The sequence below is a fragment of the Cupressus sempervirens genome, chromosome 3, assembly GCF_028749045.1.
Source record: "Cupressus sempervirens isolate cs-2001-9-10 chromosome 3, ASM2874904v1, whole genome shotgun sequence".
In the NCBI taxonomy this organism is placed as follows: Eukaryota; Viridiplantae; Streptophyta; class Pinopsida; order Cupressales; family Cupressaceae; genus Cupressus; species Cupressus sempervirens.
Window position 1 is genome coordinate 337,975,303 of NC_143120.1, and position 72,089 is coordinate 338,047,391.

A 72,089-nucleotide genomic window follows, 5' to 3' on the forward strand; every position below is an offset into this window, starting at 1 on the left:
TAACCACTATGGTTTACTCTCATTGATCATTGATCTTAGATAGGTCGACAATGAGAACATGCCTGCATTGAAACATTGCTTGACCTTTAGCAATTGCAGAAATGCACCTGTCTGTCAAGTAGCATTTGGTGATGTAGAGCTTTTAATATGCCACAAAAATTGGAGAACGTTATAATTTTTTAGAACTTTTTAGAGTTTTTAGAGCACATTGGAATTTCTAGCAATGTCATTGGCTGAACTGAGAAGTGGGGTCACTTTTGGTGTTATATTTGTACATCATTGATCTTGAAAGATCAACAATGGGTGTATTACCACTTCATGAAGATGTGCAAAGTTTACCTAAAGAGGTAAAGTCCCTGCTTGACACATGTCATCAATGATGTCATGCCAGATGTTGAAGTATTTCAAAAGGCATAAGATACATACATCATTGATCTTGGGAAGATCTATGGACAACACTTACCTGCAAGATGAAGTTGCTCAAAGTTTATGGAATGTGGGAAAGTGCCTTCTTTCCACGTGGTTCTGGTGACATTAACTCAACTACTAAACTACAAAATCCTGAAGTTGTTAGAGGTATTTTAATTTCAAGCAATTTTATTGGTTCTGCTAAGTAGTAGGACCATCTTTGGTATTGTATTATTGAGTCATTGATCTTGGGAAGATCAACAGTGGGCGTATTATTGCTTCATGAAGATGTGCAAAGATTATCTAATACAGTAAAGTGCTCACTTGACATGTAGCAATCGATGAGATCATGGGCTTGCAAGTTTTTAAAAAGGTAATAATGTAGTATACATAGTTGGTGACTATTAGAACATGTTGGAAATAGGCAATGCATTTATTGGTTGACTTTGTTGACTGGATTAAAAGGGCATGATCTATGTATCTTGTCAATTCTAGGAACATCAAAGGATAGTGCATTCTTGCAAAACAAAAATGACTAAACTTTAGTTGAAGTTGGGAAGTGCCTGCTTGCCATGTGGACAAGTGGGACTAGTTGTTGAGAAATTTGCTTTGTCATGCCAGCAAGGAAAAGCATGGTGATATGGAACATGTTCATTGGTGGGATGGTCCATGTATTTGCCAAGCTGGAAAAAGAGTGTACCAGTGGGCCTATAAATTTAGAGCTAGAATTATAAAGTGATAAGGATTTTTGTGATCGTCAATCTTTGGAAGATCAACGATCCATGTTCACCGCTTTGTGAAAGTGCTTTGATTTTAAGAAATGTGAGAATACGACCTATTGAAATGTGGAAATTTCTAAAAAGGAATTAATGCAACTTTTTAATTTTAAAATAAGTCATCTAATACTTGATGATCAATGGTTGGAATTCAAATTTCATGATATGGCACAAATTTTTTACTATTAGAGTATTAATTTTGATCAATGCCACTTCATGTGAGCTTAATGCTACAGTAAGTATTTCACCATTATTGAGCTACCAGATCTCAAAATTACCACAATGTAAGTATTTCCAAGAGCTCTGGGAAAGAATTTTTCAAGGTTTTTAGTAATCTGCAAAGTGATTTACAGAGGCAAAGAAGCAAGAAAAGTAGGTGAGTCATCTGAACTTCTAACAAGTAAAAAATTGTGATTGTATTAAGATAAATTACAAACAATTCCTCCACGCAAGGATTTTCTGGACAAGTAGATTACTTGAAGAGGGTAGTTCACGATGACTTTCTAGAAAAAATGCTACTATCAATAAATGAATTGGCTAAGGGTAGAGAATTGATTCTGAAAATCCCTAGGTTACTAATTAGCAGGGGTTTCTATGATAAAATCAAATTGGTTGAGAGATGTGGAAGTGTTTATGGGAGGCTTCAAAAATTTTAAGAAGTGGTTTGCATAAAGGAAATTGGATACTCCAATAAGAAATATCTCAAAATTTGACATAGGCAAACTAATTGTCCTTGGAGTCTTTTTTGATGATGACCTACTAGAAGATATGGCCAATAAGTATGATCCAATTACTAGGGTGGTAAAAATCCATGTAGGGGATAACCTTTTTAGGGTTTCACCCAAACTAATCAGAGAGGTTCTCAAGCTAAACCCCAATCATGTTATTCATGAGAAGATTGACATGGAAGATCTCTAATCTAGATACGACACACAAAGGGTATATCTAAGGGGAGGACCATTGTAGTAAAACTTTGTTAAAATTGGATCATTTCCTTTAGTCACATAAAATACCCACAAGCCATAGTTGAAAAAATATTTTAATCCTAGGGCACAAGCCTTATATTTCTCTCTTTGCAAAATTTTTGGTATGGATGAACAAGACATCTCCTACTTTATTGTTCTTATTATTGCTCAAACTTTGTAGTATGGAATGAGTTCAATTTTGGATTTTGCTACCTTCTTAGCTGAAGAAATTCATAATGGTCTGATTGGAATAGCACAGGCTAAAGTTAACAATCCCTTATGCTGGTATTCAATGTTGATGTATATCTGTTTGTAAAAAGGAGTTACCTTTTTCTCCAAGGAGATGAAACTAGAATTGGAAAGAGATGGAGAAAGACTCTTGGTTCAATTATGGAGTGCAGACATGACATGGGAAGTAACTGATGCTAGCTTTGTCAGATTTGACAGGTATTTTGCCTCAAGGCTCAAATTGTTGTTGAGAGGAGATAGCCCTAGAATACCAGATTCCTTATTAAAAATAATAAGACCTAAAGATCATTCAAAAGGGTTATTGGTGAGCTATAATGGGGGGGATATCATATCCTATATTATTTCTATTCTTTTCAGAGTTTATGGATTTTTTGGGAAAGCCACATGTGCTACCATACCAAGTACCTTTGAAGGTAGGGATTGCAAAGTTGTTATGGTAGATCAGATCAATTAAGGAGAGGCATTTATTAGGAAAATCTAAAGGTACTTTATTTCCAATCATTACTTTCATTCATAATTTTGTGGTTGTTAAAAAGGGATGGAGAATCCTAAGGAAATTTTTAGATAAATATCAGATGGCCCAATCCCATGCCCATTTTGTTGATTCAAAGAGATTCTATGACCACCTTGGAGAATGGATTAAGGCTAAGGTTTAGATAGAAACTATTTGTTTTCTTGAGGACATAATTAGAATTAAGTTCTCATTGCAAGAACAAGAGGTTAGAAAAGAAAAATGTATAGTTTATAGTAAAGTATTAGACTTTATAAAAAATTTTGAGCCAAAATATTATCCATTAGGAGACAAGAAATATTGGGGCATGAAGATAGATATGTTAGTGAATAATTTTGTTGGCATCAGGAAAACATTGAATGAAAAGAAAGAGATCATAACAAAAGCATACCTAGACAAGGCTATTGAGGTAGAGAGAAGACTAGCTAGTAGAATGATTGTGACCCTGGGGCAATATACACTACAAAGAAAGGGCAAGTATGTAGTGGCCCAGAATATACAATATGTTCCTCTATACAAGAGGCCAAGGTCTAAAAGCCCTCTTGACACACATGTCCCCAAGAATAAGAGAACAGAGCAGGGTTCATCTTCTCATATAGGAGAATATTCACCATCCTAGACTCCACTCAAAATAGATGATGAAGTATCTTTGAGAGAACAGTTAAGGAAAATCGGAATGGAAAGGGACATTGTGATTATAATTTCTGATATTAAAGGAGGGGTACCTAAAGAGCCTCCTATTCCATCTTTTGATCTTACTATCGCTGATTATAGAGGTAAAGAAATAGACCCTGTGATTGCACAAGTTTCCCAAAAATTCATTGATGATGAAAATTGTGTAGAGACTAGAGCATTTGCCCAATTCTTGTGGAGAAGAAATATTGGTAATTTTGAAAGTAAATACAAATCAATATAAGTAGAGAAACTAAATAAGTTGGACTCTAAGATTGAAGAGGAAGTTAAAGATAACTTTATGGAAGAATTTGAGCAACTAACCCATGAAGGGGGAAGGTAACTTTTGAGAGACTCTAGAGTTTTAATTTTACCTGAGTGGAACATAGCCAATCCTATGTTTTTGATGTTTTTAGGAAGGAAAAAGATATGCAGTTTAAAAGTGAGGAGGAAATCCTACAGGCACATAGAGGAATAAAATATAGCAATGATCACCAAGAATTGGTGATATTTTCTATTGGAAAGAGAGACAAAACTAGGCTACAAGAAGTTTGAAGTGTTGAGCATACAGGTATTATCATTGTTTATAGATCAAATGAGGTAGACAATGAGAAATTGTCTAAAATGACTAGGGAGATGATGGACTTTGGGGTGGTAGTTGTTGGAAAACATAAAGGTAAGTTCCTAGAGCTAAATACCAAGTTTGAAGAAATATTAAAGGCATATGAGGAGAGAAGGAACATGACACACCAGCTAGAATCTTAGGTATCCTAGATGGACAAGCAACTAGGAAAAAGAGAAGTGGGAGAGTCAAGTTAGCCCCAAATTACCTATCCTTACCCCCATTGAACCATTCAAGTCAACTCCCTTGGTAGAATTACCTAACACTCCACAAAGGCCAGAATTCTATACTGCTAAAGAATTTGAGGAGGAACAGAATAAACTTTGGGCCTTACATGTTGAGTTGAATAATTTTTATGATGATAAAATCAAGAAGACAATCTTATATTTAGTAGATAAGATTGATTGGCTAACATTTGATGAGAAATTGATGAAAATAATAAACATGTGGGAGGAAATAAAAGGTGGTGAAGATTATTTAAAGCTCACCATGAATAAATGGGGTGGTAGGGATAAGGATGTCACTCTTTTGTTTGTCTCAATTATTAGTCTATCCTATGAATGGATAGAACAAACTTTTGATATGACCAACGATTTGTCTGATTTTGATAAGAAAAGACTTGCAGTACAAAAACTAATAATGGTTTGTCTTTCTAGGTATCTAGGTAAGAAATTTGAACTCTTTCCCCATGTACTTAAAAAGATAGATAAAATAAAAGAAAGGGATGAATGGGGAAAATAATTAGATGATCTATTGTGCCAAAGAATAATGCAATCATAAGTGAAAAGGGACATTTGTTATGGGAAATGACAAATGAGGAATTTTTTTAAGTGTAGTTATTCTATAATTCCATCAAAGAAGAATTTGTTGAGATCAATAAAATAGGGGTTCAACTAATCAAGAAGCAGTGAGAAGTTTTAAGTTTTGATTGGCCAGATGACACTGTTTTGAATAAATGGATGGAGGATTTTGTGCATTCAGAGAAAATACTGATAGGAGAAATCGATGAAGAAGAAATGAACTAAGATGGGTTACAAGTAACTGACACATCAGTTCAAGTAGAAGAAGACAAAGAAGAACAATGAGTTGTAGTGATAAGCACATTGGTTCAAAATGATGACATGGTAACTGAACAATCATGTATAACTTTATTTTAAAAACACATGATGATGCGGATGGGAAGCCTAAAGTTGAAGTAAAATTACAAAAATCAAAGCCAAGTCCATCACAATCAGTTACATTGGCTACATCTTCCAAGGAGCTACAACATCAATAATGTCAATCATTAACTTCTCATCAACAAAGAAATGCAACAAAAGGTGAAACAGAAGTGGTCCCTATAGGAGAATATTCATGATGTAAACCATTCTGTTGCACCAATTTTTTATCCTTTATGATAGTAACAATATAAATATTTTCTATCTTAAGGATAGTTGTCAGTTTCTCTATGCCTAAAGCGTGTAGCATCTCACACTATATAAGTGAGATTATAGGGCTAGAGAAAGGGCATGAGTCATTGTACAATTTTAGTTTTACTAAGCTTTGTTCAGTCTAGTCCTTGATGCAAAATTTATGATGTATTTTCTCAGCACATATTTGAGAATACATTAATGTTACAAGATTTTAGTTTCTTAGCTTGAGTTGTTTAGAGTTTTATTTCAGTTGTTATACAATTTTCAAAGAGAATTAATACAAAGATGAATTGTCTCCATATCTTTTCTTTCTAAATCTTGTCTCCATTTTTATTGCCTAGTTATCTTGAGATTACATGAGAAAAGCTTATTCAATTGAATGCAATTAGTTAATAATTTGTATATCATTTCACTATTTCTTTTAACTCAATGAATTAGGTAAATACTTTAGTGAATATAATAGTATCTCCATGGCAGTAAGGAGGATATGTGTAAGAATGAGTTTCAATGAGAATTGTTGATAATACTAATTGTAATGCAGTCATTTAGGTCAAGAAATTGGATAGACTCTAGATTCAAATGGATGAGGCATTGATCAACTAGTTCAGTCTACATATGGAGAAACCATGAATAAGCATCAAGCTTAAAATAAAATTAATTTTACTTTAATATTTGAAGAATGTCAAAGCTGGTCAACACTTGTTTATACTTAACTTCTAAGTCTTAGTTAGTTACTATTGCCTAGAATTATTTGTAGATCTAAGAAGAATTGTGACCAATCTACTATAAGGTATGAATATCATTATAAAATGTTATGGAATTAATGATACATTAATATAATATTAGGTAGTGAATCTTTAATTGATCAAGTGCACCCATCTTGGTTTTGTAAAGCCAAAAGAGTAGAAAATATTCCATGATTTTGTTGAAGTTGGATCCAAATCTAAAGAACATATAGTTGTTTATAGGAAGTAGCTCATCCTTAGGTTATTTTGATCTTCACCATCTTGTTATTAAGTATCTTCTTTCTTAGTAGTGTAAAAACCCTATATCTCAAGCTATCTATATCCCCAAAAATATCGGCATGAAGGACATAAGTCCTTTCTTCCAATTTTTTGTTTTGATCCTTTAGGGAAGCCATCCTTCTGAGAAAATTATCTCTCTCAATGAGAGCATTCATTATGGCTTGTTCTCTTTCTACCAAATGGCTTGTTTCTTAAGTATCTTGTTTCTTAGTAGGGTGTAAAAGCCCAAGGAAGCCACTGTAGGCCAAGTATTGGATTTATTGAAGAAGATGAACCCACCAAATTTCAACACACACAAATCTAATTTTGGTGAAAAGGCCCCATTGAACAACAACCATTTCAATAGGCAACCAATAATGTAGAATTACCCTTATACTACTCAATGGAAAGATGGTAAACCAATTCCTAATTAGACCCAAAATGTGAAAGAGAAGGGTACCCCTAATCCTCTACAAAGAAATTCTATTAATATGAATGATGATGTGCCATGGTGCATCATATGTCAATCACCTCACTCCTTGGATTACTATGTAGTTTCTCAATCATTTGTTGTAGATTAGAATGTACAAAATGAGGAGGAAGAAGAAGAAAAAGGCCATGATGATGTAAGTTGTAATATGGTTAATATGTGTTATGACTATGTAGATTCTGACTTAGAAGAACATGAAAATGACATTGCTAATCAGAGAGTTTCTTACCAATTACACCATCAACAAGTGTTCTCAAATGATGAAAATTATGACAGAGATAAGATATGTACTACATCTTCTGATGTTGGCCATATAAATCTAAGAATGCCTTATAAAGAGGAGATTGATAGAATTACTACAGAAATGATTTCTGAAGTTCATAGCAATTATAGTTTGAGAAATAGGATAGTTGGTAATGAAACTGGTAAGCCTTCCAGTATTTTTATAAAGGACATTACCCATAAGATGAAGGATGACAATAAGAAAGATAATTTGGTAAAAGCAAAGGTTAATGATAGTAAGGTTAAGAAATGGGAACCCAAAAAGAAGGTCCAATTTCAAATGAATGAGACATCTAAAGTAGATGCACAAGAGAAGAAGTTATGATCTAATATCACTAAGCAAGTAGTTATGCCTGTTACTCAAAAAACTTCAGCTCCAGGTATGCTTGTAAAACCTACTATGTCTGAACCAAAACCAATTGACATGATATCTATGTTGTCCCAAATAATTGTCAAAGTACCTTTGTCTGAATTGTTTAGAATAGATGAACATAAGATTAATGTCTTTGTCTAAATTGTTTAGAATTGATGAACATAACAGTAAATCCTTGTCATGGTTAGGTGGAATAGGTAATAGCAGAGATAATGTTGAACAAAATGTCATACAACAAACCCCAGTAGTAGTTGAAGATAGTGGCTTTGTCTCCCAAATTCCCCAAATGTTTTTAGATGATTTATCAATGGCTTATTTACAAGATATTGACCCATTTTTTCTCAGTCTAATTATAAAAGGAAGCCATTATGCTTTTCAAAGTCATGGAGGCCTTAGGCTTGAAAGTAGACACCGAATAAGGTAGATGCAGAGGCATAGATGTTAGGGAAGTACCTGTCATAGGTACTATCAATGCATTACCATTCAAACTAGCCGCATACCCTAATGTAGAATTGACAATGTAAGTCTTTGTATTTGATATTCCTCCACATTATGGAATGTTGCTCTCTAAAAAATGGAGTGTTGCTATGGGAGGTAGCCTACAATGTAACTTATCTTATGCTACTTTTCATATAGGTGATAAGGTTGTTAAGGTAGATAGGGAACCAAGGGTCAATTATAGTTTGGGAGATGAAATCGATAAGGATTCCACTTGCTTTCTAGATACTAGTGTAAATGCATTCAGGGTTGAGCTGATTATTCAAGAAGTTGAGAAACTCCTTGTTGTGATTGCACATGAGGTTGAATGTTGTATGGATTCACCAATTCTATGGACCATGTACTTTGATGGGGCAAGTTCTAAGGAAGGTTCAGGGTAGGAATAGTCTTTGTTTCACCTAAGAAGAACACTTTTAGATATTCTTTCACCTTGAATTTTTCATGCACAAATAACATAGTAGAATATAAAGCACTCTTATTAGGATTAAGAGTAGCAACCCATTATGGAATCAAGAAATTGCATGTTATTAGTGATTCTGAATTACTGGTTTCTCAAGTTAGAGAAACTTATGCATCAAAAAATATGAGACTAAAGCAGTATAGAAATGTTGTATCGAATCAAATTGAGTTATTTGATGCATTTGGTATTTCTTGGATGGAAAGGAATTAGAATAAGATGGTTGATCTATTGGAAAATGTAGCTATCAAGCCCAAGGATGTATCATTTGTTGGGATCTCATAGATTGAGGTACAAAATCAGCCTTCAATGCCTAACAATATAGAGCATTGGAAAGTCTTTGAGGATGATAGAGATATTTTATGTTTATTGTCAAATGAAGATAAATACTATGGCCAAGAGTTAGATTGTAGTGCTTTAATTGAAACCACAAATGGTAAGGAAACAATATTTGGTCAAGAGATTATATAATTGAAAACCAACAAAGTACACAAAGAGTTAGTGGTTTTGGAGAACATGTTTGATAACTAAGATAGGGTGAAATCTAGAATTAGAAATCATAAACCCCAAGAACTGGAAGAGATAAACCTTGGTACTTTTGAAACTCCAAAGAAAGTTTATATTGGTCAAAACTTATTAGCTGAAATTAGAAAGCCCTTGATTAATTTGCTAAGAAACTATAGACATGTTTTTACATGGTCTTATGATGTCCTTAAGGCCTATAGAGAATATTTATTCCAATATGTCATACCACTCAAAGAAAATTTTTAACTATTCCAACAAAAGCAAAGACCAGTAAATCACACCTTAGTTCTTAAGATGCAAGAAGAACTAATGAAGTTGAGGGATAATCAAACCAATTAGGCATTCCACTTGGATATCAAACTTGGTGCCTATCAGAAAGAAGAATGGAGATATAAGGCTATGTGTACACTTTAGGAAACTGAATATTGCTTCCTTGAAAGACAACTATGGGTTACCAAACATAGAAGCTATGCTGCAACAAGTGATTGTTTCTGAATTGATGTTTATGATGGATGGATTCTCAAGATATAATCAAGTCCTTGTAAATTAAAAGGAACAATTTAAGACAACTTTTACAACTCCATGGGGCACCTATGTATATGTGAGAATGTCATTTGGGTTAATTAATATAGGGGAAACTTTTCAGAGAGCTATGGATGTGGCTTTTCATGATTATATTAACAAGTTTATGGTAGTATACCAAGATGACCTCACAACATATTCCAAGAAGGTTGAGGACCATTGCAGACATCTAGAGAAGATTTTCATCAAAGCCCTAGAATATGGAGTATCCTTGAACCCACAGAAGTGTACATTTGGAGTAATAGAAGGAAGATTGTTGGGACATATAGTGTCAAAGGATGGTGTGAAAATAGATCCTCAAAGAGTGGATGACATTGATAAAGTTCCTAAGCCAAAGAATGTAAAAGGAATACAATCATTCTTTAGGCAAGTCAATTTTCTAAGAAGGTTTGTTACAAATTTTGTTGAAATTAGTAGACCAATCTCTAAAATGCTTAAAAAGGGAGTTATTATCAATTGGGATGATGAAACTTCAGAAGCCTTTCAAGATATTAAAACAACTATAAAAAATGCTCCAATTCTTAGAACTCCTGATTACACAAAACCAATGCATATATTTTCTTTTGCATCCTTCCATATTATGGTAGTAGTTCTACTACAGAAGAATGAAGAAGGGTATGAAAACCCTATTGTATTCTTTAGTAAGTCCCTTCAGCTTGCTGAGTTGAAGTATGAGATAATGAGAAACAAGCCTATGCTTTGGAAAAAGTTGTTAAAGCCTTCAGATGTTATCTTGTAGGTGCTATTGTTGTACTATTTGTACCTAGTGCAGCTATAAAGGATATATTTTCTTAGCAAGAAATGTTTGACAAAAGATGCAAATGGATCAAAAAGATTTATGAATTTGACATTGATATCTAGATCACAAAATTAGTAAGAGGTCAAGAACTAGCAAAGCTTATGACCCAATCAAACCTAGATGCAAATCAGGTAAATATGGTAGTAGATGATTTAGATCAGGTTTATGTGATATGGATCATTGTGAATGGGACACAAATGCCATATATTACTTGCAACACATGGAAGCCCCATCCCATTTGACAAATAATGAGAAAAGAAGCACAAAATTATAGTCCATCGGGTACATTATTGTTAGAAACACTTTATGGTGGAGGAATTTTGAAGGAGTTTTGCTTAAATGCATTGATCTTGAGAAATCCAAGGAGATATTAAATGAGATGCATGTAGGAGTTTTTTGGGGACACTATATGGCCAAAACTACTACCCACAAAGTGATGAGAGATGGATTCTAGTGAACTTCACTTTTTAAAGATGCTTAGGTAATGGTTAAAAAATATGATGCTAGTCAGAGATTTGCAGGTAAACTAATTTTTTTTTGGGAATAACCCTTTAAAACTAGTAGAAGTCTAGGCACCTTTCCAGCAATGGGGCATAGATTTTATAGGTGAAATATTTCCTAAATCAAGCATTGGTTATTCATGGATTTTGGTAGCCATTGATTATTTTACAAAATGGGTAGAGGCTATTCCAACAAGGAATGCTACCAGTAAAGTTGTAAATAATTTTCTTCTAAACAATATCATTTCAAGATTTGGATGCCCAAAAAAGAGCGTAACTAACAATGCAATGTGTTTTAGGTCAGAGGATTTCATAAGGTTCTTTGATAAACATGGCATAACAAAATCAACATCTTCTCCATACCATCCAAAAGGAAATGGACAAGCTAAATCCACAAAAAAGATCTTCTTAAAAGTCATTAAAAGGACTCTAGATGACAATAAAAAGGCATGGGATTCTAAACTATAGTTGGCAATATGGGCTGACAGGGTGACAGTGAAGAAAGCCATAGGTGTAGCACTCTTTGGCATTGTATATGGGATCTAGGCAAGAATGCCTCAGAACAATCTAGCAGGCTTATATAATTACATTCAAATGTATGATGAACATATTATTGATGGTATGTAGGAGAGGATGGATGAATTAGTAGGGTTAACTAAGACTAGAAAGGAAGCTTCTTTTAAAATTGCAAAATTGCAAATACAAGTCAAAACACTATATGATAGAAAGTTAGTAAATAAGAAGTTTGAAATTGAAGACCTAGTTCTCATGTGGAATGCTAGATTCAAGGATAAAGGAAAGCATGGAAAATTTGGTCTAGTATGGCTAGGTCCTTATCTAGTGGAAGCCTCATTGGGAGAGGAATCTTATATTCTGAAGGATCTATTAGGAAATATTCTTGAACTGTCAGTTCATGGAGAGTTCTTGAAGAGGTATTTTTTCTAAAATACTTGTCTTTTCCATGAATAGTAGTTTAGGATTTTCTGTACATTTTGTAAATTCTTTGTGTCTTTCGTATAGCCCTTGTATATTATTTTCCTATGCTATTGCTCTCTCAGAAGTGTCAAATAAAAATTGGTCAAGTTTGTGGTTTGCTTCTCCTAGGGATTTTGAGCCCTCGTATGAATTTTTCTCATCCCTCGTCCCTAGACAGAGCCATTGTTGGCCTAGGTTTTCACCCTTTATAAATTTATTAAACCCTATAGTGAAAAACCCTAGTCATGTGCTTAAAATTGTGAAATGTGCCAAAACCCTAGGTGAGATTGTTAAATTTTCATCAAACCTTTGTTATTGTGCCTAAGTTTTTCAAAATTTTGGAAACTAGGTTTTATAAAAATTCTCACGGGAAGATTATTACGCTAAGTTTTTTTTTTACCCTTTTCTTGTTTTTATTTTAAGTTATTTTTAAAGAATTGAAAAACCCTTCAAAGTAAACCCTACCTTAAGTATGGTTTTGTTTTCATCTTTGTTGTTTCCTTTATACCATATGAGATATTTTAACCACTATGGTTTACTCTCATTGATCATTGATCTTGGATAGATCGACGGTGAGTGCATGCCCACATTGAAACATTGCTTGACCTTTAGCAATTGCGGAAATGCATCTGTCTACCACATAGCATTTGGTGACATTCAACTTTTAATACACCACAAAGATGGGAGAACGTCAAAATTCATCAGAAGTTTTCAAATTTGTTAGAGCATGTTGGAATTTCCAAAAATATCATTGGTCAAACTGAGAAGTGGGGTCACTTTTGATGTTATATTTGTACATCATTGATCTTGGAAAGATCAATGGTGGGCATATTATCGCTTCATGAAGACATGTAAATTTTATGTAAAGCAGTAAAGTGCCTACTTGACATGTATCTGCAGTGATGTCATGCAAGATGTTGAAGTATTTGAAAAGGCATAAGATACATACATCATTGATCTTGGGAAGATCAATGGATAGCACTTGCCCGCAAGATGAAGTTCCTCAAATTTTATGGAATGTGGGGAAGCACCTTCTTGCCATGTGGTTTTGGTGATGTTAACTCAATTATTGTGCCACAAAAGCCTAAAGTTATCAAATCTATTTGAATTTCAAGCAATTTCATTGGTTCCACTGAGCAATAGGACCATCTTTGGTATTGTATTATTGAGTTGTTGATCTTGGGAAGATCAACAATGGGCATATTACCTCTTCATGAAGATGCATGAAGATTATCTAATGTAGTAAAGCACCTATTTGACATGTAGCATTTGATGAGGTCATGGGCCCACAAGTTTTTAAAAAGGTGGTAATGTAGTATGTATAGTTGGTGACTCTCATAACACGTGGGAAAAAGGCAATTCATTTATCGGTTGACTTTGCTAATTGGATTAAAAGGGCATGATCTATGTACATCATTGATCTAGGGAAGATCAACAGAAAACACATTCCTACAAAACATAAATGACTGAACTTTAGTTGAAGCAGGGAAGCATCTACTTGCCATGTGGACAAGTGAGACAGATTGCTGAGAAATTTGCTTCGTCACACTAGCATGCAAAAGCATGGTGATATGGAACATGTTAATTGATGGGATGGTCCATGTATTCACTAGGTGGGAAAATGAGTGTACAAGTGGGCCCATAAATTTAAACCTAGAATTATAAAGTTGTAAGGATGTTTGTGATCGTCAATCTTTAGAAGATCAACGATCCACACTTCACCACTTTGTGAAAGTGCTTTGATTTTAAGAAATGCAGGAATACACCCTATTGACACATGGCAATTTGTAAAAAGAAATTAATGTAGAATCTTAATTTTAAAATAAGTCATTCGATGCTTGATGATTAATGGTTGAAATGCAAATTTCATAACATGGCACAAATTTTTTACTATTAGAATATTAATTTTGATCAATGACACTTCATGTGAGCTTAATGCTATAGTAAAATTCCAAATTCACCATTATTGAGCTACATGATTGCAAAATTACCATAGCACAAGTTTTTCCAAGAGCTAAGGCAATACTTTTTCAAGGTTTTCAACAATATGTAGAGTGATTTATAGAGCTGAAGAAGCAAGAAAAGCGGGTAAGTTGTCTAAACTTTTGACAAGTAAAAAATTGTGATTGTATTATGATAAATTATAGACAATGCCTCCATGCAAGGATTTTTATGGACATGTAGATTACATGAAGAGGGTAGTTCATGATGATTTTTTGGAACAAATTCCACTATCAAAAAATGAAAGAGAATTGATTCCAAAAAGTCCTAGGTTACTAGTCAGTGACAGTTTCTATGTTAAAGCAAACTAGTTGAGGGATGTTGAAGTGTTTATGGGAGGCTTAGAACTTTTTAAGAAGTGGTTTGTAGAAAGGAAATTTGATACTCTAATAAGAAACATCTGGGAATTTGACATAGGTAAACTGATTGTCCCTAGAGTCTTCTTTGATGATGACCTACTGGCAGATATGGCCAAGAAGTATGATCCAATTACTAGGGTGCCAAAAACCCATGTAGGGGATAAACTTTTTAGGGTTTCACCTAAACTAATTAGAGAGGTTTTCAAGTTGAACCCTAATCATTTTGTTCATGAGAAGATTGACATGGAAGACCTCCAAGCTAGATATGACACACAAAGGGTATATCTAAGGGGAGGACCATTGTAGCAACACTTTGTTAAAATTGGATCATTGCCTTTAGTCATGCAAAATACCCCTGAGCACTTCTTGAAAAAATATTTTAATCCTAGGGCATAGGCCTTATATTTCTCTCTTTGCCAATTTTTTGGTATGGATGAACAAGACAACATCCTCAACTTTATTGTTCTTATTATTGCTCAAACTCTACAATATTGAATGAGTTCAATTCTGGATTTTGCTACCTTCTTAGCTGAAGAAATGCATAATGGTTTGATTAGAATAGCACAATCTAAATTTAACAAGCCCTTCTACTAGTACTCAATGTTGATGTATATCTGTTTGTACAAAAGAGTTGCCTTTTTCTCCAAGGAGATGAAACTGGAATTGGAAAGTGATGGATAAAGACTTTCGGTTTAGTTATGGAGTGTAGACATGACATGGGAGGTAACTAATGGTAGCTTTGTTAGATTTGATAGGTATTTTTCCTCAAGGCTCAGATTTTTGTTGAAAGGGGATAGCCCTAGAATACCATAGTCCTTATTAATATTAATAAGACCTAAAGATCATGCAAAAGAGCTATTAGTGAGCCATAATTGGGGGGATATCATTCCCTATGTTGGTTCTAGTGTTTTTAGAGTTTACAACTATTTTGGGAAAGCCACATGTGCTACCATACCAAGTAACTTTGAAGGTAGGGATTGGAGAGTTGTTATGGCAGATCGGATCAGTTGAGGAGAGGGATTTATTAGGAAAATCTAAAGGTACTTTCTTTCCAATGATTACTATCATTCATAATTTTTTGTTTTTTAAAAAGGGATGGAGAAGCCTAGGGAAATTTTTAGATAAATATCAGATGCCCCAATCCCATGCCCATTTTGTTGATTTAGAGGGATTCTATGACCTCCTCAGAGAAAGGAGTAAGGCTAAGGTTTAGATACAAACTATATATTTTCCTAAGGACATAATCAGAAATAAGTTCTCATTGCAAGAACAAGAGGTTATAAAAGAAAAATAGATAGTTTGTAGTAAAATATTATACTTTATGAATGTTTTTGAGCCTAAATATGATCCCTTAGCAGATAAGAAATATTGGGGCATGAAGATAGATATGTTAATGAATAACTTTTCTAGTATCATGCAAACATTGAATGAGAAGAAAGAGATCATAAAAAAAGCATGCCTAGATGAGGCTATTAAGGTGGAGAGAAGACTGGTTAGCAGAATGATTGTGACCCTAGGGAAATATACATTACAAAGAAAGGGCAGGTATGTAGTGACCCAGAACATATATGATATGTTCCTCCATACAAGAGACTAAGGTTTGAAAGCCCTCTTGACACACATTTCCCCAAGAAGAAGAGAATAGAGCAGAGTTCATCTTCTCATATAGGAGAATATTCACCATTCTAGACTCCACTCAAAATAGATGATGAAGCATCTTTGAGAGAATAGTTGAGGCAAATTGGAGGGGGAAGGGACATTGTGATTACAACTACTAATATTGAAGGAGGGGTAACTAAGGAGCCTCCTATTCCATCTTTTGATCTTACTATTACTGATTATAGAGGTAAAGAAATAGATCATGTGATTGCACAGGCTTCCCAAAAAATTATTGATGATGAAAATTTTGTAAAAACTAGAGCATTTGCCCAATTTTTTTGGAGAAGAAACATTGGTAATTTTGAAAGTAAGTGTAAATCAATAAAAGAAGAGCAACCAAATAAGTTGGACTCTAAGATTGAAGAGGAAATCAAAGCTAAATTTATGGAAGAATTTGCACAACTAAACCTTGAAGGGGGAAGGCAACTTTTAAGAGACTCTGGAGTTTTAGTTTTACCTGAGTGAGACATAGCCAATGCTATAGTTTTTTATTCTATTACGAAGGAAAAAGATACTCAGATTATAACTGAGGAGGAACTCCTACAAGCACATAGAGGAATAAAATATAGAAATGATCACCAAGCATTGGTGATATGGTCTATTGAAAAGAGAGACAAAACTAGGCTATAAGAAGTTTCAAATGCTGAGTATACAGGTAGTATCATTGTTTATAGATCAGATGAGGTAGACAATGAGAAAGTGTCTAAAATGACTAGGGAGATGATGGACTTTGTGGTGGTAGTTTCTTGAATAGATAAAGGTAAATTCCTAGAGCTAAATGCCAAGTTTGAAGAAATATTTAAGGCATATGAGGAGAGAGGGAATAGGATACACTAGCTAGAAACTTAGGTATCCCAGATGGACCGACAACTAGGAAAAAGAAAAGTGGGAGAGTCAAACTGACCTCGAATTACCTATCCTTGCCCCCTAATTGAATCATTCAAGTCCCTTGGTAGTGTTACTTGACACTCCACAAAGGCTATAATTCTATACTACTGAAGAATTTGAGGAGGAAAAGAATAAACTCTAGGCCTTACATGTTGAGCCGAATGATATGTATGATGATAAAATCAAGAAGATAATCTTATATCTAGTAGATAAGATTGATTGGCCAACATTTCATGAGCAAGTGATGAAAATAATAAACAAGTGGGAATATATCAAAGGTGGGGAAGATGATTTAAAGTCCATGAATAAACGGGGTGGTAGGTATAAGGATGTTACTCTTTTGTGTGTCTCAGTTATTAATCTATCCTGTGAACAGGTAGAAAAAACTTTTGATATGACTAATGATTTGTCTGATTTTGATGAAAAAAGAGTTGCAATGAAAAAAAGAATAATGATTTGTATTTCTAAGTCTCTTGGTGAGAAATTTGAACTCTTTCCTATTGCACTTAAAAAGATAGATAAAATAAAAGGAAAGGAAGAATGGGGAAAAGAATTAGATGATCTATAGTGCCAAAGAATAAATGCAATCATAAATGAAAAAGGACATTTTCTATGGGAAATGAAAAATGAGGAATTTGTTAAAGCGCAGTTATTCTATAATTCCATCAGAGAAGAATTTTTTGAGATCAATAAAATAGGGTATTAGGTAAGCAAGAAGTAGTGATAAGTTTTAAGTTTTGATTGGCCAAACACATTTTTCAATAAACGGATGGAGGATTTTGTGCACTCAAAGTAGATAGTGATTGGAGAAATTGATGAAGAATAAATAAACCAAGATAGGATGCAAGTAACTGACACATCAACTCAAGTTGAAGAAGACAAATAAGAACAATCAGCTACAGTGATAAGCATAATGGTTCAAAATGATGACATGGTAACTGAAGAATCATATATAAATATTGTTTTAACAGCACATGATGGTGTGGATGGGGAGCCTAAAGTTGAAGTGAAATTACAAAAATCAAATCTAGGTCCATCCCAATCAGTTCCATTGGCTACATCTTTTGAGGAGCTACAAAAACAATAATGCCAATCTTTAACTTCTCATCAACAAAGAAATGCAACAAAAGGTGAAATAGAAGTGGTCCCTACGGGAGAATATTCATGATGTAAACCATTCTATTGTACCAAATTTTTGTCTTTTATGATAGTAACAATATAAATATTTTCTCCCTTGATGACAGTTGTTAGTTTCTCTATGCCTAAAGCTTGTTGCATCACACACTATATAAGTGAGATTCCAAGGCTAGAGAAAGGGTCTGAGTCATTGTACAATTTTAGTTTTGCTAAACTTTGTTCGGTCTAGTCCTTGATGCAAATTTTATGATGTATTTTCTTTGCAAATATTTGAGAATACATTAATGTTATAGAATCTTAGTGTCTTATCTTGAGTTATTTTGAGTTCTATTTCAGTTGTTATACAATTTTCAAAGAGAATTAATACAAAGATGAACTGTCCCCATATCTTTTCTTTCTGAATCTTTTCTCCATTTTTATTACCTAATTATCTTGAGATTGCATGAGCAAAGCTTGTTTAATTAAATGCAATTAGGATAAGTTATATATCATTTCACTATTTCTTTTAATTCAATGAATTACATAAATGCTTCAATGAATATGATAGGATCTCCATGATAGTAGGGAGGATATGTGTAAGAATGAGTTTCAGTGAGAATTGTTGATAATACTGATTGTAATGCACTCAATTAGGTCAAGAAATTGGATAGACTCTGAATCCCAATGGATGGCGCACTGATCAACGAGTTCAGTCTACATATGGAGAAACCATGAATAAGAATCAAGCTTAAAATCAAATCAATTTTACTTTAATGTTTGAAGAATGTTAAAGTTGGTCAGCACTTGTTTACACTTAACTTCTAAGTCTTAGTTAGTTGCTATTGCCTAGAATTATTTGTAGATCTAAGAAGAATTGTGACCAATCTTCTATAAGGGATGAATACAATTATAAAATGTTATGGAATGAAGGATATGTGAATATAATATCAGGTAGTGAATCTTTAATCCCTCAGGTGCACTCACCTTGGTTTTGCAGAGCCAAAAGAGTAGAAAATTTTCCATGATTTTGTTGAAGTTGGGTCTAGATCTGAAGAACATATAGTTGTTTATAGGAAGTAGCTCATCCTTAGGTTATTGTGATCTTCACCATCTTGGTATTAAGTATTTTGTTGCTTAGTAGTGTAAAAACACCAACAAGAATGATCAAGGTCCTTTGACAAGGCCATTCGTAATAGGGTAATTAAATTCCTTAACAAGGTCACTTTTAACAGTGTGTTTTGTAACCTTTAATAGGGTTGGCTCCTAATAGAGCTAACTTTGAAAGAGTGGAAAAGGGTGACATGTTGCTGGTGTTTTTTTTTCCAAAATTGGGTTTCCATGTAAAAATCCTAGTGTCAAATCTATGATGAATATTTTTTATATTTTACATTTGATAATATTTTCATCATGCAAAACAGTTTATGTTAAAGACAATATTTCTAGCAGAGATTGAGCAAAAGCATGATTAGCAGAACACCAAATGTTTGTTTTATTGTTCAAATGGTACATAGAGACCTTGAGTAACCAATTCACCCCCCCCACCTCAATTATTCCAAAACATTTCTAATAGAATACTAACTTCTACTTCAGCTAACTCGGTGAAAGAAGGAAATTTACAAACCCATGAGAGACTTTTTGCTAAGCTCAATAAGTTGCTCCATATGATCCTTCTAGCCCAAACGCCCAATGCAGAGAAACTATAATCTTCATTCTGAGGTGTCAATAAATGCGTGTTAATCCAGTCCTAGAAAGACAATAGGGATAAGGAGTTAAGGAAAAGCATAAAAGTTATGGTAGATTTCTAATAACATTAGACCAAATTTAAAATCAAGCATTATTTATTTTATTAATTATTTATTGTTCTCTTTATACATGTTATTTTTTCTTTCTATCACAAACTTGTTGCATTCTTCTATACAATATATATTTCCTCCTCTATAAGATATTTTCCGCATGTGCACATCTTCCAACTAAATCGCAAAAGAAGTTTCTCTTGAGTGAGAGGCCTATGCACGTGGAATTATATAGTCACCCCTACTTTTCATATGACTTTTTTATGACTTTTTCTGTCATTTTAATACTTTTCATTTTATATTTAAAAAAAAAACATTAGATTGTCTTTTTTTTCCCAATCATTTACATTCATCTTTTTAGAATATTCTCAATAAAATATTAGGAGGTTCCATTAGCTTTCTTTACTAATTTACTAACATGTTTCTCAATCAAAGTGTGAGAATGGTTCACAAAGTTTGGTTTATCATTTTATACTTGATTGTGGTTTCTGATGACACATGACTAAGTGAACATCGTGATTTCTAATGACATTAGAATAGATTTTAAATCAAGCATTATTCATTGTATCAACTATCTAGTTTTCTCTTTATGCATTTTTTGTTCTCTTTATCATGAACTTGTCACATTTTTCTATCTCCTCCACTATAAGATATTTTCTCACTTTTCCACCTCAATTATACAAGAAGTTTATCTTGAGTGATATGCCAATGCAGTCTTGGAACTTGACTATCATATATATTTTGTTATCATAATTTAATCATTCTCATTCTATATTTTCTAATTTTATTTTTATTTTTTTAAAATAGAGTATATATTTTATAATAATTTACAATAATTTTTAAAATAGATTCTAAATTAAAAATAATATATATTAAAATATATTGAAACTCTTATTTGTACTAAAAATAAAATAATAAAATAATTATAAATTAGTACGATATATAATCATCTCAAATTTACTAATCAATTTTTTAAAAAAAATTTAAATATAAAAATATTTTTAAATTAATTCAAATGTATAAAAAACTAATATAGAAGTATTAATATTATATTATAAATTAGTAATATGTGAACTAGAATAACAATTACTTATCTCCAGCAAGAAGAGTACAAATTTGTCAATCGATATTATCAACATACACCATGTATTACTCCTTTGCTTGGTTATTCGACCAAAATCAAGTTTACTGCATTCAAAAAATTATTAGGGATTTCTCGTGGTTCGATGGAATAGGTAATAAGAAGAGGCATGCAGTTAACTCCAGAAGTAGTACACAATAAAGTAAGAAGTAGGTGGGTTGGGGCTAAAGGATTTAAGGCTACAAGGAATTGCTATAGCTGCTAAATGAATTGCTAGGTCCATAAAAGGAGATGAACACTGGAAAGTCTTGATCAAACATAATATTGGAAGAGGGGCACGTTGTATTGGAAAAACATGGAAAGGGATGCATATTCATGACTTACTTTCATGTAAATGGAAGATTAAAGTTGAAGGTTTTGTCATATTTAAAACTCTCTAGAAAGCTTGGGATAAAGTGAGACAATGGGTGGTAGGGCTAATTTGATAGACAACCAAGTCAAACTATGTGGAGATAGATACCCATGGTGGAACCTGGAAAGGAAAGGAAGACCTCTAGCGCTTATGCAAGGTTGTTCAACAAAAACATGGGATAGGCTAGGCATTCTCTCTTATAGCAATCTATGTTTGGATAACCAACTGATATCATGGGAGAACCTAGCCTCTAAGTTTCAACTCCCTTAGTCTCAAAAAAGAACATATGGAGTGATTAAGGAAGCCTCAAAAAAAGCCAAGCGTCCCCTTTTGGCTTGGTTCGATGGCACCAAATTCTTTTCCACCAAAGCCAAGTACCTTTATTGTATGCTATCAAATAATGATGAAAATTTTTAGTATCTCAATACCAAGTGGAAATGCAATTTAAACCACAAAACTTGGACCAAACATTTTTATTCTAATTCGCACTAGAGAATGGAACCTAAGGTGCAACATTTTATATGGAAAGCTCTTTTTCATAAAATCCCTCTGAACAACGTTGACGGTTCTCCCTTCACCTAGTCCTTCTGCTCCAAACTTGAGCTCATGTCCTTCCTATTTTCATAATGTGTATTCACCAAAGAGATCTGGAACTAGTTCAACATCCAAACTAAGTCTGAGCTCCTCTCTTTCCTTTCCATCTGTAGGAATATCCCTGGTCTTCCCAAACCCTTGAATGTATTCTAGGCTATCTTTTCCTCTTATTTTCTTTGGTCTATTTGGTTAATTAGGAATAATGATGTATTTAAACATAGGGGTAGAATCCTTACTAAGTCTCTACAGAGACTCATTATGCATAAAATCTGTGTGTAGGTCACTCTCAGTTATAAAGCGAAAGAAAAACAAGTGGCAAAGATAACCAATGCATGCTCTAAGACATTGAAAGATGGAGCAATACAGTTTGATAGAAAGGCTAAGACATATAAACCAAACACTTTTGAGGGCGCCCTCAAAGAAATGGTGGAGCAAATCAAACTGAGGAATCTAATTGAAAATCTGGATGGAGGTGGGGACAATGAAGGTTAAGCAAGTAACAATGACATTGTGATAGGACTAAGCCCTAGCAAAACCAAGTTAGGCAGAATGATAAACATAATTGTTGAAAGCTGTGATGCCCCAAAAATGTTCATATTTACGGAAAACAAAGATGAATTCAATGAGGGGAGAACTCCATGCCTCTTGATTAATGCATCTCCCCATGCACCGACATTACCTTTGAAACAGATCATAAGAGATCCAAATACAGTGATCAAAGATGGAGCCATGAGGCTCGGGTGGTTAGATAGGCAGTTGCCATGGCCGACTTGGATGGAGATTTAAAGTTGATAGTTGGTATGAAACAAGTTGTTAGTCTCTTCTTCGATAAACATTTAGTAATTTTTTTTTTTTTTTGTAATATGGTGTATGGACTACAGATCAGCTACTTGCTCGTTCCTCCTTTTGATGTTAGACAAATGGTGACCCGATGTGGATATGATTTTAACTTATATTTAATAATATTAAAAAAAAAAAAATTTAAATTTCTAAAAATGAATATATAATGAACAAAAATTAATAATGTAATAATTATTAATAATAACACATTTCCAAATTCATATTAAAATATTTAGAATTTAAAGACAATTAAATCTAGCATTTTAAAATATCTAAATATATTTTATCATCAGAATTCTAAATTAGCATATATTTATTCTAAAAATAAAAATATTACATATTCTATAATAATTTTTAAGAACTGATTGATAATTTAGAATATCATAATTACAGTGGTGATATACGGTTCAAAACCACAACATAGGCCTCAGCAGGGCCCATGGGAAAGCAAGATTAAGACATTGTAACATGCGAGGGAAACACGTCAATCGGATTTAAAGGATATAGTCGTCATTGCTATCAGCCTAGGATTTCTCGACTGTATTGTGGTTGAGGGCCAAGAATGGAGAGAGGTAAATGCACGTGTTGTTGAAGACATCTCTTATGATGGAAAAATCAATGTAGCTTTGCTATTGACTGCACGCAATGAGTTTGAAATGGTCAATTTTTTGCGTTGTTTCTTTGAAGTCTCCAACACAACATACAGTATATCATTAACCCTGTTTGATTTGTTTCTTTGTTTGTTTTTTTACTTCGACAAATAGAATATACAGTAAAATATATGCTTGGCCGTCAAATTCAACAAGAAATGGTTATTTGAGGATTGATGTTTTTCATTTTATCCCAGAATTCCCCGCCTTTTCCTAAGTTCTTCATCAATTCATTTGTCCCGGACAAAAGATAATTGAACCGTTTCAGGGATTTCAACCGCTCCCATCCCTCGCCCAATTTTTTCACTTTCGGACAACCCACGAGATGAAACTCTTCCAGGCAGGCCATTGATTCTTCCTTCAAGTCAGGAAGCTTCTCTAATTCTTCGAAGTATTTGATTTGGAAGGACCGAAGACGCGGAAATCCTCCAGATTTCCCAAACACCCTCGGAAATTCTCTGCACCTCCTATTGTGTTTTATAAAATTCCCCTCTGCTAATACCAATTTCTCTAAATTGGGCATTCCTTGCAGTTCTGGATAATCACTGCATTCACACCAAAGTAACGTCAATTCTCTCAGATTTACAAAATCACAAATCCAATCCGGCACTGTAAATTTTTCTAATCGAAGGATTTCCAGATGTTTCATGGCGGCCATGGTCTCGGAGAAGAGGGCAAGCTCTGTAGTTTCATTCTGGATTCCCAGACGACGCATCTTCACGAGCTGGGAAAGAATCCCCTCTTCCAGTCTCTGCAACTCCATTTTATGATTTACAGTTAAAGACAGTTCCTCAAGCTGAGTCATTTTGCTAAAATCTTCTAATCTCATGAATTCGTCCTCTTCAATCGAGAGCTCCAACCAAAATGATCGCAGGGTTCTCAAAGAAACTAGCTTTGATAATCCCTTCGGTATGCAATCAACCCTTGTGCATTCTAAATGCAGAAGAAGTTTAAGTTCGCTTATCCAGACTGGTAATTCCCTGCAGCTCCAAGGTAAAGCAAGAAATAAGACATTCTTCAGATGTTTCAATGATTCCGGTAGCTCCTCTATCCCTGTTTTCCTTAAATTTAAAATCCTAAGAAGTCTCAAATTTTCAATGGACGAAGGCAATGATCTGATTGGTGTGTAGCTCAAATCAAGAACACGCAATCCTCTCATGGCGGTAAATAAATTTGCCGGAATGCTTTTGATCTTCTTGTTCCTGGACAGAGTGTGCGCGGAGATAAAAAGGACGCTTCTGTGACAGGGGGCGGAGATCTTTTACATCTTTCTTGGCCAGTAAAATCCGAGAACAGCCTCTGCTTATGCTTTGACAGGCTTCTTCAACTGAAAAAGCAGATTTATTTTCTCTGGATATTTGTATTGCCAAATCATGAACTTTACAGTGTTTGGCTACCCTTTTCTTGAAATTCTCATGTTCCACATCTTCCCACAGTTGAATCAGACACAGATTGTCGAGTTGATTTAACCACTCCCACCCCGTTTCCCATTGATCCTGCTCTGCTGGGATGAATCTCTCTCGTATCCAGAGATTTATCAGATATTCACAGTCTATCTCTTCATCTTCAGGAAAGAAAGAAAGATAAGCAAAACAGGGCTTAAGATGTACAGGCAAGGAATCATAACTCAATTTTAAGATCTCCATGACAGGGTTATGGTCACCAAGGGGAGTAACTACGCTTTCGATCTGACGCCGCTTCGACTCCCATTTGCTGACAATTGTGGTTTTCGCCAGAGATGCTGCTGTTTTTTTGATAGCGAGGGGTAAATTTCCGCATTTCTTCACAATCTTCCGCCCCTCCTCTTCCATGAGCAGCGGTGCTCTGTTTCCCTAACATTCTGCAAATGCATAGGCTTGGAACAGAGTCCAGCTCTCTTCATCTGATAAAATTTTCATCTTATAAACATGAGCATTTGAATTTAAGGCAACCCGCTTATCTCTTGTGCTAATCACAACTTTGCAATCTTTATCGGCCGGCAGGCCAAGCTTATCAAACAGATTATCTTCTGGAAACAGAGTCCAAAGATCATCCAGCACAACCAGAGATTTTTTCCCCTGAAGACGACGATGAATCAATTCAGCCGCTCGCTCTTCGGTAACGGCCGCATCCACAATTTCACTCTTTAAATCCAAGTGAGAGGCTATATCGCAAATTCCTGACAGAATAAGATCTGGAAATAGAGAGCCAAATTGAATCCCTGAACCTGGATTTTGTGCTGTTGTAGACATTCTGAAGAAGAAATGTCTTTCCCGAGCCAGCCATACCAACGACAGCTATAACTTTAACTTTTGGGTCTTCAAGCAAGCCTACAATCTGTCCAAGCTTGGAATCTATTCCCACCGGATGTGAATCTCTTGGCAAAAGACCAGATTTCTTCACCGGTGCTGCTATACATGACTCTAAATCCTCCTTAGATCTCGTCCTTTTAACCTCTTGTTGCACAGCTAGGGCAATCGTTGTGCTGAGCCTCTCGACATCATTGTAAATGGAGAAATCAAGAGCGTTCAAAACCAATAAAGGGAAAATATTAATCAGAATGGATTGAAAGCAAACAACAGAAACAATTTACAAGAAAAAAGGGGGGAAACCCTAAATATCAAAAATAATTTCAGCCTTACTCATCAGATGTGCTGAATTTGTATCCAGTGACGAGCGAAGAAGCGTGAAGTGCTGCTTTCCAGCGGTGAAGCCTCTCGTTGCTGAATCTTGCCTTTTCCTTATGTCTATTCAAAGCAGTTGCATAGACTCCATTTTCAGGGTGACGAAGGTCAGAGGGTTCAACATCACAAAATACAGGAATAAATCGAGCCTTGGTTCTCAACATGAGAACCAGCTCATCTAGACACCAGGGGGACTCCGCATATCGTGGCGAAAAGATGCCGATTTGAACTACAGAGGAGTGTATGGCATTTATTATGACAGGATTGATTAAATCCCCCAATTTGAGCTCTTGATCATCCAGAAATGCAGCACAGTCGTTTTCTTCCAGTGATTCGTAAAGTGCTAAAGCTAGGGTTGCTTTGACGTCAGGGCCTCGATGGTTGATGAATGCATCGTATTCAGGAAAATTTTCCATTACAAATTCACTGAAGGAAAGATTTTCCACATATTGTTGGTAAGATGAAGAGGAAGCCGCCATGAATTCCAGTGCCGTCGAGAAGGATAGTAGATTTCAGAGGGGACTGCAACTAAATAGAAGTAAAGAAAATTAAATCAACCTTTCTCGTGTCCAAGTATGCAGATTTGCTTGTCCTTGTTTACCCGCAAATCGTCTCATGCAAATTTTTGTTGCCAGTAAAGAATTTTCGATCGCCTGTAAACAACTGGTTTGGAAGGAGACACGAAATGCCGTTTTTTAAATAATTTACTTCCGAGTCAATGATTTGATAACGTGTAAGCCATCCAAGAAATTTCACTATACGCGGAAATTAGATTTTTAAAAGACAGGAGAGTAAATATTTTTGTCCATTTCACAGGACCCGTAGAACACAGCACGATCACCTTTCCAAGAAGCCAATATTTAGTACGAGAGATGTGATAGTTTCCTCTCAACGACATACGGCACATTTTATATGATCAATTTACATAGAGGATTTGAATATTGATGAATGAAATCAATTAAGGCATATTATTAGTTTGAATAAAATGAAGATATGCCCTTCCCGTGTTCTCACAATATTTATGCAAGTAGATATTGGAAGACCAACATAGATTTAGTATAATATTTTATATTTAATCTTTGTTTTAGCTGGATAATTGCATGATTAGTAGGAGATGATTTCCACAGCAATGTGAATATCAGGATTTAACTGTGTGATTTTGAGTCAAACTCGATGACCCATGTTTCATGAGTAGTGATTCAACATGAATCCATCTCTCATGAGAATAAATGGAACATTTAGCACTCATTGGATCTAGGTGATGCTCACAGGGGTGAAGCACCGAGACTTCCCGGGAGGTCACCCATCCTAGTACTACTCCAGCCTGAGCGCGCTTAACTACGGAGTTTCCTCCACAGTTAAACCCAAAGCTTGCAACCCCATTTGCAAAACCTTCACCAAGTGTTGTGTGTTATGAACCATTCATTAGAAAGCCCCTTAAGCTCATCAATTGATAAGTAGGAGATGATTTCCACAGCTAGTCAAATTGTGATGTGAATATCAGGATTTAACTGTGTGATTTTGAGTCAAACTCGATGACCCATGTTTCATGAGTAGTGATTCAACATGAATCCATCTCTCATGAGAATAAATGGAACACTTAGCACTCATTGGATCTAGGTGATGCTCACAGGGGTGAAGCACCGGGACTTCCCGGGAGGTCACCCATCCTAGTACTACTCCAGCCTGAGCGCGTTTAACTACGGAGTTTCCTCCACAGTTAAACCCAAAGCTTGCAACCCCATTTGCAAAACCTTCACCAAGTGTTGTGTCTTATGAACCATTCATTAGAAAGCCCCTTAAGCTCATCAATTGATAAGTAGGAGGAAACTCCGTAGTTAAGCGCGCTCAGGCTGGAGTAGTACTGGGATGGGTGACCTCCCGGGAAGTCCCGGTGCTTCACCCCTGTCAGCATCACCTAGATCCAATGAGTGCTAAGTGTTCCATTTATTCTCATGAGAGATGGATTCATGTTGAATCACTACTCATGAAACATGGGTCATCGAGTTTGACTCAAAATCACACAGTTAAATCCTGATATTCACATTACAATTTGACTAGCTGTGGAAATCATCTCCTACTTATCAATTGATGAGCTTAAGGGGCTTTCTAATGAATGGTTCATAAGACACAACACTTGGTGAAGGTTTTGCAAATGGGGTTGCAAGCTTTGGGTTTAACTGTGGAGGAAACTCCGTAGTTAAGCGCGCTTAGGCTGGAGTAGTACTGGGATGGGTGACCTCCTGGGAAGTCCTGATGCTTCACCCCTGTGAGCATCACCTAGATCCAATGAGTGCTAAGTGTTCCATTTATTCTCATGAGAGATGGATTCATGTTGAATCACTACTCATGAAACATGGGTCATCGAGTTTGACTCAAAATCACACAGTTAAATCCTGATATTCACATCACAATGGATAATTGCATTTTAATTTTTAATATATGGAGGAGTTGTTAAAATCTTTATTATTAAATAGTAGATGTCCTTTTTATATTGGATTAAATATTCACCACTTCTACAGTGACAACGAAAGCACAATATCAATATTTTATATGATCGAAAGCTTTTGCCTACTCACCATACCTTATCCACTTTGAGATAAAATTTGTTGACAATTTTGCAAAAGTGGAATGACATTCTATCTTCCAACAGCTAAATTTTTTAATTCCAACCTAAAGTTTGGAAAATACTTTTTAAAAAATTGCAAAGCTACAAGGTACCATTACTAATTCTAGAAAATTTATTAAATTAAACCAAAATAATTAGAAAATCTAAACAAATATAAAATATTTTAAAAATTAATTATTATTCAAAATATAATTAAATTATTAAAAAAATAAATTAACACTAATTTCATTAAAAAAAGTTTTTTTAACTAGAATAAAAATTAATTAAGTTTATGAATAAAATTAAATTTAAAAAATCATGGACAAGAAAGGTAGAGAGTTAAAAGTTTCAAGCTTTCTCTTTTTAATTTTTACTAATCAAAAGTCTCAAACCAACTTTTTGTCAAAAAAAAAAAAAAAAAAGAATTACTATTTAAAAATAAACATAAACATTTTTTAAAAAACTAGAACAAATAATATAAAATTTCCTCTTAGTTTGATTAAAAGATCTTTATTTCTTCCATAATTTTAACTTACATCATTATTTAATAAACTTTACTCTTTAGTGAATTTATTTTTATTATTCCAATTTCTATTTTTACTATTTAACAAATTAGAAATAAACTTTTAATTTACTATAATGTATGCATCTACATTGTATTGACTTTAAATTCTTAATTTTATATATATATATATATATATATTATAACTAGATTGCAAATCTAAGCATCTCTTATGGGACTTTGCTTTCTTTCATTTGTCCAAAATTAAATTTAATCTTTATATATATTAAATTAAATCAATTTCAATTGATGGGGCTTCTTTTTGTTTCATTTGTCTAAAATGAGATTAAATATGTATATATTAAATTAAATCAATTTCAAACTTTGCATTAGGCAGGGACTCAAGCTCTCCAGGAGCTCTTTTACTTTTATCGATTGTGTTTAACTAATTAGGATCATTCTACCATGTTTTGATTATTATTATTTTTTTAATATTAGTTGATTGAGTTGCACTTAGTCTATTTTAGATATGTTCATTTAATCATAGGCATAGTTGATATTTGAGTCTCTTATTTATGCTCTTGATGTTTAGATGTAAATGAAATGAAATCTTGATGTGTGTGATTATGATTTATGATTTTGGATACTAATCTATTGAAGTAAAAACTTGATTAGTATGAGTTCTTGATAAGGTCAAAAGTGGGGATGTGCCCTAAGTAAACTAGGTTGGTTTCTCAATAGTGGTCAAAATTGATAGATCATTTAAACCTCTTCCTTAGGGAACGAATGATGGAGCTTATGTTTTGGCATAGAAAGCCTTCTAATATGTAAGAATTGTAAAGAGATATTTTTGACAATTTATGTTGCATTAGCAACATGAAAGACAATGAAATTTGTAAGTTTCTAAGTCAAGTGTCAAACCCACATATCAACAAGTCAAAATAATTTCCATTTTAATTGCATAAAAAATTACAAGGTTCAACTAACTTATTAAACAAACAAGCAAATACACAAGTTCACAATCAAGGAAAAGGTGTTGACTAAAACTATGGAACACACCTTTAGTACATCAAAATGATATATTACATCAAAAAAAAAATCATCTTTGATGAACCAATAAAAAACAATAGAAAACAATAGTTAACAAATTAATAAGAGATTTTGACTAACTTGTCAAAATTAATCATATACATCATATCAAAGGAACACATAAAAAATGAAATTTGAATTACACTCGACATTTATAATAGACTGCTAGGTAAATGTCATTACAAAATGAAATGTGTCAGATGACAAGACCTATAATGGGCACCCTAGAAATGCCCAAGAACTAAACCAAATGCTCCTAAAGATTCTAATATTTTTGCATAGATTTTGAAACCACTTAACATGAACATGAAAGAATTTATGCAAACTGAAGATCGAACTACTACTAAAATAATATTAGTTCTCAAACTAATAAAATTAAATACATAGAAAACTCACTAATTACTCTAGCACAATAAAATCAAATACATAAAAAAACTCATCAACTCACTAATTACACCCAATCTGCCTATAGCTGGAAATGCATCCGAGCTACCTATTAATGAGTTGATAACAATGAATTCCAAAGGCCACACCCCAAGAAAATGATGTCTAAAATGTCACAAGAGAGGATAGATGTCCTTTAATGCCAAGAAAAAATCTATAACTCACACATCCAGGTTCTTATCAAATGCCATTCACAATAATCGGATGCTAAACAATGAGGCTCTCACCCCTATTTATTCTTTTCCTTCACTCTTCTAGAAGGAAATAAAATATTAATTAATTGCATTCTCTAGAAGCTTCCCCCTTTCCAATAATTAATGCATTCTCTAGAGGCTTCATGCTTGCAATACAATAATTAATTGTACTTCTAGAAAATTAAATTACTAAAGGCCTCCCCCTTTCCAATAATTAATGCACTCTCTAGAAGCTTCTCCCTTGCAAAACAATAATTAATTATGCTTCTAGAAAATTAAATTAATTAAATATAAAGTCACCTTTTAATTTTAATTTTTTTGATGACTCTATAAGAAATTAATTTAATCAATTTCTCCTTATTTCTCCACTTAGCCTTTGGAGAACTTAAAGGCTGAGAACTCCAATGAGTTGCTAAAAAGATGGGGACATTACAATCCGCCCTCCCTAAAATTTCTTGTCCTCAAGCAATCCAGCAACAAAATGAACTCCAACTTCCACTTGGATTCCAAATGAAGTAGTATGTGACATCCTTGTGGACATTATACCAACTGCAAACCAACATCATCAGGACCAACCACATGTCCTGCAGCCTAGCACCCAAAACTTGTCCTAATGATGTAGAAGTCAAAATGTCACCAGAAGGCAACTCCATAGAAGATCTATGAAACCTCTTCTTCCCTGTATCCACCCACATCTACCAACTCTGCTGAAACACACACATCACCAACATCATAGCTAGATGGCTCTATATGTGACTCGATGCCACTTAAGGAAGCAACTACCTCCTGCACTATAGCAACACCATGAGATCTCACATAAAAATCTTCAATAATAATCTTGTCCTCAAGAGAGTCAAAAGTATTAGTGATAACAACTGCATCAACTATATTTGCAAGAGCTCTGCGAACCTCAACCTGCTAAAGCTTGGTGTCGTTATCCTTTGCTGCCACTGACACAACCGCATGTCCTTATGAAGTAAGTCCATCATCAACACTGCAGATAGGACTAGCAAGTGTCATACTAAATATAGGTACATTTGCATCTGGGACTTCTGTTGTGAAAAACTCAAACTTCGTTCCCTGCAACCTTGATCTCTGCCTTCTAAAAGCATAATCCATATACCTCACTACACTTTCAATTATCTCTGGATTCGAAAAGCTCCCCCTCAATTTCTGTTGATGAAACTTAGGTTTCTCCATACTCTCTTGCAAATCATTCATCTTCATGCTAACTTCATCATTACACCACTGACTTCTAGAACTGTCAGTCCTCCTATGTCTGTCTGGGGACATGGCTAGAAATTGCTAGAATGTTGATCACTCCAAATGTAACAGCAAAATTGACAATAATATAAATTTCCTACCCCTATAGTATGGCATGAAATCACTTTGATAGCACTATAATGGGCACCCTAGAAATGCCCAAGAACTAAACCAAGTGCTGACAAAGATTTTAATGAGTTTGCATAGATTTTGAAACCACTTAACATGAATAAGAAGGAATTCATGCAAATTAAAGATTGAACTACTGCTAAAATAATATTAGTTCTCAAATTAATAAAATTAAATACATGGAAAACTCACTAATTACTCCAGCATCATAAAATCATATACATAATAAACTCTTCAACTCATTAATTACACTCAATCTGCTAGTAGCTAGAAACACATCCAAGCTACCTATTAATGAGTTGATAGTAATGAATTCCAAAGGCCAAATCCCAAGCAAATGGTGTCTAGAATGTCACAAGAGAGGATGGATGTCCTCTAATGCCAAGAACAGATCTATAACTCATGCATCCAAGTTCTTATCAAATGTCATTCACAATAATTAGATGCTAGAAACAATGAGGTTCTCACCCCTATTTATTCTTTTCCTTCTACCTTGTTTAGAGGATGTCTATCCTCTCTTGTGACATTCTAGACATCATTCCCTTGGGGTTTGACCTTTGGAATTCATTGCTATCAACTCATTAATAGGAAACTTAGATGTATTTCTAGCCATAGGTAGATTGGGTGTAATTAGTGAGCTGAAGAGTTTGTTATGTATTTGATTTTATGATGCTGGAGTAATTAGTGAGTTTTCCATGTACTTAATTTTATTAGTTTGAGAACTAATATTATTTCAGCAGTAGTTCAATATTTAGTTTGCATAAATTCCTTCTTGTTCATGTTAAGTAGTTTCAAAATCTATACATTTGAAAACATTAGAGTCTTTGTCAGTAGTTGGTTCAGTTCTTGAGCATTTCTAGGGTGCCCATTATAGTGGTATCAGAGTAGTTTCCTGCCATCTTGTGGGGTAGAAAATTTATATTATTGTCAGATTTGAGAACCTCAATGTTTAACATCCAATTATCATGAATGACATTTGATAAGAACTTGGACGTGTGAATTATAGATTTGTTCTTAGCATTAGAGGATGTATATCCTCTCTTGTGACATTCTAGGGGTTATTCCCTTGGGGTTTGGCCTTTGGAATTCATTGCTATCAACTCATTAACATGCACCTCAGATGCATTTCCAGCTACAGGCAGATTGGGTGTAATTAGTGAGTTGAAGAGTTTGTTATGTATTTGATTTTATGATGCTAGAGTAATTAGTGAGCTTTCTATGTATTTAATTTTATTATTTTGAGAACTTGGGTACCCTAGAAATGCCTAAGAACTGAACCAACTACTGATAAAGATTCTAATGTTTTTGCATAGATTTTGAAACCACTTAACATGAACAAGAAAGAATTTATGCAAACTGAAGATTGAACTACCATTGAAATAATATTAGCTCTCAAACTAATAAAATTAAATACATAGCAAACTCACTAATTACTCCAACGTCATAAAATCAAATACATAAAAAACTCTTCAACTCACTAATTACACCTAATCTGTCTATAGCTAGAAATACGTCCAAGCTATCTGTTAATGAGTTAATAGCAATGAATTCTAAAAGCCAAACGCCAAGGGAATGATGTCTAGAATGCTAGAAGAGAGGATAGACATCCTCTAATGCTAAGAACAGATCTATAACTCACACATCCAAGTTCTTATCACATGTCATTCACAATAATCGGATGTTAAACAATAAGGCTCTCACCCCTATTTATTATTTTCCTTCACCCTTCTAGAAAGAAATAAAATATTAATTAATTGCATTCTCTAGAAGCTTCCCACTTTCTAATAATTAATGCATTCTCTAGAGGCTTCTCCCTTGTAATACAATAATTAATTCTTCTTCTAGAAAATTAAATTACTAGAGGCTTCCCCCTTCCCAATAATTAATGCACTCTCTAGAAGCTTCTCCCTTGCAATACAATAATTAATTATGCTTCTAGAAAATTAAATCAATTAAATATAAAGTCACCTTTTAATTTTAATTTATTTAATGACTTTATAACAAATTAATTTAATCAAATTCTCCTTATTTCTCCACTTAGCCTTTGGAGAATGTAAAGGCTAAGAACTCCAATGAGTTGCTAAAGATATGGGGACATTACAAGACCTCTCTGATAGGAACTTTAGACACTTGTTTCACACAGTGTATTGAGAGTGAGAATATTGTAAGAGTCTATTTCCACCCTACTACGAAACAATTATGATGTACCAAAAGTTTCTCGAAATGAAAGATACAGAACCCAACTAAAAGAGAACTAACCACAAAAACTTATGAGAGTAATAAAATTGTATGCAACAAAATTTAGTTTTATATAATTGTCAATGTAACAATCTATCATAACATACCATGCATGCATCATTTATGTAATTAAAAAGAATCAAAATGTTTTTCTACTTGTCTACAATATTTTCAACATCATGATTTCACCTCAATAACATTTATCTTGAAGGAGAACACTTAACATAAATTGATCTCATCAAGAGAATGCAAGTGCATATAGGTGTTAAACTCTAGACACTTTCTTAGGTATTCCAAACATAGTCATCCACTTATAAGGATTATCACAATGTTCTTGCATGAATACTATTGTGTTAGGATAAAACCATGGACAAAAATAAAAACAAGATTTAACATGGTTCACCCAATCCCTGGGCTACGTCCACCAAACTGCAAGTCCAATATTATTACAATCCAGTGATTACAACTTTATTACAATTAGTAATCCCTTACAGCTCAATACCACCGCAAGAAGCAATTTCACATCACATTATGAAACAATCCCTAACCCTAAGCCCTTTTATGCAAGTATTAAACCGCTTTAGGGTTATAACATGTCGGCCATAAATTAGCCATAAGTTTAGTGGTGAATCTATGAATCTCGATAAAATAGGGCCAAAATTTTTTATCAGTCACCACAATCTAACATATTGTAGTTTTAATATCACAAGAAAATCTAACACCTTTTTATCATGATTCATATATGGTACATAAATACAATATATTTTCAAAATATTCTTCAAGTAATATCATCATTAAAGTATTTCAAATAATAATTTTCCTGAATTAAAGAAAGTCAAATTTGATAATAATGCAACCTTAGAATGGCTACACCTATAACATATTATGTAAGGTTTATATTTTAGGTATTTTATATTAAACTATAACTTCTTTCTTTATCTAAATGAAACTTGAGGTAGACAATCTTCTCTTAAATTGAAAATTACCCAACTCATGATTTCAACTATATTATCAACCATATGGACAACACTATTCAATCTAAGATGAGGGATTATTTCAATTAAAATTTCTCAATGATTAGATTCAAATATAAATTGCAATGATCACAAACACCCCAATGAAAAATAAAATAAAATATTAAAAATCTCTTTTTCCAAATGAAACTCCATGTTTCTATTGCCAAAAACTTGATGACAATACTCATTTTGTGTTTCAATGAGAGCCATGTGTTGCAATGGCATAAACATTCTCTTAAAGATTCAAAGTTGAAGAGCCATTACAGTACTGATAAAAAATAAAATTTTATAAATATTTATTTCACTTAATTTCTTTTATAGAAATTTTTGGAGTTTAATTATTTTTAATAAAATTTTTTTGGTTAACTAGGGTAAATTATATTTAGTTTCAAGAGTTTACCCACAATTTAGCTATGAACTAAGGCAACCTCCATAAAGGAGGTCTTAAGTTCCACTCTCACCTAGGGGAGAGGACCCAATACTTGAACATGTTCCAATAGTTGTGATAGGAGTTGTTGACTTGATACCAACATTTATTGATTCAATGCCCAATTTTTTTAACAACATTGTACCAATACTTGCGACTTTAAAGTTGTTTTGATTAAGTAAAAATAGGTTTTAAAAGACCCAAAACATTTACATCAGTAGAGTTCTAGAGAAAAGAACAAGAGAAGAACAACAGAGAAAAAAACCAAAAACAACATGAAACAGACCTCAAAAAACAAACAAGAGGTCACACAAGATAGAGCTGGAAAAGATAGCAAAATTCCAGCAAAGGAACAACAACTAACTAGCTCAGGAGTATTTACTAGGTTCATAGCTTGGTCCACTAGATTATGCATGGTTTTAGCAATAGCCTTCACCTTGTCTTTCTTACTAGTTTCCTCAATCTTCTTCAAATGAGCCTGGGTACATTTTCTTGGTCCTTGATAATCAACCCCTAGAGGGGAATCTTGGCCCCTATTTGCCTCATTCTTCTTTAGGAAGATAGCAACATTATCAACCAATTGTTTAAGCTATTTATCCATGTTACCCATCCTGGTTTCACATTTGGACACCTTCCCCTGAATGCTACTGATATCCTTATCCATGACCCCCTTTCTTTAGCTTCCATCATGGGGATCTTGTGCATTAGGTTTTTCACTTCTTTAGCATTCCCTATGACCTCCAAAAGCCTATCAATTGTTGTTCTAATGTTCTTTTCCCTTTGTCCATTTTGCTCAATTGATCCTTTTCCTTGTTCAGTAGTAACATTTTATGCTTGAGGATACCAATCTCCTTCTAAATAGAGCCAAGGTTTCCAAAAAGTCCCTTAGGAGACCTTAGCCCTCCTTTGGCATCATCACCCAAATCAAACTTAGACCCCTATTCACCATCATCTCCATCATCAGAATCCTCACTCTTCTTAGTACCATATTTGTTCTTTTGTCACCACAAGGAATTTCTTTTCCCCTCCAAATGTTGAGCCAAGGGCTCATCATCAGAATGAGGAGAGACCCACTCACCTTGATAACCCTTACCATTTCCTTTGCTACCAACCCATTTTTTGATATACGCTCTAACAATTTCCTTGACAAAATCACTTTCTCGGTCTTGATCAGAATCTTCTTTCTCAACATTGTTTTTCTTCTTTTTAGTACTACCACCCAAGCCTTTTTTTGAGATAACTAGACCCCCTTTAGCCTCGTCTTGTGTCTCAGAGTCATATCGCTTATCCTGAATACTCTCTTCAGTATCCTGATCAGCCCCTTTCAAGGTTCTGGGTTTCGAGATTTTTTTAATTATTTCAGCACATTCATAATCAAGACCATAAGACCTTCATGGCAAACATGTTTGCCAATTGGGTCTTCTTGGATGGCTTGGGTTGAAATGGTAAGAGATTGCAAAAGATAGGAAGGAAAATTAACCCTAATATCATGTCAGAAGTGGATATCTTCCATCCAGAGTCAAGTATTCCATAATCACAAAGAACACAAAATGCCAAGGACAAGAAATAGAGGCCAGGTTAAAATATGAGTTACCTATCTTAACCAAATGATTTCTTTCCTGATCAATCTCAATAAAGTCATCAATCACATTATCTAAGATCTTCCTTTCCCTCTAAAAATTGATTCTATCCAAATCCAAACTAGTAGCCTCCACAATGGTCTCTTCCATGACATCCATCCTCTAGTTCCCGACCAACACCAAACCATCCTTCCAAAGTTGACTACCCAAAGTTGTTAGTATAATGATGACTTCCCAAAATTAAATGAAATGTACTCTTAATTCTAAAAAGTAACCAATGATATGATGCCACATCAGCTATGCAAGTATGGGTACCTTTTAAGCATGACCATTGGTCTCACTTTTTATTTGGGTTGTTTTGGACAACTTGGAAAAAAGGAATGTTGATGTGGTATCATACTTAATTATGTGGACTTGAAACCTTAGTTGTAAGTACACAAATCCCCAAATAAGCTCTTTAAAACATTGGGAGTGATTTGAAATTTCTATGTAGGATTTTGACAAGCATGTAGTTAGGGTGTTCAAGTATCGGGTCCTCTCCCCTATATGTGTATCTTGACCTACTTTATACTTTTGAAAAAAAAGGCATTTTCCACAAATGTGACTTTGATTTACTTCAACTTTATTATATTAATAGTTTATTAATTTTTATAAGAAATAACACATCAAATTATAACTAATACAATTCATCGCCTAGGGATAAACATGATTGTATAATGGGGCTTTTGATATTTAGTTTCTCATTGTATTGGATGGAGAAAACACCGTAGTTTGTGCTCACTATTGGAATGTTCAATGATCTAGCCAAAGAAAAGTCTTTCCCCATTGCTTGATAAATTACTACATCTTAAACAAGTGACACAAAGTGCCAAAGTTCCTACAAATGGTGCAACACATTTAGATCTTCAAAAATGTATAGGGCTTTGTAATTTGAGTAGGGAAAATTGTAAGCACTTATAGTGCATCCCTATAGAGGGGGCTTCTTAGAAATATGTCATTTTAAAAAGTTGTACATGTATTATTATTGAAAATATTCAAATTTTTTTGTTGAGTTTATGTTTTGAATAATATGCATGGGTTGTATTGTGATAAAAATATGTTAAGATTATTTTGAGCATGTCTTTAAAGAACCATTTTATTGTTGCAATAAGTAACATAACAATAGTAACATCACTACTTTGAAATATTTTAAATTGTAATTAATAAATTAATAAATCCTAAAAATAATTTAAATATGAAAATTATGTAAGACAAATTTAGTGTAAAATTGACAATATCTATTTTTTTTTTTTAAACTCATTGATTATTATTAATATAATTTATTTTCTATTAGATAAAAAATTGTAAGTTAAATTATATGTCAATAAATGATATTTATTAACTTAATTATATTTAATTCTAATATTATAAAAATGCACAAGTCAAACAAAATTAATAATTAATAATAAAAACTAACTAATTCCATTGTAAAAAAGAAAATTGATAGTAATGAATAGCATAAAGTTGTCAATAATGAAATGATATCTTTTAATATGTAGTGAAAAAATCTAGTTCACATGTGGTAATTGTAAAAGGTAAAGTTGTTATTAATAAATGGCATAAAGTGTGTTGGTTAATAGTCCATTCTACTATTACATTTGATAATCTTGACTCTTTGATACCCAATGTTTGAAGAAACAAAAGGATATTTACCAACAAATTGGTTAGTGTATGTATTCTATCATAGCCCTTTGAATTGATTAGGTACAGGTCCCTATGATTCTTACAATAATATGCAATGAATATGTCTTTATGTGATAAGAAATTCTTGGTATTATAAGCTCTTAACCTAAGAGCAATAAAGGATAACCAAGTTTTTTGTAGGCACAAACAAATTAGGCAAGATGTATATGAATAACTTATCACAATCAATGGAATGATTGTAGTAGATTATCTTGATATTTTTTGACTTCTAATTCTATTCTATTTATACAAATTACTCATCTAAATGTAGAAGTAGGAAAGAAAGGGTTATATATATGAGGGGTAAGTGGGAATGCTTTAGCTATTAGCCTTGACTGAAATGGAATTCAACAAGTATCCAATAGATTCACATTCATTATCCTTTAATTTCCAATGGAATATCTAACATGTATGAAACTAAATGAACAATAGAGGAAGCAAAATCTTATATGAAAGAAGTAAGTGCAATCACCTCAACTGCAAATATCAAATTGAAATGGAATCCATCTGACTATCATAAGATGATATATAATTTTCCTTCAACTCTTAATGTAGAACTAATCTATGCATGGGTGAAAAAACATGACAAGAAAATAGGGTAAATGGAATTACAACCCAATTCACCATCAAGTTTGCTGACCTTTTTATTATTAAACGTGGTTACATTTATAGCTAGCTGTTACCCTCTTCTAATTCTAGCAGAGAAATCATCATATAATAGAAAAAGAGTAAAATATAAAATTATCATGATATGAGCACTTGGTATCTCTTCTACTAATGATCCATAATATTCCTAAAAACACACCATGACTATTCATCTTCATGCAGTCTCAAAAAATCCTATAGAAAATCATTTATTCTTCATTTTTTGTCATTTCATACCAAATCTATATATTTCATAATAAAATGGTCATGAAAACATTTAATTCCCATTGTTGATCTCAAATCGATGCTCAAGATTAAAACATTATAACTTTCCTTTATAGCTTCCTCCACAAGTCCACCAGTCCATGCATCAAATGGTTGCTTTCCCGCATTGTCTAAACTTCACACAACTTTGGAAAGAAGGAAATTGCATGATGTAGATCTTCCAAGATCGACGGTGGTAATAAATCACTGTTAAGTCTCTCCTTTTGTTATGCAGGTCTGTCTTTCCAACTAGGTACATTGTGGCATACATGTGGCAAATAGGGGACATTACTTTATTGCTTAGAAACTTTGATGTTGAACCTCTTTAGTCTGTGGCATTTCCTAACTAGATTCTGACTGTGCTTCATGAAAAGTGACGACCCACTAGACACATGCCTTAGTGTTGCTTCCTAGCATTGTTTATTTCTCGAAGACTTCCAGAATGTGGAAAAGCATCGTGCATTGATCTTTCAAGATCTGACGGCTTCGAATATGCATGATCTTTTGTTTAAAAAATGGTGACCCAATTGACATGTAAGACTTTGACCTGTCAACTCACCAATGAAATGCATTATTTCACTCGTTTGACTTATCAATTTGGTGAGGTGGATGATCAAACGTGCTTGATTCATCGAATTGATTCCAACTCTGGTCTTTGCCACCTTTGACCACATTCTTCATCATTTCTACATTTTGAGTATTCATTCTATATTGAATCAAACTGATCTTGCCTTCTGATTTGTTCTCATGATCTGTATATAAATCTTCACCTTCAATCTTTAGTGTTCTCTTCTTCATTTTCTCTATATATGCACCTAATTTATTCATTCTACTTGCATCAATGCTTTAGTGGAACATTTGATCTTAGATTTAGGGTTTCTCAAAGATATTTAGAAATACTTTCATGAGGGACTACCTCTCAACATAAATCTTTGTCTTTCACATGATTGGGAACAAGGAACATATGAATCTTTAGAACCTTTATACCTTCTTCTCATTAGGAAAAGCATCAACAAAACCTTGAAAAACCTAATCACCTATATTTTGACTGATGCATTGCTCATATGATTCCTGCATTAACTCCAAGGAATGATGAGAAGGAATATCATTGTATAGGTAATCTAGAATCAGACTCAAGACTTTGACACTTCACTTGATTCAAAATCTTAAGGAAAAAGATATGAACTGAAACTTGGGCAACAACTAGCTCTGTTTGGGGATTTAAGCTTGATAATGCTTGAAACAATCCAAGAAATGTAAGGTTCCACACAAGGGTGATAAATTGGAAACAAAACAAATAGGCTAAGCTAGGAAAGCAACAAGGAACTACTTAAGGAAAATAAGCAACTAAACTAAGCAAAATGCATGAAATGGAAAACCTACCTAGCTATCTACTACACAGGGTTTTCTTTTTTTTCAATTTTTAATTTGATACAACTTCAGATCCTACCCATTATAAGAACATCAAAGGGTTTCTCCAATTGGCTATGTCAATTTGAAAGAATTATTTTGATTTTCTTGTGTGATTTGAAAAGGTCCTTTCCACATAGACTAAAACTTAGAATGCATGCCTCTTGGCTCATGTCTCTTATCCCATAACAACACTAAGTCACCTTCTATAAATTTTATAGGTCTTTCTCTTCTATCAACTGATTTCTTTATCCTTCCCTAATGTTTAGTAATCTTGTCAACAATCTCTTCTCTCTCTTCTTGCAGTTTAGTAAGATACAAGATCCTCTTCTCTAACCCATCTTGGAAGACATCATCTTCAATTGCATTTTTCAATTTACAAGTAGATAGTTCTAACTAACAGTGGTAAATTAGCTTCTACTCCATACAAAAATTCAAAAGGTGAGATCCCAATAGCCCTTTTAGGTGTGTTCCTATCAACCCATATAGCATCATGAATTTTCTTATGCCAACCTTTTTGATTGTTTGAGACCAATTTCTTCAAAATATTAATTAGATTTTTATTACTAGACTTAGCCTACCCATTTCCTTGAGGAAATAATCAGAGGAATATCCAACTTGAATACCATTATCATAGCAAAACTCAATCATCTTTGAAGAGGAAAAATAAGATGCATTATCCATTACTAACTTCATAGGAACTCCAAACCTTACTAGAATATGTTCTTTGATAAATTCACATACCACCTATGAGAAAGTTTTCTTCATTGGCTTTGCCTCTACCCATTTTCTAAAATAATTTGTGGCAATGAGTATGTATGAATGTCCTTGACTAGAGGGAGGATTGATTGGGCTTGTAAAGTCTAAACCCCATTGATGGAAAGGAGCTTCAATTACTACTAGCCTAAGAGGTAAGGCAACCAACTAAGGTTTACCAATAAATATCTTGCATTTTTCACAATTATCAACCCACTTATATGCATCTTTAAACACACTAGCCCAACAATAACATTGTCTCAAAATTTTGAAAGTAGTGACAGTGCTAGAAAAATATCCTCTATATGCCTCAACATGAATGGATCTTAACAACTTTACCTATTGTTCCTTATCCACACAGCTTAAAAATGTTCCATCAATTGCTCTCTTATACATGACATCATTATGAATTACATATTTTAAAGCTTTAGTTTTTAGATTTCTCCTTTTCTTAGTAGTCAATTCATCACGACATTCACCATATGTTAGAGAATAAGCAATGTTTAAGAACTAGGGATCCTGAAGTTTACATAGTGTATTTTCTCTTACAAATTTGGTTGGTTTTATTTCTATATCATATTCTTGAACTTTGGCTATTCATACTTCTCTATTATTACAACCAATATCTTGTTGTGTCAAAATACTCTTTGTTGTAGGATCTGGCACATATATTATTGAATGAGAATGCAACAAACAAAACTTAAAATTCTTAAGGGCTCTCACCACTGCATATGCATATTTTTCCATCTATGAATATCTCATTTTTTTATTCTTTAATGGTATACTCATGAAAGAAATTGGAGCTTGTATTCTCTCTTTATTTTCTTGGATTAATATAGCTGACATAGTATGTTCTAAGGCACAACAATAGATGATGAACTCTTTGTTGTAGTCAAGATGAACAAGCATAGGGGCTTTGGAAATGGTGTCCTTGATATATTCAAAGGCCTTTTCCCAATATCACTCCATTTGAAAGTTTTATTTCCTTTCATCATACAAACCATATTATTAACTATCTCAAAAAAATCAAGAACAAATCTTCTCAAGAAATTTACTTGGCCAAAAAAGGACTTCACTCTAGTTTTGTTCAATGGAAAACTTAGCTTCTGAATAGCTCTAACTCTATTTGGATCAATCTTTACTCCTCCTTGGGATACAATTTGACCAAGCAACTTCCCTTCTGTAACACAAAAGACTAATATATTTGGGTTCAGAGAGATACCATGCTCTTTGCATCTTTGTAACACCTTTTCTAGATCCCTGATATGATCTTTTCTCTTCTTGGAAAATTCTATCAAATCATCAAGATATATCATGATAATTCTATCTTTCAAACCTTCAAAAGCTAAATTTATTCCACATTAAAAATTTGCTCCTACATTGATTAAACCAAAAAACATTCTATTGTATGCAAACATACCCCATGGTGTGGTAAATGCAGTCTTGAACTGATCTACTTCATTTATCTAAATTTGATTATATCCTAAAAATCCATCCAACATGGACATCATCTTTGATCTTGCAACAATCTATAAAAGATGATCCATATTAGAGAGAGAAAAATTATCCTTTAGTGAGCCTTGATTTAAGTTTATGAAATCTACACAAATTCTTATTTCTCCATTCTTTTTCCTCACTAGTGTAATAATATCCACCCAAGTGGAATGATCAATCAACTATATAATCATTGCCTGAATCATTTTGTTAATTTCCTTAAAGATTGCCCCTTCAACTATAGGATTATAATTCCTTTTTTTTTGTCTGAATGGTGTTGCTTCTATTTTAAGATGGATTTCATGTTTGAACTTTCCATCCGTGAAACTCTTTAGGTCTTCATAAATTCAAGAAAATACATCTTGGAATTCAATAAGTAATTTCTTGATCTCTACCCTCTCTTTTGAGGTGCAACACTTTCCTATGTTTATCATCTTTGGACTAACTTCTATCCCAATATTGATTCCATCATATTCACTAGAGCTTTTTTCTTTCTTATCTCTTTTCTTGTTTATGTATGCATCATTTCTATCAAAAAAAATTCTAAAGAGATTAGATAAGGTGGAATCTTATTACCTTTCAATTGAATCATATTAGGCTCTATTTTCTTCTTTTCATCTGTCACTGAATCATAACCATTTGCATTAGTGCTTCATTCAAAATATAAAAATTCAAAAGGATCTCCCCCTTTAATGAATTTTAATATGTTTTTATCATCTTTAAATACCTGTCATGAAACTTCATTATTTGGGACATTAGGCATGAATAATACTTCTACTTTATAAGTTTGTTCTTTGAAATTAGGGTGTGGTAAGCGCAATGATGTAGAGACTGCCAAAGAGTCATCTCTAGAATTAAATTCTCTAAGAACTAACATAATTGAGAAAGCATCAAAACCCTCAATATCATCTTACACCTTATTATGATAGCTTCTCAATCTTGAATTCTTCACTACATATTGATTTCTGACTTGTCTTATTACCAACTCTGCATCTCCTTGTGCTTTAAGAATCTTGACTCTTTTTTGTTTTTTTGCCATTATACCAAGAAGAAGAGCTTCATATTCTATAATATTATTAGTGTTTTCAAAATCCAACTTACAAGCTAAATAATCATTTCTCTATCAGGTGATATCAACACCACACTTGCACCTAAACCAACATTTGCACAACTACCATCAAAATCTAGGGTCCACAATTGATCACCTTTATTTCATTCTGACTCTTATAAGATCTTAGGTATACTAGAGAACAACATATAATTTCCAAACTACATTTCATGATACAAGATTTTTGATCTGGGATCATCTAATTTCAAAATAGTGAATTTTTCTTTCTCTTTTGGATCTAGCTTCACCTTTTTGTCTCCAACTTGTATAGTGGCACTAGGCCAATCTAATTTTATTTCTCCCCTTAATGTCTTTGCAAAAACTTCTACTCAAAATAATTCCATATCTTGTAGGGATGTTTGCTATTAGAATGGAAAGTTTCAATCTCTTAGTGGGGTAAGTAGCAAGGGCAACTTGAACATCTTTAATTTTTCCTAGCAATGGCACTTGTTTGGCATCCATTGAGTAACATCTACCAAAAATTTTAGTCAATGGGAGTCCTAAATATTTTGCAACAGAAGCAAGCATCACATTATCATAGGCTCTTGAATCTATAATGCAATTACTCAATCTATTTTGATTGATGAAAAAAGAAATATATAAAGGATCTAGATTTTAATTTGGGCAGGTAGCTAAAACAATAGATTCTTCTTCTTGAAATAGTCTAGGAATTGCAAAATCTTCATTATTAAAAGAAGCTCCACTAGTGCTAGCCTTATTACGATGTTCAACATTGGCATTAATATTAGCATGATCTATCTCTTTACTATTGCAATGCTCAACTAATCTTTTCAATTGATCAGTATTAGATTCCAAATAATCCAGTGAATATATCTGAATTCTTATTTCTTCACAATATTGCACTATGTGAAAGGAATTATCAGACTTACCTTTATACTTCTTTTGTGAGATGAAGTTTCTATGCCACTATCTTTATCAACTTTATTCGATGGTGCATTATTCTTGACAGGAATTGAGTTGTTGTTGTGATTTCTATTTTTTTGACCTTTGCTCATTACTATTAACTAAGGTCCTTCTAGAGTAGCAAAACAATTTCCTCCTACTTCTGAATCTAACTCATACTCCAAGAAATAATTTTTAGAGTCACCACAAGGAGCATGATCATCTTTACTTTTAGGATATTCAATTGTTTGTTCTTTTTTATCCACCATTTGTCTATATCTGATCATATTAGCACATGTATCTCCATCATGATCTACTCTTTAGTGAAAAGAACACATTTTTTTTTCTTTTTGGACTGGGTTGAATTGCTAGTCTCTATTGAATAGGTGGTATTTACAATGATTTACCTCCATTTTGATTTCTATAACCTTCTTGATGAGGTTAATGAAAAGAATGTGCAAGCCTATTAATTTGTTTCTTGAATGAAATGAGTTCATTAGACAAATTTTGAATTTATCTCTACTTCTTTGGTAGGGTGAGGCTATAAATTAGTATCAAGTCCTATTGGCAAACACTTGAATACCACAAATATTTTCTTACAACTCAAATATATATATATTTTGAGTGTAACTAATTATGAAGGGAAATTCTTTGAATTTTTCATTTGAATAATGTCCCCATTAGAGTCACCAAAAATTGTTGGTTAATAGTTTGCTCTCCTATTAAATTTGATAATCTTGACTCTTTGATACCCAATGTTTGGAGAAAAAAAGGATGTTTACCAACAAATGGGTTAGTGTAGGTATGCTATCATTGTCCTTTGAATTTATTAGGTATAGCTCCCTATGATTCTTACAATAATATGCAAGGAATATGTCTTTATGTGATAAAAAATTCTTGGTATTATAAGCTCTTAACCTAAGAGCAGCAAAGGATGACCAAGTTGTTTGTAGGCACAAACAACTTAGGCAAGATGTATATGAATAACTATCACACTTAATGGAATGATTGCAGTAGATTATCTTGATATTTTTTGACTTCTAATTCTATTCTAAATACAAATTACTCATTTAAATGTAAAAGTAGGAAATAAAGGATTATATATATGGGGGGCAAGTGAAATTGCTTTGGCTATTAGCCTTGATTGAAATGGAATTCAACAAGTATCTAATAGATTCACATACATTATCCTTTAATTCCCAATGAAATATCTAATATGTATGAAACTAAATAAAAAAGAGAGGAAGAAAAATCTTATATGAAAAAAGTAAATGTAATCACCTCAATTGCAAATATCAAAATGAAATGGAATCCATCTGAATTTCATAGGATAACATATAATTTTCCTTCAACTCTTAATACAAAACTAATATGTGCATGGGCAACAAAACATGAAAAGAAAATAGGGTAAATGGAATTGTAAACTAATTCACCATCAAGTTTGTTGACCTTTTTATTATTAAATGAGGTTACATTTATAGCTAGATGTTATCCTCTTCTAATTCTAGTAGAGAAACTATCATATAATAGAAAAAGAATAAAATATAAAATTATAATGATATGAGCACTTGATATCTCTTCTACTAATGATACATAATATTCCTAAAAACACACCATGATTGTTCATCTTCATGCAATCTTAGAAAATCATGTTTTCTTCATTTTCTGTCATTTCATGCCAAATCCATATATTTCATATTCCAATGGTCACCAGAACTTTGAATTCCCATCACTAATCTCAAATCAATGCTCAAGATTAAAATGTTATAAATTTCCTCTAAAGCTTCCTCTGTAGGTCCACCATTCCATGTGTCAAATGGTCGCTTTCTCACATTGTCTAATCTTTGTGCAACTTTGGAAAGGGAAAGTGTCATGCATTGATCTTTCAAGATCTAATGGCTTGGAACATGCACAATCTTATGTTAATAAAAAGGGGACCCAACTAACATGGAGGACTTTGACTTTTCAACTCACCAATGAAATGCATTATTTTTCTCATTTGACTTGTGAATTTGGTGAGGTGGATGATCAAACGTGCTTGATTTTTCAAATTGATTCCAACTTTGGTCTTCACTACCTTTGACCACATTCTTCATCATTTCTACATTTTGAGTGCTCATTTTATATTGAATTGAATTGATCTTTCTTTTTGATTTGTTCTTATGATCTATATATCAATCTCCATCTTCAGTCTTCGGTGTTCTGTTCTGCATTTTCTCTATTTACGCATTTGATTTCTTCATTCTACTTGTATCAATGCCTTTAATGGAACATTTGATCTTAGAATTAGGGTTTCTAAAAGATTTGTAGAAACACTTTCATGAAGGAGTGCCTCTCAACATAAATCTATGTCCGTCACATGATTCGAAACAAGGAACATATGAATCTTTAAAACCTTTACTCCTGCTCATCAAGAAAAGCATGAACAAACCCTCCCAAAACCCTAACCACCTAGCTTTGGATTGGTGCATTACTCATATGATTCCAACTTTAGGTTAACCCCAAGGAATGATGAGAAGGAAGATCATCTTATAGGCAATCTAGACTTAGACTCAAAACTTTGACACTTGACTTGATTCAAAACCTTAAGGCAAAAGATATGCACTAAAACTTGGGCAACAATGTGTCATTAATGATATGAAATAATTTTTGTATTTTTTGTTTAGGGAAATTGATCTTTATCCATACCAAAATTAGCAGAGGCCAATAGAATTATTGTATTATAATAGTATAATATATTATATAATAGTATAATATATTATTTAATATTATATAATATAATATTATTATAATAATTATAATATAATACATTACCTAGTATATAGTATTATAATATAAAATATAATATAATATAATAAAATAATATAATAATTAAAAAGTAATATAATAATAAAAAAGTAATGTATTATAATATAATATGTAATAAAAAAGTATATTATAATATAATATATAATATATCTAGCATTATATGAACTGACGAAGGTATCAGATATCTAATATAATATTAGATATCCGATATCTATAACACAATATAAAAAAAACAACAGACCCATGGGCTCATTTCAACACTAATTTTCAAGCCCATAATCGAATATCGGATACCAAATCAAATATATGATATGAAGTTTTTTTTAAAAAAAATCATTTTAAACATAAATTCAATAGATTTTATCATGATTTTGTTAGTTTTAGTTGAATCTAGGGTTTTTTTGAAAAAAAATGTTAAAATTAAGGTTTTTTTTAATATATATTACATTTTGCAATTTAATAGGAATGGCTCAACAAAATGATGACATTGAGGCAAGGAATAATATTCCTTATAACCCCCCACCAAATGATTTAGTGCCCCCACAAAACTGTCAACCAAATGATCCTCTACCCCCTCAAAACCCTCCTCAAATCGAGGATTTGATAAATGAAAATCTCACCGAATTGAGGGGTTTGTGAAGAACATATAATAATGTACCTGCATTGGTCTTATGTTATCTATGTTAAACACCATAGTGGATAACATTGAAACCCTTACCAACCAACAAAATTTTGCTCTTTGTTGGCGTGATGAAATGCACGAGATGTTTGATGATGGTTTGGACTATGATGAGGTTGCGACCCTCAATATAACCAAAGAGGATTTGGCTAGCCTTTTTGCAAACCCAAAAATGGGTATACCAATTGACCCAAAAAAATCCAAACTATCGATTAAATGGTGCACAAATGATGCCATACGTGCAAACTTTTGGGATCGTTGGTGGATGGTTTTTGATATCCCTCCACATAGCAATTTAGATGTGCCATTTTATTTCCTTATAAAATTATATGAAAAATTTGTGTTGAAACTTAAAGTGAACTATTGGAACATGAAGCCCAACATGGGTACATGACTAGGAGCTCCTCAGGATAGACTCTCTTCCTAGAAGAAGAAAGCTGGCACTTTTGTCCCCCCGAATGATATCTCCCTCCCTCCTTGAGTGTAGCATCCTAATATTATGGGAGAGGCTAGCTCTCCGACCATTAGAACCATTCATAGGCTGAGTAGCCTAATGATATCTCAGGCTAGGTCAGTCCTACTTCCTTGTGTTGATGATGCTAGCGCTAGTTCATCATCAACTAGCTCATCACATGTTTGTGTGCCTCACACTTGCATTACATGCAAGAATGTTTTCCTGGGTCCCATAGGTGATCTTCCTAAGTATCATTTTATATTAGACAAAGATACACCAGACACACATGTAGAGGCTACAGACCCTGATGCAAGAGAGAAGGGGAATGCAAAGGCATGGACTCCTTCGGTGTTGGTACGTGTATACATTTTTTTGTTATGACATATGCGATTTAAAGTTAATTTTTGTAATAGGGTAATTTTAATTTTTAAGCCATACCGACTTATACATGTATGTGATCTTCATTAATGTTTAGTTGATGACCAAGGAGGAGCTCAAATAGATTGATGATGCCATGCTCTCGACCATTTGATTTGGCCTTGAGACATTTATGATACATTATGTTGTGTTTGCATTATTTTTTCTATTTGATATTGTAGCATATATGGTTGTTAATCTTTCTTTTATCTTGTAGGTGCCACCTGTTTTAGGGGGACAAAGTGTGAGGGATGAGCAGGCACACATTGACAAAGGAAAGGTAATTAGGTGCTTTCTATTTGATTAAATATCGATGCATTCTTGTAAAATTTTTGTGGCAATGAAATTTAATTACATTCTTTATTATATATAGGGCATGGCTACTGGCGATGAGCCTATATAGATTCTACATCGTAGATGATGAGTTATTTCCATTCACACCGAGAGCCCCATTGTATGTATAAGTATCATTTATTTTTAATTTTCCTTATCTTTATAAATAAATTCAAAACTGATTTCTATGATATTAACAACTAGTATTTTGTTTCTCATAGGAGACTCGTAGTGCACCTGAGGTTCAATGGGAAAGTTATGTAGATTTGATGATTCGACCACTCTATCTTGAGGAGGAGCCTACAATAGTAAGTTGTAGTTTGAATTCATGATTAAATATGTTATAAATATAGCATGCTATGAATTATAATGTTATAGTTTAAGTTGTAGATTCATTTGACAAATGTATTTGAACATACATAGCCCACAATCAATGAGGTAGAAGAATTTCCAAGGGCATACGAGAGGACTCCTGACCGGTGTAGGAGGTCAACAAGAGAGGTATTTATTATGAAATTTTAATAGTATAAATCTTCATTAAAAAAAATATCATTATGCATTTGAGTAATTCAATGTTAGATACAAAGAATCATATAAATTTAGTAGTCTAACTTTGGGTTTTCCTTTTTTGTTTATGTAGGAGGCATCCAATCGACCTAGTGTAGTGAAGAGGTTGCATTTTGATCGTCCACTAGCACCCTAGGATAGTATAGTTGTCGTAGGATGCATCATGAGACATTTTGAGATGGCATATGCCACATTGTTTACAAAAAATTGATATTATACACATTTCGATGGCATGATCAACCACATTTCGTATATGGATCTATGTATTTCGATATATATTTGAGTACTTTGTCTATGGATACATGATGTTTGATATATATTTGTGTAAAATTTTGTCAATGGATACATGTATTTTGATATATATTTTTTTCATTTATGTGCACAATGATAGACATATTAAATTAGTATCTAGTATTGTTCAATTTATCGTGGATCATGTGTATTGTTCATGTTTAAGGAATATCATTAATTTTGATTATGTTTGCTATATTTGATTCAAATGCAATAATTTTTGAATAAAAATTTAAAAACCTTTATTATCAAATTTGGATGCAATGTTTAATTTCAAGTGCTATCATGACATAAACACACTTGTTAACCTCTTACACAAGGTTTAGATAGCCCCAAATATGATTTTAAACTACACCTTCAACCTTGAAACTAACTCTTGGCTTCAAATCTAATCTCAACATAGTTAAGGACTCCACTCCTCAACCATGGATTCTATTCCCAACCATGAACTCATTCCTAGACTCATAATCTTTGATAACTAGCACTTCACATTGTTACTATCCTCATACTACAACTTTTCAATTTCAACATAACCTCAAAATATCCCAACTTAAGAGACTTGATTGGATCAAATATTTTTCACTTTGTTACTATCTCTCAAAAATGAGATAGGTTATTTTAGGCCTCAACATCACCATCCTATGGCATTTGACAGTTCATTGATAGCCCTTATAAGCTCTGAGTTATGACCCTTAGAAGATCAACCTTTGGAATGCACTTAGAGAACCTTGGAGACTCCTTAGTATGGGGTGGCTATGGACAATGGATGGTCTTTGTAGCTAGAACAAGGGTGTCAGTAGGGTTCACCCACCCACCCAGAGCTAATGGCACTAATGATTCGATGCCAAGATCAGCAGTTTCAAAGTTACGCTGTGGTGCACCTATGAATTGAGGCACATTGCGAGTTTTGGCATCAAGCGAGATCACTGTGTCGAATCCAAACAAAATGTGATCTCTCAAAAATGAGATAATTTATTTTAGGTTTTAGCATCACCATCTTGTAGCATTCAACAGTTCATCAATAACCCTCATGAGCTCTAAGTTGTGACCCTTAGAAGATAGACCTCGAAATGCACTTAGAGCACCTTGGAGACTCCTCAGTATGGGGTGGTCGTGGATGATGGATGATCTCTGTGGCCAAATAAAGGGTGTTACTAGGTTTCACCCACCTACTTGGAGCTAATGGTGCTGACAATTCATTATCAAGATCAGCAGTTTCAAAGTTACACTGTGGTGCAGTTATGAACTAAGGCACACTGCAAGTTTTGGCATCAAGCGAGATCGCTATGCCAAATCCAAATGAAATGTGATCTCTCAAAAATGAGATAGGTTATTTTAGGTCTCAACATCACCATCCTATAGCATTCAACAGTTCATCAATATCCCTCATGAGCTCTGAGTTATGACCCTCAGAAGATCAACCTTGAAATGCACTTAGAGCACCTTGGAGACTCCTTGGTATGGGGTGGCCATGAACGATAGATGGTCTCTATGGATGGAAAAAGGGTATCACTAGGGTTCACCCTCCCACTTAGAGCTAATGGCACTAATGATTCGATGCCAAGATTAGCGGTTTCAAAGTTATGTTGTGGTGCACCTATGAACTGAGGCACACTACGAGTGTTGGCATCGAGCGAGATTACTATGTCAAATCCAAACAGAATGTGATCTATCAAAAATGAGATAGGTTATTTTAGGTCTTAGAATCACCATCTTGTAGCATTCAACAATTCATCAATATCCCTCACAAGCTTCAAGTTATGACCCTCGGAAGATCGACCTCTAAACACACTAGGAGCACCTTGGAGACTCCTTGGTATGGGGTGGCTGTAGATGATGGATGATCTCTATGGCTAGAACAAGGGTGTCACTAGGGTTCAACCGCCCACCTAGAGCTAATGGCATTGACAATTTGATGCCAAGATTAGCTATTTCAAAGTTACAGTGTGTTGCACCTATGAACTGAGGCACATTGTGAGTTTTGGCATCAAGCGAGATCGCTGTGCCAAATCCAAAAAAAATGTGATCTCTCAAAAATTAGATAGGTTATTTTAGGCCTCAACATTACTGTCCTATAGCATTTGATGATTCATTGATAGCCCTAATGAGCTCCAAGTTATGACCCTTGGAAGATTGACCTTGAAATGCACTTAGAGCACCTTCGAGACTCCTCAGTATTGGGTGGCCGCAGATGATGGATGGTCTCTATGGCCAAAAAAAAGGTGTCACTAGGGTTCACCCACCCACCTAGAGCTAATGGCACTAACAATTTGATGCCAAGATCAATAGTTTCAAAGTTACGCTATGGTGCACCTATGAACTGAGGCACACTGAGAGTTTTGGCATCGAGTGAGATTATTGTGTTGAATCTAAATAGAATGTGATCTCTCAAAAATGAGATAGGTTATTTTAGGTCTCAACATCACCATCCTATAGCATTTGATAGTTCATCAATATCCCTCATGAGCTTTGAGTTATGACCCTCAAAAGATAGACCTCGAAACACACTTAAAGCACCTTGGAGACTCCTTGGTACGGGGTAGCCGTGGATGATGGATGATCTATGTGGCTAGAAAAAGGGTGTCACTAGGGTTCACCCACCGACCTAGAGCTAATGGAATTGACGATTTGAAGCCAAGATTAGCAGTTCCAAAGTTACATTGTGGTGCACCTATGAACTGAGGCACACTATGAGTTTTGACATTGAGTGAGATCATTGTCTCAAATCCAAATAGAATGTGATCTCTCAAAAATGAGATAGGTTATTTTAGGTCTCAGCATCTCCATCTTGTAGCATTTGACAGTTCATTGATAGCCCTCATGAGCTTTGAGTTATAACCCTTAGAAGATCGACCTCGAAACACACTTAGAGCACCTTAGAGACTCCTCGGTATGGGGTGGCCGCGAATAATGGATGGTCTCAATGGCTAGAAAAAGGGTATCAATAGGGTTCACTTACCCATCCATCCAGAGCTAATGGTTCTAATGATATAATGCCAAGATCTGTGGTTTCAAAGTTATGTTGTGGTGCACCTATGAACTGAGGCACACTATGAGTTTTGGCATCGAGCAAGATCGCTGTGCTAAATCCAAATGGAATGTGATCTCTCAAAAATGATATAGGTTATTTTAGGTCTCAACATCACTGTCCTATAGCATTTGATAGTTCATCAATAGCCCTCACGATCTCTGAGTTATGACCCTCAGAAGATTGACCTCCAAATGCACTTAGAGCACTTTGGAGACTCCTTAGTATAGGGTGGCCGCCAATGATGGATGATCTTTGTGGATCAAACAAGGGTGTCACTAGGGTTCACCCACCCACCTAGATCTAATGGCACTGATGATTTGATGCCAAGATCAGCGGTTTCAAAGTTATGTTGTGGTGCACCTGTGAACTGAGGCACACTTGAAGTTTTGACATCGAGCAAGATCGCTATGTCGAATCCAAACAAAATTTGATCTCTCAAAAATGAGATAGGTTATTTTATGCCCCATCATCACCATCCTATAACATTTAACATTTCATCGATATCCCTCATGAGCTTCAAGTTATGACACTCGAAAGATCGACCTTGAAATGCACCTTGGAGACTCCTCAGTACGAGGTGGCCATAGATGATGGATGGTCTCCATGGTTGGAAAAAGGGTGTTAATAGGGTCCACCCACCACTCAGAGGTAATGCAACTGATGATTCGATGCCAGGATCAACAATTTCAAAGTTATGTTGTGGTGCACCTATGAACTGAGACACACTACGAGTTTTGGCATTGAGCGAGATTGCTATGCCAAATCCAAATGGAATGTGATCTCTCAAAAATGAGATGGGTTATTTTAGGTCTTAACATCACCATCTTGTAGCATTCAATAGTTCATCGATAGCCCTCATGAGCTCTGAGTTATGACCCTTGGAAGATTGACCTCCAAACGCACTTAGAGAACCTTGGAGACTCCTCGGTACAAGGTGGCCATGGATGATGGATGATCTCTGTGGCTGAAACAAGAGTGTCACTAGGGCTCACCCACCCACTTGGAGCTAATTGAACTGATGATTCGATGCCAAGATCAGTAGTTTTAAAGTTACACTCTTGTGATCCTTTAATGTTAGAATGTTATTTTTATGCACTTTTATGGATGTGTATTTGGAAATTGAATAACTTTTGCAAATTGAATAATTTAAAAACATGGAAACTAATGTCTCATGTCTAAAAGACAAAGACTAATAAGTATGAATCTAATCATTAAGTAGTCTAGCTAGTTCAATATTATATTATAGATCTCTTTAGATGGGTGTACAAATCTCTTTAGGTGGGTGTATTGATAATGACAGTGGCTATAACAACTTACCAAGGGGAATTTACTATGCTTAGGTTTCTTTATGAAGAGAATAAACATTTCCCACATGCCCATTTCTTGAACTACTTACAAAATGAAGAAAACATTAGAAGTGTAATTTGATGACAACAATTTAACTATTTAATTAAAGATTTAATTATATTGATATTATCTAATGTTTAATATTACATATTGTAATTTTGTTTTTTTTTTTTTGATATAATTGGATACCTACAAATTTTTTGTGAATTCTATATCTTTCTTTTGATGAATGCCCCTTTTATTGTTAAAGAACATTCAAAGCCAAAATTTTTGACTAAAATGGAGGATCTTATTTAATGAAGCTTGTGCACACTATGTTCTATTATAAATTATTTAAAAAATATATATGCATTTCATCAATCTCTTGTGATACTACAAGAAAGATTATATAAATTTCTAGAACAAAATCTTGAGATTGTTACTTGCAACAAACATATTCTATAACAAATAATCACATACATTAATCATTTAGAGAGAAAGTTGTATAACGTGTGGCTACAAAAGCATGGAGTTATAAGAAGGAAAAAAAGAATATTTCATACATTTAATTTATGTTAACATCAACCCTATATTTGTGATCAAGTTGTCTTTAGAGCCATCATGGGTCTTGGCTAGCTTGGGTTAAACCAGTGTTCACTAGGTTGGGGTCTTGGCTTATGTAAGCAACGCAATTTTTTGTATAGGGTTTAGGTTTCTAGCTTGGAGGGTGTCTTCATGTCAGAGTGCTTGAGATAGGTTTTTGTGTTTCCCAATACAACCTAGCTCTATGTTCAATCTCTTGCTTCTTCTCTTAGTGGTGACTTTATTCTCTCTTACTCATGATTATTCTCTTTTCTTACCTATGGCGAATGGCTATGTTGATATGTGAGAGTAATGTTCAACAATTTGTGAGAGATCAAGATTCTATGCAATTTCTTTGGCCTCCTCTCTCTTTATCTTGGTGATGATATTTGAATTCCCTTTGTGCTTCAAGGTTTATTCTTTTTCAAAATCTATTTGTGGTAGTTGGGATGCAACTTTAATAGTAAGTATGGTGTAGTAGTATGTGTCTTTCTCCTCCATTTGACTTTTCTCCATGCAAATGTTGAGAATTTTTTGGGGATTCTCTATGAGGACTCTTCATTTCTTCTATAGTGTCTTTATTTCTCATCCTTCTTAGAAGATTAAATTTCTTATGGTTGCTTTTGGTGGATCATCTTATGTGGTGGGGATCTCCCCTCTAAAGGGTGGGAAGTGTTCTATTTATTTAATAGGGTTTTTTTTGGATATCTAGAGGTTGTATGGTTGAAGATCAATTTTTTTTTCCATGCTATGATTTTTGCGCTAGGAAATTGGCTCAAAGAAGAGAAATAATGAGGTTTTTGTGCTTCTTATTGATAGTTTAAAAGGGCATTTTCTAGATATATGTTTTCTTTGGTTGGGAAGACATGGCAATTTTGGTAGACTTGGAACATTTAGGATCCTTAGAAAAATCATTAAATGTTTGGGGTATTTTTCAAAACCCTACAAGGTTTTAGGTTCCTTTAAAAAATCAATTGGACTTGTCTTTGGAGGCCTACCTCCTCAACTAAGTTTCTTTTTATGTTGTGTTGTTGTTCTAAGGATCTTCTCACCATAAATGGTTTCAAGGGCCTACCAACCCCTTCATATGTAAAAGGTAAAATCTGAAATGTAACTAAAGAGTAAAAATCTTATAGAAAGTTTATAAAAATTGAAAAACCACCTCTCTAAGAAATTAATATATCACAATGATGTAAAAGAGACAATCATGGAAAAAATTAAATTGATCTTTTCTTTTCAAGTACTAAATTATATCATGTAATTTAGACCATTGGTCATAAATAAAAATAGAATAATTCAAATCTTTTGCATGTATTTGGATGTGTACGTGTTGTTTTGAATAACTTGCCTTTTTCATTATTACAAAAATGGTATACAAAAAAACTTCACATTTTACATCATGATACATCATAAATCTTAGGAATTATCCCCAACACAACCCCCCCCGCCCACTCTTCATGATGTACCTACATTCCAATATCATAAAAAAATTAGTAACTTATTGTATTAAACAAGATAATCAGAAGTTCACTGAATCATTTTGAAGTAAATATACCTAGTCGAGTGTTCTAATAGGGTCCTCTCTCTATTTTAGGGTCTCCAATAGAGCTTCATGATCAACATTAGTAATAGTAAAAAGTTCTTTTACTTTTGGTCTTCCTTGATGCTTCAACAACTTTACATTTATTTTTATAATAAGATGCGAATATATGAGAATTATTTTGTGCTTCTAATAGTCTTCAAATGTAGGAATTCGGTTCCTTCTAAGCATGTATGTCCACAACCATGTTCCAGTGACAACCACTGAACTAGTAGGATATGTGAATCCATCATCATCTATGATCAGTTTTGCAAGTTTTTGTTTACCTCTTACACAATGTGCTAACTAATAATTAGATTTCTCATCATTCGCCCATGGTGCAACCAATGCAAAAACATGTCTTGGCTGAAGTAGATCTGATCAATGGTTATGCTCAAGTGAACTTTCCATGTCATCATTTTTTATAGAGGGTATGATAGAAAATGGAGTAAGATAATGTAGAGCCCATGTGTCCACCCACTCACTCGACTCATAGTGATCCCAATTACACTAAAAAAAACTAGGACAAAAGTAAGCTAGCTATTGTGTCCAAATGGTCCATGTACTAGAATCAAAGCTCTAGAATGAATGCATTTTTGATGAATCTCTCACTGTAGCACAATCTGATCTATCACCTATGGACCCTTCCTCAACCAACCAAAAGAACCTATGTACCACTGAATCAAGAGTCCCCTCCTGTGATAATGCTAAACTACACCAATCAACAATGCTACAAACATCAAGGAGCTCTACTATTGAAATTTCCAATTGCTCCTTAACTAGAGCTCTCTTCACACATGCCCTTGCTCCATAATGTTCCCCTTTTCCATGGCTGGACTCAAAAAAACTCCAAATATGATGCACCCCCTTCTCTACATGCATCCTACACAACCAATAAAATATGCATGCATTCTTGAATTAAACTGTACAGTTATTTGACCAAATGATATGTCTATCCATAGCAATTGCATGCTCATGTAAGAAATCAAAATAATTCTTAAAACAATGTTGCACAAACTTGTGAGAGTGAGATCTAAGATCACTCATATAAAAATGATACTGTCTAATAATCTTTCGATTATCTTCCGCACTATTAGGGGCATGTCTATATGTTATGTGAATGAAAATAGTAATTTGAATAGAGTTTTAATATTGAGATTGTGTCTCATTTAGAGGTTGCAATGTGTAGTTCTTAGCAAAGTCAACAATTAATATAATAGTGCCAATGGGAAAAGTCTCCTTACACATTCTAAATTGTTGATCCAACCACTAAGACCTATGACTATGTCTTGCATACTTGTAGGAAATATTTGCCTGGAAATTTAAAATAAAAATAGCCACACCAATATATTTTCCAACCAATTCACATCTAGAGCCCTCACCCCCACTCTTCAATGTGTATTTCACCGTTTCATATACCTTTTATTTTACTATTGTCTTTCCAAGATCTTGTTCACACCCCTCATGGAAACATGTGTCAAACTTGGATAAGCCACCACATTCTGAACACTTCTCATTTAAGCAAGCATTTCTATAAAAGAAATAACCATCAACTTTATGACATAAAAATTTATCTAGCAAGTCTCTTGATGATTTTGGAAGCCCACTAGCACCACAATCTTCCAACATTTCTTTACTATGCAAAGTAGAATGGATGGAGCATAATAGTTCATGGTGCATAGAAAACTCAACATGATATTTGCAACAACATGTATTTTGAATTTTGAGTGGCACACAATAAAATGGCTTCAAAGATTCAAAAATTCTTTGTGATATATGAAGACTTGGATGACTCTCTCTAAATTGTTTGAACAATATAGTTTGACTTACCTCCAAATAGTGTTTAGAATGTGGCATGTGGTCTCTAATGCCAATTCTCAACTTTAACACGTCTTTAGCATTGGGTGATACTCATGAGCTAGAGTGCCAAAATTGTGTAATTTATTCCTTCACATCATCAGATAGCTTCTTATCAAAACGTGGAAGTCTCACACCAAATGCCCATATTTCATTTTGAAGAGCATCATCAATTCTCTCTCGTCGACTAAGTGCTCTTCTCAAAGTAGTATGATTTAGGTTCAAATCAATACAAGTTTGTCTCACATATCTACCCTTTCTCAAATGATGACTTACCAAAGAGGTTGTAATAACCCTTCGAGGAGCTCTTTTATCCTTCTCCCTACTATTTTTCCCAATGTTATTGAGAGCACTAAAAAGATTCTTCACAATAATGGAGTTTCTTTCCAACTTTTTATTGACACAAATCTTCAATTTGGAAAGCATAGATCTCATCTTTTGCACATTTAATAAGTGCTTGAAAAGATGACATTGCTCCACCACTGTCTTGTTGCCAAAAAACATCTTATATGGTCTTGAAGCCCATAACCAAATGGTTCTTTCTAATTTTTTCCCTTCTAAATTGGTAATAATCGTTTCATCAATTTCAATTATCCATTTTAGTGTTCTAGAACCTTCATGTCAATTATAATTAGGAGATATGTAAGGTTCTTGTGCATTAGGTTCCTGTGCATTGTCATATTCGGCATGGTCAATTATGTAATTTACATTATGACTTGGTAGCATTTCATCCTCAAAATTTTCATTCTCTAAATTTTCAATTATGGTATTAATGTTTTCAATTGGTACATTTTCATTCCCCAACTACACATATTCATTATCTGACTCTATGATTTCACCTTCGACTGATTCATTATCTACTTGGCTGACATTTAACATACCTTGTCTTTTCCTTAGGTGTTCCATTTTTTCCCTTTCCCTATATGCTACAATGTCTTCATTAGATACCTTCCCTTTGCATTTTTCCTTTCGACAACTGCTACTCCCCATTTAGATGACAATATCGGAGACCTAGGGTTATATTATCAAACTTTTTTTGATTGGTTGGGCCACAGACCATGGCATTTTGTAAAACCTGTGAAAAAGACCCCCAAAAAGTGATGTTGTCAGGTCTGTAGTGACAGGGAATATTTGGGGAAAATCATGCCAGTAATATTGGATATCTGATACTGGCCTCAAAAAAAATTGGAGGGAAAAATGAATTTGTGAGTTATATGACTAATTTCAGTTATGAAATATGTAAAGATATAATATATAATATAATAACGTAACTATTATATATAATATAATATATAATCTATATATTATATTAATATATAATAATATATAATCTATAATATATTAATATATTATAATATATAATCTATATTAATATAATCTATATTAATATAATATATTAATATAATATAATCTATAATATATTAATATAATATATAATCTATAATATATTAATATATAATAATATATTATGTTATTATTTTTATTATAATCTATAAATATAATATGTATTATTATATTATATTATTATTATTTTTACTAAATATAATAACGTAATATATTATATATATGTTATTAATATATATTATTATTATTATGACCTATGTTATTAATATATAATAATATATTACGTTATTATTATTATAATCTATAAATATTATATATATATGATTATTATACTATATTATTATTATTTTTACTATACTATTATATTTTTAATATATTTTTACAATCATTTATATGGGTCGAAGGGGGTCATAAGATGACCTATGACCCCTTTTGATGTATTCCATGATGACAAATGTCCTAGGGACATATTAGAATCATTTATATGGGTTTGACACATTCCATGATGACATATGTCCTTAGGGGTCCTATGACCCCTAGGGACATATTAGAATCATTTATATGGGTCAAAAGGGGTCACAGGATGACCTATGACCCCTTTCGATGCATTCCATGATGACATATGTCCCTAGGGGTCCTAGGACCCCTGAGGACATATTACAATCATTTATATGGGTCGAAGGGGGTCACAGCATGACCTATGACCCTTTCTGACGCATTCTATGATGAGATATGTCCCTAGGGGTTCTAGGACCCCTAGGGACATACTACAATCATTTATATGGGTCAAAGAGGGTTAGAGGATGACCTATGACCCCTTTTAACACAATCCATAATGACATATGTCCCTAAGTGTTCTAGGACCCCTAAGGACATATTAGAGTCATTTATATGGGTCAAAGGGGGTCATAGGATGACCTATGATCCTTTTTGACACATTCCATGATGACATATGTCCCTAGGGGTCCTAAGACCCCTAGGGACATATTAGATTTGTTTAAATGGGTTGAAGGAGGTCATAGGATGACCTATGACCCCTTTTGACACATTCCATGACAATGTATATCCCTAGGACCCCTAAGGACCCATTGGGAATGCATTGAAAGGGTTCACTAAGGGCCCTAGGGACATGTTGTCATGAAATGCATCAAAATGATGCATTTTATGACAATATTATATTAAATAATTATATAATATTGTATATTTTAATATAATAATAATATATTATTAGATTATATAGCAATAATAGTCATATATGTTTACAATCATATATTTTTACAATTGTTTATATGAGTCAAAGGGGGTTATAGGATGACCTATGACCCCTTTTGATGCATTCCATGATGACATATGTCCCTAGGGGTCCTTGGACCCCTAGGGACATATTAAAATCATTTATATGGGTAGAAGAGGGTCATAGGATGACCTATGACTCCTTTCAACACATTTCATGACGACATATGTCGCTAGGGGTCCTAAGACCCCTAGGGACATATTAGAATGATTTATATGGGTCAAAGGGGGTCATAGGATGACCTATGACCCATTTTGACAAATTCCATCACGACATATGTCCCTAGTGGTCCTACAATCCCTAGGGATGTATTATACTAATTTATATAGGTCAAAGGGGGTTACAGGATGACCTATGACCCCTTTTGATGCATTCCATGAAGACATATGTTCCTAGGGGTCCTAGGACCCCTAGGGACATATTACAATTGTTTATATGGGTTGAAAGGGGTCATAGAATGACCTATGACCCCTTTCGACACATTCCATGACTACATATTAGAATTTTTTATATGGGTCGAAGGCGGTTATAGGATGACCTATGACCCCTTTCAACACATTTCATGACAACATATATCCCTAGGATTCCTAAGACCGCTAGGGACATATTAGAATCGTTTATATGGGTTAAAGGGGGTTATAGGATGACCTATGACCCATTTTGACACATTCCATGATGACATATGCCCCTAGGGGTCTTAGGACCCCTAGGGACATATTAGACTCATTTATATGGGTCGAAGGGGGTCATACGATGACCTATTACCCCTTTCATTGCATTTCATGATGACATATGTCCTAGGACCCCTAGGGACATATTACAATCATTTATATGGGTCAAAGGGGGTCATAAGATGACCTATGACCCCTTTCGATGCATTCCATGATGACATATGTCCCTAAGGGTCCTAGGACCACTAGGGACATATTATAATCATTTATATGGGTTGAAGGGGGTCGTAGGATGACCTATGACCCCTTTTGACAAATTCCATGATAACATATGTCCTAGGGATATATTAGAATCATTTATATGGTTTTGTAACACATTCCATGGTGACATAGGTCCCTAGGGGTCCTAGGACCCCTGGGGACATATTAGACTTGTTTATATGGGTTGAAGAGGCCTTTCGATGCATTCCATGATGACATATGTCCCTAGGGGTCCTAGGACCCCTAGGGACATACTATAATCATTTATATGGTTCGAAGGGGGTCATAGGATGACTTATGACCCCTTTCGATGCATTCCATGATGACATATGTCCCTACAGGTCCTAGGACCCCTAGGGACGTATTACAATCATTTATATGGGTCGAAGGGGGTAATAAGATGATGTATGACCCCCTTTCAATGCATTTCATGATGACATATGTCCCTAGGGGTCCTAGGACCCTTAGGGACATATTAGAATCATTTATATGGGTCGAAGGGGGTCATATGATGACCTAGGACCTCTTTTGACACATTCCATGATGACATAAATCACTGGGGGTCCTAGGACCCCTAGGGACATATTAGAGTCATTTATACGGGTCAAGGGGGGTCATAGGATGACCTATGACCTCATTCGACACATTTCATGATTACATATGTCCCTAGGGGTCCTAGGACCCCTAGGGACATTCTAGAATCATTTATATGGGTCAAAAGGGGTCATAAGATGACCTATGACCTCTTTCGATGCATTCCATGATGACATATGTCCCTAGGGGTCATAGGACCCCTAAGGACATATTAGACTCATTTGTATGGGCCGAAAGGGGTCACAAGATGACCTATGACCCCTTTTGACACATTCCATGACGACATATTTGCCTAGGGGTCCTAGGACCCCTAAGAACATATTAAACTCATTTATATGGGTCAAAGAAGGTCATAGGATGACCTATGACCCTTTCGATGCATTTAATGATGACATATGTTGTTAAGGGTCCTAAGAACCCTAGGGACATATTACAATTGTTTATATGGGTTGAAGGGGGTCATAGGATGACCTATGAGCCCTTTCAATGCATTCCATGATGACATATGTCCTTAGGGGTCCTAGGACCCCTAGGGACATATTACAATAATTTATATGGATCAAAAGTGGTCATAGGATGACCTATGACCCCTTTTTACACATTCTATGATGGCATATGTCTCTGGGGGTCCTAAAACCCCTAGGGACATATTATAATTGTTTATATGGGTCGAATCGACAGATTCCATGATGACATATGTCACTAGGGGTCCTAGGACCCCTAGGGACATATTAGAATCATTTATATGGGTTGAAGGGGGTCATAGGATGACCTATGACCCCTTTTGATGCATTCCATGATGACATATGTCTGTAGGGGTCTTAGGACCTCGAGGGACATATTAGAATCGTTTATATGGGTCGAAGGGGGTCATAGGATGACTTATGACCCCTTTTAACACATTCCATGATGACATATGTCCTTAGGAGTTCTAGGACCCCTAAAGACATATTACAATCATTTATATGGGTCGAAGGGGGTCACAAGATGACCTATGACCCCTTTTGATGCATTTCATGATGACATATGCCACTAGGGGTCCTAGAACCCCTAAGGACATATTACAATCATTTATATGGGTTGAAGAGGGTCATAGGATGACTTATGCCTCATTTTGATGCATTTCATAATGACATATGAGGCATCCTAGGACCTCTAGGGACATATTACAATCGTTTATATGAGTTGAAGGGGGTCACAGGATGACCTATGACCCCTTTCGACACATTCCATGATGACATATTTTCCTAGGGGTTCTAGGACCCCTAGGGACATATTACAATTGTTTATATGGGTCAAAGGGGGTCCCTTTCAATACATTCCATAACAACATATGTCCCTAGGGGTCCTATGACCCCTAGGGACATATTAGAGTCATTTATATGGGTTGAAGGGGGTCATAGGATGACCTATGAGCCATTTCAACATATTGCATGATGGCATATGTCTTGATGGGTCCTAGGACCCCTTAGGATGTATTAGAGTCATGTATATGGGTCAAAGGGGATCATAGGATGACCTATGACCCCTTTCGACACATTAGGAATGCGTCGAGAGGGGTCATTAGGGGCCCTAGGGACATACATTTTCATGACATGCATCAAAATGATGCATATTATGACAATATTATATTTAATAATTAAATAATATTGTATATTTTAATATAATATTAATATATTATTAGATTATATAACAATAATAATCATATATGTTACTAGATTATAGATTTAATAATAATAACCATATATTATTATATATAATAATTTAGTCATATAATATTACTATATATATTTAATAATAATAGTCATACATATTACTATAATATAATAATATAAATGCCCACACTTTGCCGATATAAATTTCCCTCTAAAGTAGTCTAAAGTTTCCCTCTTAAATTTATTTCCTCTAAAAGTTCCCTCCCTCCAAATTTAAAATTAAAAAAAACTCCCCTCTCAAATTTCTCTCCAAATTGGTGTGGAAAATTTCTAGACATAATTGGATATCTGATTTCAAATTGAATATCCAATTAGGCTCAATATTTACCAAGCGTATTCGGTCAACCCAAAAAACGTGTTTGAGAAAGGTTTCATTGACACTTAGACTTCATGTAGCCATCTGACAATGTTATTTTCATCGAAATTGAATGAAATGAAAAGGGTTTTTTTATATCTCTCTTGAGATTCCATCGATATAATTGCTATCAAATTCTAAGTTTGATAAGTATTTATTAGTTAATTTTCAATGAAGATTATTGTAAAGTGCTAATTGACATACTGATTGAAAAATAGCTATAACTTTCAAATTCTATAACATTTTTGAAATCCAAAAGTTGCATCACATTCTATGCTTTTCCTAGCATAAGAATTTTTTTATAAAAAAAAATTAGTAAAATTTTCTATTAGTTAAGGTGGTCAGAATGGGAGTTTTTCTTTGAAAATTTTTTAGTAAAAAATTCATATTTAATTATTTATTTGGAATAAAAATACTCAAAAATATGCATCACATCTAGGTGTGAGTCTACTATTTATATCTATATTTATATTTTAAAAATGTTATCATTTGATTTTGATTAAGGTGGTCAGACATACACTTACTTTTTATTTTCGCCTTGAAATTTTTGTAGTATTGCGTTAAAATCCAAACATTTGACCAATCAATTTTTTTTTGCTCAAGACAAGGCCTAGTAGTTTAGAAACGACATTCAATTTCCTACAGATTATTTTCTTACAACTTTTTGATATAAAGTCTAGAACTACTTTAAAATTATGTGTCAAGTTGACATAACCTTGATTTGCTAGTTTTTCACTGCCACTTAAGGTCATAGTTTGGTTCACCATGATCCTGCACATACCCATGTGATTAGTTAATTTAATTGAAAAAGATGAATTGAATGGATACAATAGTATCATACATTTGGTAAGAACCAATAAAAATGTAAATGGGAAAATTTGTAAAAAGGGCTTTCCTAATTCCTTCATAAGACATTAAATAAATAACATAGTAATTTCTATAGAATAAAAATAGCTTCTATAATAACATTGGATTGGTTTATAATATAAGAATATGGCAGGTCTACTTCCATTTAGGAAATGAGTGGATTCCTAGAAAAATGAGAAAGTTTATGTGTAACCCAAGAAGTGTTAGTATTGTCAACATTGTATAATAGATAAGACCAAAACCTATGACTTTTCTTAGCTAAAGGTACTTCATGATGGATAATGAATAATGAATGAGGTAAAGAAATGATTTAATAAGCCTAGACACATACCATATTTATGTTGTTTACTCCTAAATTTTCTCGAATTCTCTCCATGTCCCCTTTCCACTCCCACATTTCCTATAGTTGGGGCACTGAGGGGAAAATAGAAAACATCTTATTAAAATGAGGGCACAATCACCAAAATTACTACCTCTGATGTAACAGGTTTTGCGATAAGAGTTGAGTGAAGTTATACATTTAATTATGAAGACCAATTGCATCAAATTTACTTTTATAAGTTCTAAGAAATTATAAATTTAAATATAGACATTGGAGTCAATGGTTGGGAATTTAATTTTTACTACCTCTTTGTAAATCATTTGGTTTAGGTAAACACTTGCCAAAACACCCAAGGAATGTTGATCAATGTTTAGTTGACACACTAGGCTGACATCTAGCAAGGACATTACATATTCATTTTTATCCCAATTCTCAAATATCATCTCTTTCAACTTGGCCTTGACAAAATGAAATGTGGTATGTGTCTATTGAAGTAGACCTCAGAAGGCATGGAAAAATATAAGAGTCTGGTAGATAGGTAAATCATAAAAGGAAAATCACCAAATTCTAGAAGGAATGATGGTTTTCCATTGGAAGCTCTATCATGTAGCAATCTGATATATTAGTTTACATGTTTTGAAAATGGCAAGGAAATGACATTGTTCTTGATGTATAAATATAATATTCAAAAATTAAATTTTTCAAAATTAGTATGAGAAGCTTTGACAATCAAGACATTCTCTGAATAGTGAGTCTAATGTAATTCATGGAAATTGGAATAGAAATCTTGAGGATCCTATCTTTATAGTTGATTTGGTGAAGGGTGAGTAATAAAGGTCTAAGGCTAAAAGCATTGAGTCCTTAATTTAAAATTTTCAAATCCAAGCCTTGCAACTATGGTTAGATGTATACTCATACATGTGGCTAAAGTGCTTTCTAAATGATTAGTTTAATATATTGTAAAAGTGGATTTAATGAAAGGTATAGAGTCAAAGCCTAAAAGTTTGAACTCCTTAAAATATCTCTAAATTTTCATGTAGACCAAGTGTTGAGTATGAGTTTGAGATGAAACTAGAAAATCTACCAAGACCAATTTATCCACTTCTTTGGCCTTTATTTGCAGAGTTTCAAGGGCTATTGTGCCATCTATTGGTATGAAAGTAATATTTTTGTTTTTACTAGCTCCTTGATGGTGGATAAATGTATATCCATCTCACAAAATGACGTTGTTATAGTGCTCAATTCCTATGGATTAACGAAATTACTTATTGCAAATTTGTTTCAAGTTTTGTGGTTTTAAATTTGTGAGAGGTAATTACTTTGAATTATATTATGTCAAATTCTCGTGTGTGTTTTGGATTCATTGCTTTGTAAAGGACTTGACTATAATTAATATCTAGGGTTAAATTTAGGGGCCATGATATTACGCTACTTGACCATTGAAAGAAAGAGCATGTGACTTTAAATATTCATAATTACATCCTTAAGATGCTACTATTAGGCACATACAATGTGTGGAATTTTGTGCCTATGCACCTGTTCTGTCTACTCTTCCACATCTTGAGTTGTCTTATGAATGTGACATCAAATATTTTATGAAATAATAAATTTGGTATATTGCATGCATTAAGGTATAAATTGAATCAAGAACAATCAATTATAATCATTTCTCTCAGTTATTTAAAAATAACTAAATATTGTAAATTAGTAAATATGAGACACCATAAAAGGAACCATGATTATTCACCTTGTCATAATGGTAAGTTTTTTTGTCTTCTTAATACTATATATATATATATATATATATATATATATATATATATATATATCATTAATGGATTCTTTTTCAATAAAAACTATGAAAGATTAATTTAACTTTTTCTAAATGAGTTAATGAGGTTAAGTTTTACAACTAGCTCCATTTTATTCTAATCTTAAATATGAATCTTTTATTGATCTATTTAACTTGAAGATTCTTCTATCAATTGAATTTTATTCATTATAATCAAAAAATAAATTAGACATATATTGTTCATATGATTAAATTTAACAATTTATTATATATTAATACACCACTTAATTTCATATAAAACCTTATATTAAGATTATAGCTACAATTGGATTGACTTAATTGTAAGATTCAATGTTGATATATATATATATATATATATATATATATATATATATGTATGTATGTATGTATGTATGTATTATACAATATATATATAATATAATATATCAAAGCCAAAAATTATAGGAGGCCTCAAGCCCAAAAGAACCAAACTCAAACACAAGAACAACTAAATCCTATCCTTTTCTACTAACTACTCAAAAATCCCAATATACTCAGTAGAAAGTCCATTCCTTCCTAAAATATCCCAACCATCTTCTTTATCTAACACTCATTTTTCCAAGACATCAACCACTCCATTCCATTCCCTAGGAATATGATAGAAAGAGATCCAATTACAAAAAATTCAGATAATGAATCTCTCTATAATAGAGGCTAATTGCTAGTTAACATCATCCACACTTTGATTATTGATCATATCCGCAACAATCTAAGAATATGGCTCACACATAATCTTCCTCCAACCTAAACAACATCCTCACTCAATAGTTATCTTAATGGCTAGGGCCTCCATCAGGTTATTGGAATGAACTCCTTTATAAATAGAGAACAAAAAGATAACATTATTGTCCTTACCTCTTCAAATCCCCACCACACCTATGTGCCTAGGGTTCCCGTGGGAGTATCCATTAGTATTAATTTTAAGGATATCCGTTAGTGTTGGTCTCCATCTCCCCACCCTACAAATCTTTCTCTTAAGTAGCTAAGATCTCTTACCACTTGTACATCACAATCCTTTGTTCATTAGTCCCAAATTCCTAACTATACTATAGTCACTAGGGTCCACAGGTTTAGTCATATCACACTTGGCATAGATAGTTTCCTAGAGTCTACACAAAATCATTTGCTACAATTTAGTGACTCCTAAACTAGAGTCACAAAATATCTTGTGATTATGTTCTATCCAAATATTCCAAGGTATAAAAGTAAATCCAACAACCCAAGCTAGTTGGAGGAATGTTGTTTTTGTTGGATGTCTACCAAGGCTATCCCAAAATTCAATAAGAGACTACACATGAATGTAGCCATGACACCATGACTCCCACCACTTATGCTAGATTTCTCTAGAAAGAGGAGATAAGAATGAGAAACACTCTCTCCATTCAATGTACAAAGGAAACTGAGAGAAAGGCCTTGAAACCCTCTTCTCTGAAGGTTATCCCAAGTGAGATTTTTTTTTTAGCAACCAGCCATAAGAAAAAATCACACTTTAGCCAAGAAAACTTATTCCAAACCTTCCTCCACTAGGGAACTTCAATTATTCAATGACATTGATTATCCAACTAAGCATAACCTTGGGCCACACTAAACTTTCCTTTAGGAAATGGATCCCAAGAAACGATATCCTTGTCTTTAGAGGAGCTGCACAACCTATTAGAGAGGAGACTAATTAGTTCAACCTAAATCTCCAAGGAACCCCCAAGAGGCCACTCATGTTAATCCTTCCAATAAGACACATCCATCGATCCACACTGTTTGATAGTCTTGAAGTGTGCCACCTTACTCTATCCTACATGTTAAAAATATAACAAAGGGGTTGGAAGAGGGGGTAACTAGAAAGAATGGGAGGATGACCATCCCAAGAATCCTACCAAAATAACACACTTGATCCCTCATTAGATATCCATAAAATGCTTTCCTTACTAAGAGGAACTCCATTTTTAAGGGTATCCCAAATAAAGGAACATTTTCCATCGAGAGAAAATCTAGGAATATCCTAACACGCCACTCCTAGAAAGTACTTTTGGGCCAGAATCTTAGCCCAATCCCGATCCTAATTATTGTACCACCTCTAATATTACTTAGCAACTAAAGCCTTGGCACCAAGAGCCATACATTTAAGGCCCAAACCCCTAACAAACTTTGGCAAGAAAACTGTGTTCTAGTTACCTAAGCTTGACTTAGAAAAGAGAATATTGTTTGACCAAAGGAATTGTCAAGACAGAGCATCAAATTCTTTCATAACCCCAGTAAGAGGAGTTTGCACAAGACACCTATAAATGGGAAGAGCTTGAATCATTTTCTTGAGGAGGATAACTCTCCCACCAAAAGAGAGCTACCTATTAGTCCAATGGCTCACCTTGCTAGAAAATTTGTCCAAAAGATCTTACCAATATTCCTTTAGCTAAGTCCCCAAAGCTAAGGGGACTCCAAATCAAAGGAAGAGAGCTAGTTTGAAACCTGAGAATCCTAGAAATCCAGAGCTAGATCGGCTATGGAGTATTAAAGAGATAAATAGATGACTTACCTTCATTAATTTTCTACCTAGAAGCTTTTAAATTAGTGTTTAAAATCATTCTAAAATTCTTGCCTTATTTATTGTAGCCAAGCCCATCAATCCAATATTGTCCACAAATTGGAGGTGCATGTATGCTAGAATATTATTGTTCCACTTCCACCCAAGGAGAGGCCCCTGCTCAATTAAATTTTTTATAAATATTCCTAAGCCCTCTACCATAATGATAAAGAGATATGGAGAGAGAGGATCCCCCTATCGAAGTCCTCGAGAAGTAGAAAATAGCTCAGTAGGTTCTCCATTAATAAGAACTAAAAAGGATGGGGAAGTCACACAACTGAGAATCCAATCAACCCATTCCACATCAAATCCAAAAGTTAGAAGCACGTGACTCAAGAATTCCTAGCTAACCTGGTCATATGCCTTT

At 33.8% G+C, this 72,089-nt stretch overlaps 1 protein-coding gene and 1 pseudogene across 1 annotated transcript; both read right to left on the reverse strand.

Annotated features, from left to right (window-relative positions):
* Positions 1-23,183: 23,183 nt before the first annotated feature.
* On the reverse strand, positions 23,184-26,061 carry LOC149566364 (putative disease resistance protein At1g59620; annotated as a pseudogene).
* On the reverse strand, positions 23,184-26,875 carry LOC149566365 (putative 2' cyclic ADP-D-ribose synthase BdTIR). Its single transcript, XM_089819746.1, has one exon. The coding sequence runs from the start codon at positions 26,633-26,635 to the stop codon at positions 26,111-26,113; it is 525 nt and encodes a 174-aa protein (XP_089675872.1). The 5' UTR covers positions 26,636-26,875; the 3' UTR covers positions 23,184-26,110.
* Between the last annotated feature and the right edge of the window lie 45,214 nt (positions 26,876-72,089).

What these genes read in the sequence shown, in the direction of transcription:
- LOC149566365 (XM_089819746.1), bottom strand. Translation starts at nt 26,635, where the DNA reads ATGGCGGCTTCCTCTTCATCTTACCAACAATATGTGGAAAATCTTTCC.